At 39.3% G+C, this 72,089-nt stretch overlaps 2 protein-coding genes across 8 annotated transcripts; one reads left to right on the forward strand and one right to left on the reverse strand.

Moving 5' to 3' along the window:
- Window positions 1-18,885: 18,885 nt before the first annotated feature.
- LOC109160228 lies at window positions 18,886-54,369 on the reverse strand. Of its 7 annotated transcripts, none has more exons than XM_019308471.1 (22): window positions 32,360-32,577; window positions 32,201-32,266; window positions 31,932-31,994; window positions 27,199-27,280; window positions 27,016-27,088; window positions 26,707-26,829; window positions 26,387-26,556; window positions 26,041-26,190; window positions 25,458-25,607; window positions 24,699-24,759; window positions 24,066-24,352; window positions 23,114-23,245; window positions 22,587-22,706; window positions 22,325-22,411; window positions 21,887-22,009; window positions 21,632-21,752; window positions 21,406-21,531; window positions 20,920-21,054; window positions 20,685-20,815; window positions 20,341-20,481; window positions 19,183-19,506; window positions 18,886-19,063 (listed from the first exon to the last, which is right to left on the reverse strand). In XM_019308471.1, the coding sequence occupies exons 4-22, from the start codon at window positions 27,253-27,255 to the stop codon at window positions 18,968-18,970; spliced, it is 2,607 nt and encodes an 868-aa protein (XP_019164016.1). In that variant the 5' UTR covers window positions 27,256-27,280; window positions 31,932-31,994; window positions 32,201-32,266; window positions 32,360-32,577; the 3' UTR covers window positions 18,886-18,967. The 7 variants fall into 7 exon arrangements, with proteins under 7 accessions (XP_019164016.1, XP_019164013.1, XP_019164019.1 ...); XM_019308468.1 differs by adding an exon at window positions 28,717-28,989 and having other exon boundaries at window positions 32,201-32,577; XM_019308474.1 differs by lacking the exon at window positions 26,707-26,829 and adding an exon at window positions 28,717-28,989 and having other exon boundaries at window positions 32,201-32,577.
- A 10,717-nt stretch (window positions 54,370-65,086) lies between these two features.
- On the forward strand, window positions 65,087-68,071 carry LOC109159946. Its single transcript, XM_019308059.1, has one exon. The coding sequence runs from the start codon at window positions 65,087-65,089 to the stop codon at window positions 68,069-68,071; it is 2,985 nt and encodes a 994-aa protein (XP_019163604.1).
- Window positions 68,072-72,089: the final 4,018 nt, after the last annotated feature.

Consider the following 72,089-nt stretch of genomic DNA (forward strand, 5'->3'; position numbering starts at 1 on the left):
TCCTCTGGATGAAAAATCTATTTTGTTCATTCACCTCTTTAAAGCATGGATATGAAAGGGTGAATGAATTAATTTTCTCTTTATCGCATCACATTCCATTTTGGCTATAAAAGGGGAGCAATCGACATACTTACACACATTGAGAGAAAAAGACAAATAGAGTGAGAGAGAGCTTTGAGACAGTTCGGTGGCAGCAACTCCAAGCAAGGAAGAAAGCAATTTCATTTTTCTTTCTTCAACTTTGGCGCATGGTTGTTTTTGGTTTGCCGTGAGTTTGTCTAGGCTTTTGGGTATAATCTTCATCAATATTTTTGAAGGTCAGTTTGTATTTATTCCAGGCATCTTTTGGGTAATCTCGTACTTCTTATATTCATTTTATCTTGTTCGTGGTAGTTGAATATTTTGAGTACGTACGAGATATTATTCTTATTTAGCATGTGAATGTTAAAGGATGTATTTGGCCTAGTGTTGATGTTATTTGATGATTTGTGGATGTATGGCCCGTGTGGTAGCCTGAACCTGTGTACCCGAGATTTGTTATAGTGGAATTGTTGGTGGTGGTGGTCCTGTGGTTTTTTCCCCGTAGTTTTGGGGTTTCCACGTAAATCTTGTGTTCCTTGCTTTCTTATTTATTTTTGATATTGTGCATCATCTTGTGCTTGTGCTCCTGTCGGTTCTGTGATTTTTCATTGTCACAAGAAGTGAGATTTTTCCCAACAAATTCACTCTTTTGAGACATTAGTTATTGTGGTTGTGATACTCCTTTAAACTTCTTCCGTAAGAAAATTTCCATGGGCAACATTTAACTATTTCATGTGTGGCCATGAGTGTTTGTGGATCATATTCATCCTAGCATGCTATAAATTCACATTCCTTCTACCAGTTCAAAAGAAAAAGAGAAAAAGGTCAAATAGACCCTCGAACTTTGGCTTAAAAGTCAATTAAGCCCTTGAACTTTTGAAAGGTGCAATTACACCCATTAACAATTTATTTAGGTACAATGAAGGCCAAAAACAAGTTAATGACCTGCTATTACAGGTCATTAGGATTTAGGTCACCTTTTGACGAAATTTTTGACAAAAAAAAAGTGACCGGCAAAATTTTCGGGAAAAAGGGTGATCGGAAATTTCGTCGATCGTCGGTCACTATTTTGTCAGAAATTTCGCCGATCACTTTTTTTTTTTGCCAGAAAATTCGTCGGAAGGTGGCCTGAACCCTAATGACCTGTGATAACATGTCATTAACTTGTTTTTGGGCTTCATTGCACCTAAATGAATTGTTGATGGGTGTAATTGCACATTTAAAAAGTTTAGGGATCTAATTGACTTTTAAGCTAAAGTTCGAGGGCCTATTTGACCCTTTTCCCTTAAACCTTTTAGAGCCCACGGCTAACACGTTGGCCCGACAGTGAACATGTGCTCGTTACCCTTCGGTGAACGGTACTTCTCTTATTTTTCTAATTTATGAATTAATAAGAATATCTCTTGTCATGTCATGCTTTGTGTGTATCAAATATGATACTCTTTATTTAATGGATGTGCATGACTAAAATGAGTTTTTGGTGTCCAAGACATAAGGGACAAATATACCACATACTGCATGTGCATCTCTTTAAATGACATCATTTAGTATACAATCTCTTGATTATGTTCATATAAGAGATTTTGTTATTTCTCTTGTTGGCAATTTATGATTTGCTATAGGCCATAGCTATTGAGATTCATCACCCAACTTATAAGTGGGAAAATAGCATGAATTCTCAATATGGTTAGGTTGCACCTGTCGTTGCTAAACCCTAGTGAAAATATATAATGCAGATATGTATCACAAAAATTAAGTTAAGCGCCAAAATAAGTACACAGCTGAATTTTTTAACGCAGTTAGAGAACACCTCATAATCTGCGGGGCCACGCCCAAAACTTTTTCACTCAAGATCAACCCGCGGTTTTTACAATTACAGGTTCAATGAATTACAAAACTAGGTCTACCACCTATTTAAACATTAACCTCGTAAAACAACTCTATGAAAAAGTATACAATACAGTTTGAACTAATTCTTCTAATTAAACAAACTGTAACCAACCTGGATTTTAACACAGCTTGTACTAATATAAAGTGGAGTTGACTTCTCCAGATAGTACACCAATCTTTCCCTGTTTTGAAGTTTCCTAGCAACGCCTTCCAAATAATCCCTTGTAGTACCTTCCAAATTAGTATTACTATTTTTCCTGTTTTGGAAACTTCGATCTTCTTCATTACAATGTTCCCAATTTATAGTAATGTCTTTCCTTGATTCACGCTGCATGTAATAAACTAATCCACCACTTTCCTTAACTCCATGCACATTACTCACACACACGTTCACCACTCCAAATGTCCTCAATGTTTGCACAACCACATATTTGCAATCTCATTTTTTCATAAACCACATCACACGTACACATGTATACATCCATTTCCTACCTTCATTCATGACCTCACCTTTGTTTGATTTTATGCCAACAACTAAGTACTGTATATATATATAATAAAACATATATACGTAATATATATATTAAGTAGCTAATATATATATTAAGTACATAATGTATATATTAAGTATATAATATATAAATATATATACATAGTACAGTACTAACAATCTCCCCCTTTGGCATATGTTAATCAAACACCCATACACAAAGTTCCCCCCCTCGACTTTTACTTTCTCTCCCCCACAATTCATGCAAAAATAAGTTCTCCCCCTCAATTTATACACTCCCTCCCTTGATATCATCTGTCTCCCCCTCAATTTATACATATCATATCCCCTTAATTCATATCATATTTCTCCCCCTTTTGATAAACATTAGCCAAAGGTAACATAACCATAACAACATGTATTGAAGAATGCAAGAAACTTCAACTAAGAGCATGCAAATGATGTGATGTAGATAGAATCTGAAATTGGAGAGGTTCATAACTGGAGTATATGAGAGGTATATCAACACTGATAAGCTTTCACACATGACTCTTCTCAGATCCTTTGGAACCATATTAAGTACCGGGTAGCCCTCTTCCAGGTAATCAGTGGTGAGGTTCATAATGGGAGTATAGGAGAGGTATATCAACACTGGACAGCTTTCACACCGGACTATTCTCAGGTCCTTGTGGAGCCTTAGTAAGTACCGGGTAGCCCTCTTCCAGGTGAGTAGCTTGTGGAACATCAAAGACTAGAAAGCTTTCACTCCGGGCCATTCTAGGGTCCAGTAGAATCGTAGTAGACACCGGGTAGCCCTCTTCTAGTTTATGAAGCGTAGTACACTAGACAGCTTTCACTCCGGGTTGTTCTAGGGTTCTGAAAAACCGAAACAGACACCGGGTAGCCCTCTTCTAGGTAAATAGGATTAGCATTCATGGGTTCAAAAATGACATATACAGCTCAAGTGTATTGTGTTTTTCGGAGTGGAAAACCAATAACACATGCTATTATGAGTGGAATTTGTAGTGGGAAATGAGCAACAAGCTCTTGAATCAAGTTTAGAGAGGGGCTAACAAGATAGACTATCCACAAACTATCAATAGTATGCTCTGAAGGAAATACTTGCAAATTGAACAACACTACTACTGAAAGTTAAACATTACCAGTGACCTCAATAGAACTGATTTGATGAAGAACTCGTGGATCCAGAAGAAGTATCATCATTACACACAGAGTTGTGCCCATCACTATTTTCAGTACCAAAACCCTTCAATTTTAACAGAAAACTTCGGGCGTGAACCTCTCGATCAACCAATTTCTTTTCGCTGATGAGAAAGCAGTCATAGCTCCTTTTCTAGGAACTTATAGCCAGTTCTGTAGCATTTGCATTTGACGAGGAACTCGCATGATCAAAAAACTCTGGCACGCCTGGGTTAGCAAAATGTGATCCCATGAGAAGGCAGTGATCAACCATTATGAGTGCTGACTTGGCTTCAGAAAGCTCAGACTGTCTCTTTTTAAAGCCATGCATCACTAGTAAGCCATACCACCTCGACGTTCTGTTTTCAAAAAAAAAATTTTTTTGTTTTTTTTTTTTTTTAAAAAGACACAAACAAACAAAAAAGAAAATTTTGTTAGAAATAAAATCCTAAGCTAGATTTTTTTTTTTTTCTGAAAAAAATCATTTCGTTGTCAAGCAAGTTTGCTTGGGTCGCCACACTTGTCGCGGTTGGTTTTGCCTGCATTGCCTCCAAACATGTCCTTTTAGGTTACACCTGAAACAAATCTTGTGAAAGAACCTGTTTGTGTACCTTGGGACGGCAATGTTTCGTCTTTGCATCTTTCCTGACACCCATGCTTGTTGTTGATTTCCTTGCCCGCTTGTGAAGCCTAGACCTGCTTTGTTATGATTATTTACTCCTGATTGGAGAATTTCATTTAGACTTTTGGTGCCTGTATTTAACATTCTCACACGTTTTTTGAGATTTTCCAATTCACTTTGCAGGTATTTTTCATTTGACACTCTAGTAACCACGTCAGCCTCGAGGTTTTTTACCGTGACTTTTAGAGCAGAGTTTTCTAATTCTAAGGATTCAACATTTTTAATTAATATGAGATTCAACTTACTTACCTTACACCAGTTCTTGTACATATCTCCATATGCTTCAGCTAAGTCAATATCCTCATCGTCAGTCTACATATCTTCATTTGCCTCATGTGTAAGGTCGATATCCTCATCGTCAGTCTGTATCTCTTCAGTTACCTCATGTGTTTCTGGTGTGGTAGGTTGTATCTGATTTGAGTCCCACCTTACCTCACTATCTTCCACAACTTCTTCTGTAATTTTGAAGAACTTCTCATAGTTTGCACGTTCTTCCACATCATCGGGGTGGCACATGTAGCCATGGAATGCAACAAAATTGCTTGTTTGTTGTTCTACATGTTCATCATTATCAGAATCTTCAAAATCACTCCATGTAAGTGTGTAAGATTTCTTGTCTTTGTTGTTTCCACAGTCCGCTGCAATGTGTCCATAGCCTTCACATTCATAGCATTGAACGCCCTTGAGCTTAAAATCTTGATTTGGACCTTTTTGCTTTTGAATATTTCCAGTTCCACCCCCTTTGCTATTTGTTTTCATCCTTCTGTGTCCATTGGCTTTCTTCAGCATTTTGCCGAATTTCTTTGACAACATGGCCATCACTTCATTCATTTCTATATCTGAGTCAGCTCTTGTAGGTACTGCAGCACCGAATGCAACTCCTTTGTTGTCCTTGTTCAGGTACTTGTCTTCCTCTTCCATTTCTAACTCAAAAGTCTGCAAATTTCCCATTAAAGCATCTAAAGTTAGAGTTTTTAGATCTGCTGATTGCTTGATAGAAACAGCTTGCATCTTGAACTTCGGAGGCAGTGATCTCAGAACTTTGCGAACCAGTTTCTCTTCTTCAAATGGTTCACCCAAGTTCCGTGCGTTATTTGCAAGGTTTTTTATCCTTGCACTGAACTCAGAGACTGACTCAGTTTCTTCCATCCTTAGACTCTCATACTTGGTCATGAGCAATTGCAGCTTTAAGACTTTGACGGAACCTGTTCCTTCATAGTGAGTCATAAGTGCATCCCAGGCAACTTTTGCAATATCCGTGGCTGAAATCAACTGGAATTGACCTTCTCCAAGAGCACTATGAATTGCATTCATGGCTCTATTATTTGCTGATGCTTGCCTTTTCTCGTTCGTTGTCCATTGAGCCAATGGTTTTTTCTTCTCTTCGTTTTCAACGCTCATTGTCGGTGGGGTCCAAGCATTTTCCACGGCATCCCAACACTCTTCATCCAAGGACTTTATAAAGGCCTTCATCCTAGCCTTCCAATAGGCATAGTTGCTCACACCTTTCAACAACGGTGGTCTTGTAATTGAGGCACCCTCTTCCATTCTGCAAAACAATACTCGAGTATCCCTAGGATCTCGCTAGCAAATTAAGCGACACTGCTCTGATACCAATTGAAAATATATAATGCAGGTATGTATCACAAAAATTAAGTTAAGCGCCAAAATAAGTACACAGCTGAATTTTTTAACGCAGTTAGAGAGCACCTCCTAATCTGCGGGGCCACGCCCAAAACTTTTTCACTCAAGATCAACCCGCGGTTTTTACAATTACAGGTTCAATGAATTACAAAACTAGGTCTACCACCTATTTAAACATTAACCTCGTAAAACAACTCTATGAAAAAGTATACAATACAGTTTGAACTAATTCTTCTAATTAAACAAACTGTAACCAACCTGGATTTTAACACAGCTTGTACTAATATAAAGTGGAGTTGACTTCTCCAGATAGTACACCAATCTTTCCCTGTTTTGAAGTTTCCTAGCAACGCCTTCCAAATGATCCCTTGTAGCACCTTCCAAATTAGTATTACTATTTTTCCTGTTTTGGAAACTTCGATCTGTTAGAATAATAATAATAATAATAATAATAATAATAATAATTATTATTATTATTATTATTATTATTATTATTATTATTATTCTATGGCTCATAATTAAATATTTATTAATAATTTAATAATGAAGATAATTTCTGTGATTGGCCAGTTAAGAAGATAAGAATGCAGTTTCAACTGCATATCATCAGGTTTACGTTGATGGAACGTATTATTTATATTTCATATATATATGAGACTCTGGTCCTCTCCCCAACCAATCTAAGAACTAAAACTCTTCCCATCAGAGAATTAGATTAAGTGAATGTTAAAGGTTTGGAGGGAGAAACCAAGTTTCTAACAGAAGCAACTACGGGAAAACAATGGAGCCAGGTATGTTCCCAGAAAGCTATTCTACTGTATGTGAAAACATGTGTTCTGAAGATCTTATGTTTTAGGATTACCTTATATGTGGTATCAGAGCCTGGTTGTAGAACATATGTTTTTCCATATATTATGATGAACAAGCATTAAGAAATTGCATGAATAATTGTTTTATCTTACTGTTGTATGCAAATATATGGATATATTCATCTCCTGTTGATGGCATCTCTCTATCTACACTAAATGCTAAATCTCTACAGTGCTGCAAATATATATATATATATATATATATATATATATATATATATATATATATATATATATATCTTTCTGGAATTATTGGTCTGCGTATAATGAGTATATATGTATTATGCAGTACTGCATATATGTATAGTGCGTATAATGTGTATATATGTATTCTTCAGTACCGTATATATAGTGCTACTGTATGTATATATACGTATTAGAATTGCATCAATTGCTTCCGCCAACATGAAATAATTAATGCTTGCGTCACTGTATGCATCAATAACTAATGTTTATAATTAGTGCTACTGTATGCTAATAGTGCTACTGTATACATCAATTGCTTCCGCCAACATGAAATAATTAATGCTTGCGCCACTGTATGCATCAATAACTAATGTTTATAATTAGTGCTACTTTATGCTAATAGTGCTACTGTATGCATCAATTGCTTCCGCCATATTAATGCTTGCAGATTAATTTGTATAATAATTAATTTGTTAATTAATTATGTGTTAATTGTGTATGTAGATTAATTTTTTGACTCTTTACAGCTAACATGATTGGTTTGTATGGTGGTTTAGAACCTTGTCCTTTAAACTTGAGATGAGGGGTTTGATCTCCACCCATGTACATGAAGCAAATCATTTGGCTTGCATATTAGTGATAATTATGTATGTGGATATTTTATGATATTATGTATTATATTATATCCACTTAACTTGGTATCTAATTATGATTAATTTGTTAGTCATCAAAGTGGCCAAATTATAAAGTTTTAATAGATATCAAATTTAAATAAAAATTCAATTACCCATGATTATGTGATGCTTATAATGAGATAACATGATTTTATTTTCTATAGTATTGGGTAAATTGAAGTTTAATAATTTTGAAATATTTAAGAGTCGCCCAAAGATGATCAATTATTTCATAATTATAAACATAATAGTGGTTAATTATTTATATTTGATTGGGTTGTTCAGCATATCCAAAGATAGCAAACAAGTCCAGTCATAATATATTTTAATAGCCAATTATATGAAATTTTTTTTTTTCATCGGATTATGTTTAAAGTTATATGTTGTTGGATCACCCAAAGGAGACCTTCAATGTACTTAATTGTTTATGATTATGTTGATTAAATCTATTTATCTGTTTATGTATTGAAATATAATTAATGTTTGAGTATTTTATATTCATTGCAGCATCTAGTTGTGTTTCAATTCATTCACAAGCTGCGTCTATTGTTAAGTATAATGGGCTGAATTTTGCTGAGTGGCATGAACAAATCCAGTTTCACCTCGGTGTTTTGGATCTTGATCTAGCACTCTTGAATGACAAGCCCGCTGCTATTAATGATAATAGCAGTGATGATGATGTTTCTTTCCATCAAGCATGGGAAAAATCGAATAAACTCAGCTTAATGCTTATGCGAATGACACTTGGAAACAACATTAAGTCCACAATTCCCAAATTTGACAGTGCTAAGGATATGTTGAAACATGTGGAGGAAAATTCACATTCTGAATGTGCTGATAAGGCCCAAGCAAGCACTCTTATGAGTAAACTAACCAACATGAAATTTGATGGTTCGTGCTCCATGCATGATCATGTTACTGAGATGTTGAGCTTAGCAGCAAAATTAAAGTCCATGGGAATGGACGTGAATGATACTTTCCTTGTACAATTTATTTTAAACTCTTTGCCTCTTGAGTATGAGACATTCCAAGTGAATTACAATTCCATTAAAGATAAGTGGAATGTGTTCGAATTGCATGAAATGCTAACTCGAGAGGAAACGAGGCTTAAGAGACAAGGAATCCACTCAATCAATCTCATGGGTCAGTCAAGGGCTGGTAAAAAGTTTGGAAAGAAGAATCAAAAGGGTAAGAAAGGACCAATGAAGATTAATGAGTCCTCTTCTCAAATCCACAAAAAGGAACATAAAAATAACAAGTGTCATTTCTGTAAGAAATCTGGGCATTTTCAAAAAGATTGCCTTAAGCGTAAGGCATGGTTCGAAAAGAAAGGTATACATTATATATCAGTATGTTTCGAATCAAATTTAACTGAAGTTCCCTATAATACTTGGTGGATAGATTCTGGTTCCACTACTCATGTTTCGAATACTATGCAGGGATTCCTTATGACCCAAACCATAAAGCCAAATGAGAAATTTGTGTTCATGGGGAATCGTGTCAAAGCTCCAGTAGAAGCCATTGGAACTTACCGTTTAATTTTAGATACTGGAAATCATTTGGATTTGTTTGAAACTCTTTATGTTCCTTCAGTTTCTAGGAATTTAATTTCCTTGTCAAAACTGGATTATTATGGTTTTTCCTTTAAATTTGGAAATGGATGTTTTAGTTTATTCAAACAAAATCATTTTATTGGTTCTGGTATTCTTTTCGATGGCTTGTACAAACTAAAGCTTGACAATCTTTTTGCTGAAACTCTATTAACCCTGCATCATTGTATTGGAACTAAACGAAGTTTAGTGGATGAAAGATCAGCTTACTTGTGGCATAAACGTTTGGGTCACATATCTAAGGAAAGGATTCAAAGACTTGTAAAGAATGAAATCCTTCCCGAATTAGATTTTACTGATCTAGGTATTTGTGTGGACTGTATTAAAGGAAAACATTCAAACCACACAAATAAGAATGCAGCTACAAGAAGCACACAGCTCCTTGAAATTATACACACTGATATATGTGGATCTTTTGATGTCCCAACCTTCGGAAAGGAAAAATATTTCATCACATTTATTGATGATTTTTCACGTTATGGTTATGTCTATTTGTTGCATGAAAAGTCTCAATCAATAAATGCATTAGAGGTATTTGTGGATGAGGTTGAAAGACAATTGGACAAAAAGGTGAAAATTATAAGATCCGATAGGGGTGGTGAATATTATGGAAGGTATACTGAAAATGGACAATGCCCAGGTCCATTTGCTAAGTTTCTTGAAAAACGTGGCATTTGTGCTCAATACACAATGCCCGGTACGCCATAACAAAATGGCGTTGCAGAAAGGCGTAATCGTACATTGATGGAAATGGTTAGGAGTATGCTGAGTTATTCTTCTTTACCCTTATCATTGTGGACATATGCTTTAAAAACCGCTGCCTATTTATTAAACAGGGTTCCTAGTAAGGCAGTTTCAAAAACACCATTTAAACTGTGGACAGGAAGGAAACCTGGTTTAAGGCACCTTCATGTTTGGGGATGCCCAGCGGAGATACGCATTTATAATCCACATGAAAAGAAACTGGACTCAAGAACAACTAGTGGGTTTTTCATTGGTTATCCAGATAAATCTAAAGGGTATAGATTCTACTGTCCTAGCCATACTACTAGAATTGTTGAGACTGGAAATGCCAAGTTCATTGAGAATGTTAACCTAAGTGAGAGCGTTGAACCACGAAAAGTGGAACTTAAAGAAGTTACAGTGCAAGATTCTCTGATATCTTCTTCTCAAATTGTTGTTCCTGTGCGAAAAATTACTCTACCTAGAGTTACTAATATTGCTCATCCTGCAACGGTTGAACAATTTAGTCACTTGCCTGAACAACAAATTAATGATCAAGAGATTAATGATCAACCACTCCATGATGAAGTTGACAATGAACCCACAAATGATATTCCTACAGACGTAGCATTAAGAAGATCTCAAAGACAAAGGAGATCTGCTATATCTGATGATTATGTGGTTTATCTTCAAGAATCAGATTTTGACATTGGTATTGATGAAGATCCAGTTTCATTTTCACATGCTATAAATAGTCCTAATTCTTCTAAATGGGTCGAAGCCATGAAAGATGAGTTAAAATCAATGGAACATAATGAAGTATGGGATCTTGTTGAATTGCCTAAAGGTTGTAAGCCAGTTGGCTGTAAATGGGTTTTTAAGACCAAACACGACTCAAATGGCAATGTCGAACGATACAAGGCCAGACTTGTTGCCAAAGGTTTTACTCAAAAGGATGGTATTGATTTTAATGAAACATTTTCACCTGCTTCGAAGAAAGATTCATTTAGAATAATTATGGCATTAGTAGCTCATTATGACTTAGAGCTACAACAAATGGATGTGAAAACCGCCTTTCTGAATGGAAATTTGGAAGAAGAAATTTACATGAACCAACCTGAGGATTTTTCAATTGAAGGAAAGGAACACATGGTGTGTAAACTTAACAGATCGATATATGGACTTAGACAAGCTTCCCGACAATGGTATCTTAAGTTTAATGATACTGTAACGACCTTTGGATTTAAGGAAAACACCGTTGATCAGTGTATATATCTGAAGGTCAGTGGGAGCAAGTTTATATTTTTGATTCTGTATGTCGATGACATTTTGCTTGCTACTAATGATCTTGGTTTAATGCATGAGACCAAACAATTTCTTTCTAAGCACTTTGAAATGAAAGATATGGGTGAGGCATCCTTTGTGATTGGAATTGAAATATTTCGTAATAGATCACAAGGAGTGTTAGGATTGTCTCAGAGAACATATATTAACAAAGTCTTAGAAAGATTTAGAATGGAAAAATGCTCTGCAGCAGTTGCTCCAATTCAGAAGGGAGATAAGTTCAGCCTTATGCAATGCCCTAAGAATGAATTGGAGCGTAAAGAAATGGAAAATATTCCTTATGCATCTGTCGTTGGGAGTTTGATGTATGCTCAAACATGTACCCGACCAGACATTAGCTTTGCTGTTGGGATGCTTGGTCGTTATCAAAGTAATCCTGGTATGGATCACTGGAAGGCTGCAAAGAAGGTATTAAGGTACTTGCAAGGTACAAAGGAGCACATGCTCACTTATAAGCGATCTGATCACCTTGAGGTGATAGGATACACAGATTCAGATTTTGCCGGGTGTTTGGACACAAGGAAGTCCACATTTGGTTATCTATTCCTTTTAGCCGAGGGAGCTATTTCTTGGAAAAGTGCGAAGCAGACTGTCATTGCTGCATCCACTATGGAAGCTGAGTTTGTGGCATGTTTTATGGCCACAAATCATGGATTATGGCTGCGAAATTTTATTTCGGGACTTGGAATTGTCGACAGTATTGCCAAGCCGCTGAAAATTTATTGTGATAATGCCGCAGCAGTCTTCTTTTCTAAAAACGACAAGTATACTAGTGGTGCTAAACATATTGATCTGAAGTATCTTGCCGTTAAAGAAGATGTTCGGGAACGAAGGGTATCAATGGAACACGTAAGCACTAGATTAATGATTGCAGACCCATTAACTAAAGCATTGCCACCGAAGGCATTTCGTGAGCATGTTGAAAGAATGGGCGTTATTGGAAACTGTTAACATTATGTTAAGATTGTGTTTTAAAATATTTGATACTTAGAGCTCAAATATAGTTTCGTTTCTGTATTAAAGTATCCTGTTTAGTTTATGAAGTATATATACATGAATGTTTTATTATGTTAATATAAACAGGATTTGTCTTTTGATAAAGACATTATCGTGGACCATTATGAAAAGTTCATTATAAATCATATTGAGTTTGAAATTAATATTGTGATACATGGAAGGGACTGCGTTAAATTAGTGACGTATTACCGCCATGATTCTTATTAATTTCTAACTTAACGATGACTTATATTCTGACCAATATAACGAAGGAATTAACTTATACTATGCATATTATGTTTCAAGTTCATTATTAAATTTATGACTTATGAGCCAAGTGGGAGAATGTTAGAATAATAATAATAATAATTATTATTATTATTATTCTATGGCTCATAATTAAATATTTATTAATAATTTAATAATGAAGATAATTTCTGTGATTGGCCAGTTAAGAAGATAAGAATGCAGTTTCAACTGCATATCATCAGGTTTACGTTGATGGAACGTATTATTTATATTTCATATATATATGAGACTCTGGTCCTCTCCCCAACCAATCTAAGAACTAAAACTCTTCACATCAGAGAATTAGATTAAGTGAATGTTAAAGGTTTGGAGGGAGAAACCAAGTTTCTAACAGAAGCAACTACGGGAAAACAATGGAGCCAGGTATGTTCCCAGAAAGCTATTCTACTGTATGTGAAAACATGTGTTCTGAAGATCTTATGTTTTAGGATTACCTTATACGATCTTCTTCATTACAATGTTCCCAATTTATAGTAATGTCTTTCCTTGATTCACGCTGCATGTAATAAACTAATCCACCACTTGCCTAACTCCATGCACATTACTCACACACACGTTCACCACTCCAAATGTCCTCAATGTTTGCACAACCACATATTTGCAATCTCATTTTTTCATAAACCCCAGCACACGTACACATGTATACATCCATTTCCTACCTTCATTCATGACCACACCTTTGTTTGATTTTATGCCAACAACTAAGTACTGTATATATATATAATAAAACATATATACGTAATATATATATTAAGTAGCTAATATATATATTAAGTACATAATGTATATATTAAGTATATAATATATAAATATATATACATAGTACAGTACTAACACTTAGCGTGCATATGATAACAATTAAAAGCTATGACATGTTTGCAGTGTTAGTTTCTCCTATAGAAACTCTTTGACATGAGATTTGGGCATATGATATTTAAGTTTATAGCCCTCGTTTTTCTATATTTATTTGTCCAGAAGGTAGATTAAGGACTTTAATTCGATGAGTCACCCTTTAGGATGAACCTTGATGATAAATTCTTGACTAAAAATTGTCCACCTATCTCATCAATCCCCGAAGGATTGCTATGACGTTACTATGAGTCAAGTTCTTTTTACCAACTCAATGCATATCACAAATCAATCCCTCAAGGATTGCTATACCCCCTTTTTCAGCTAGTACGTGGTTTCAGAAGTAACATTTCCCTATCTGCGTTATTTTATTTACGCAGTCTATTTTATATCACCACCACAACGTACCTCTGAAAAGGGCTATCAAAGAAACCCCCGTCTATTGATTAAATATCGAAAGCCCATGATAGGGGATCAATACATATAATTGGGTACGTTGACTGCATTCCTAATGAAGATTGTTTCTCGGCATTAGGGGGAGATAATATACTACTCCGTAGCTTTTTGGAATGCCAAGAAATTTCATAAGAATAAAAACATCTTCATTATTTAAATCCATGTACTAATTAGACTAAACTGGAAGTTCAAAAGATAATCTATTTGCAATTTTAGCAAATAATCTGCCAAATACATCTATTGATCATAATAATCATAAAAGAAGTGACTAGGTCCTATATCCTTAGACCAAACATATCTATCGATACTCCTTGACACTAGAAGTGTAGGAGATCTATCGGTGAAAGAGATATGGATCATAATACTAGATCTAGTAAAGAAATATTGTCACTCTTGAAATAGCTTGAACAATTATGTCCTGCAGACGTTCGTCCAGATGACGAAAAACCCTAGTAAATTTTATAGGTGCACCAAACAAACGTAATACTAGGGATGCGGAACGACCAGATCAAAATATCTTTGGGAAATGTCTAGAATCTGGTTGCTTTAGAAATTGCCATTACTTTTGCAAATATGGGAGTTTTACAAAAAAAAAAAAAAAGGTTATAGTTGTCGACAACACAATTGCCATTACAAATTGCTCGTCATATGATAATCCGGATCCAGAGTTAGGCACCAGAAGTGTCATGACTATTTAACATAGAAAGGAGCAATTAAGGCATAGCTCGACACGCTAAAATGGATAATTCTCTTTATAACAATACACCATTTGAGCGTTAACCCTGAAGGTTACAAATAGGTGTGTGCATGAAAGAGAAATAAGAATAATGAGGTGATGAAGCGAGTTTGTAGCCTATGGGTTCACGCAGAGATCCTTAATTGATTTTAATCAAATATACTCTCCCACGGTAAATGGTATTAAGTTCCGCTACACAATACAATTGGCAGAATACTAAATTTAGATATGCAGTTAAATTTATCTTGAGAAATCCCTGATGGATTCATAATTCTCGAAATGAGGATTTATTTAAGTATTATTATGTGTCATTATTTACTCTTTAAAGGGTTGCGAATGGAGTTAATATCCTCATTGAAGGAATAATATGTACCATTGTGTGCTCGACAAAGGGTTGATAATGAACTTATTATCTCAGTCAAGATTGATATTGTAAACATCAATGAAATATATAAAGAGCTCGATAATGTCAGTTCATGTTTAAAGACTGAGACTTTTGAAATAAAAAGCTTGTGAAATCTATAAGTATTATCTCGACTTGAAGATCGAGTTTTTCTTTGAAGATTTTTTTATATATACACCAGTCAGCCTACATCTAAAAATGCTTTTTCACATGTCTATATGCATATAAGTGTCATGTTTTTATCAAACTAAAGGTTGCCTAATAATCTCCTGAAGCAGATAAGGAACCTTTTTGGACTCGAAGTCCCTTACTTCATTATTGTTGGAGCACCATTATAGAACCAGAAGTTCCATAATCGCAACATATTTGCGATGAAATTGCTAGCAAAATCTAGTGCTCCCCCTACAAATGAAGTACTTGAATAATGATTAACATATCCTCCAGTATCTTCGAGATACAAAGACATGACATTTATGTAAGAAACCATGATACGGTTTTAATAGGCTACTTGGGTACTGACTGTTTTGTTTGATCCCCGCAATGCCGAGTCCAAACTGGTTATACAATGAATTTCCCTAAATGTTCAAAATGAGGACAATAAAACCTGTGTTGCACAAATGTTATATAAGCTCTAGAAGAGCCATAAGATTATTGTACACTACTCTAGTGACAATCCAGAAGATTTGTCTAATCCATCTCTTCAAATTTTGAAATATATGTAGAACTTGAAGATTGTTATCTTCAGGGGGAGACGGGAAGTACATTTACTCGAATCAATCCGGAAGATTGAACATAAAATCCTGAAAATTAAGTCATAAAAGACTAACAGTTGCGCACTATTTGCAACACATAAATACATAAATATCATGTACTCTTTTCCTGACTAGTTTTCTCCCATTGGGTTTTCTAGTGTGGTTTTTAACGAGGCATGAGTATGATATAGTAATGACAATGGGGAAAAGTTACAAAATAATTGCTTAAATGGACAAACCCCAAATCCTGAAGATTATGCAGTTTGCGCCCTGAAGGCTTATGGTTGTACTCTTTTTCCCTTAACTAAGTTTTTCCTACAGGGTTTTCCTAAGTTAAGGTTTTTAATGAGGCGACCAAATAGAATAGATGTTTTTACATATGTCATTGGTAGGGAATACCCCGACCGACATGCCTTCGTTCTTTTTCTTACTTGTTTTGCAGGGTGCAGGTCGGATTTTCATAGAAGGACCCGGTCGGTACCCGACCGGTTACTGCCCGACCGGGGTGTCAACCACCGAGCGGTAGCCCTTAAGCGAGAGTGCTGACTAAAGACACGTGGCGGCACTAGATAGCGACAGAAAGGGCACCCGGGAGGATGACACGTGGTTGCTACGTGGGAGTCATGCCGACCAGCCGGATTCTTGTCTTAGGCTCCGCGGCTATAAATACCCACCAAAGCAACAGTGTAAAGGACTTTTGGACGATCGATAGGTTGTATGCAGAGAATCCCGACCGCATCCAGTCGGTACTCGGTGCGACCAAGTAGATTGTACTTAGGACCTTTACCGGATTAATAAAAGACCTTTTACTTGCTTTAATTGATCTGGACTTTATTGATAGTTACCGCACACACGTGGTATTTACATGATCAATCATGTACTCTTTTCTTCAACTAGGTTTTTCCCACGTGGTTTTCCTAGTGAACTTTTTAATGAGGCATGAATATATTTTCTATTGTACTCTTTTCTTGTCTAGGTTTTTCCCACCGGGTTTTCCTAACAAGTTTTTAACGAGGCAAAGTCGTGGCCAAATAATGTCCAATGGGGAGTGTTATAAATGATATTAAGTGTGAACATTATTGTAATGGTTATAACGTTTGTAACAGCCAGCATTATTACTGTTATTAATACTAATATATTATATATATGTTGTATCCCTTCTTTTGTAATGTGGATGAATGAAAGATCAGTCTTCCCTCTCCATTCTCTGTATTCCTCTTCTTATTGATCGCTACTTTTTTCTATGATTTCTTAATAAAACTAACTGATAACTGAGTCTTTTTTAAAACTTCAACTTAAAATTGCTAACGAAATCGATGTAGCTATTACAGATTAAATTAACTGAATTAAATCAATTAACCAAAATTATTATAATTAATTTCAAAACCCTACATCAAAGGAGTAGAATGAGACTCATAGCCTATGGAGGGTGGGATTGAGTGGAATGGGATCCATTCATCCTTAACCAAATGTTAAGAGTTCGATCCTTGGCTTTGGGTATGGAGCAACCTTAAATCTCCAAGCCAGCTGTCCCACCCAAAAAAAGATGTCTACAATTCAGGGAGGGGATTAGTCATTATGTTCGGAGGAAATCCTAGGTACACCAAAAAAAAGAAAAATAAAAAAGGAATAGAGGTCAAATTAGCCATCGAGCGTAACGTGAAAATGCAATTGGACCACTCAACTAATAAAAAAATTGTCAATTACTCAAATAAAAGTAATTTGTCCCAAGTGACCTGCAGTGGCAAGTTACCAACATGTGATTAGTTAAAAATTAAAAAAAGGTCTCCGATCATCACCATGAATCTGGAGACTGAAGACGCAAGTTACCAACAGGTGATTAGTTAAAAATTAAAAAAAGGTCTCCGATCATCACCATGAATCTGGAGACTGAAGACAGCCATGGACGCAACGCCAACAATGAGAGAGAGAGAGAGGTCACCGGCCGGAAGCACCACTGTTTTGCCACCATCGAACTCTTCACCTTCTCTCCCACCCAAAACACCGCCATCAGCACTACCACCCCCGAGCCGAGCCAAAGATCGAAGTAGCACCACCGCCATGACCGGACATCCTACTGCCGACACCGTCGCCATTCACCTCGCCGTCACAACACCAATCGACGATTTGCAGAACACCCAAAGCTTCGTCGTCATGTTTCGACGGAACTGTGCTTCGCCATCAGCACTACCACCCTCGAGCCGAGCCGGAGATCGGAGTAGCACCACCGCCATGACCAAACATCCTACTGCTGACACCGTCACCATTCACCTCGCCATCGCAACATCAATCGACGATTTGCAAAACACCCAAAACTTCGTCGTCGTGTTTCTCAAAGTTCCGTCGCTGCCACTATTCTTGATCATAACGCCGTCCGCGTCCGCCGAGAGGGGAACCGAGAAGCCTAACCTCACCACTGTTGTCCCCTCTTTCGCTTCCAGATCCATGGAGACATGACAGTCTCCATGGATCTAGTCGTCTCCAACTGGTCGTAGACCCCATATTTTTTTTTGTTTTAAAATAATTTTTAATTTCTTTTTAAAATTTTTAATTAATTACTTATTAGTAACCTACCGTTGCAAATCACTTGGGACAAAAGACATGACTTTACAATGTTAGATTATCTAATTGTATTTTTTTTTTTTTTAGTTAAGTGGCCCAATTACATTTTCACGTTACTCATAGCCTAACGTCAACACTTATCTATGATAAAACACATCTTTCAACCCATGATGATATGAGAATATATTTTCCCAAAAGGATGAAGACACCTTTGCCGCAAGTCCGCAACCACACTTCAGTGGAGGTTATACAATGATGCACATGGAACTCCCAATTCTCAAAGGTAAGCATTTTCACATCTCAAAAATATTTCCTCTCAAACAAAAATTCAAATTAACATTTCATAACCGTTACCCTAATTTTAATTTTTTTAAATTAAAAAAAAAAAAACCAAAATCATATTTTTCTATTTAATTAAATTATAGACTATTTTAAATAAAACTGAAAAAAAAAAAAGAATAATATACTACATAAGAAATGAAATATCCATTTAGTGTAATTAAGCCAAATACTAAGCTAGAAGAGTAGTAGTCGCAGTTGTAAGCCTATCACAAGCTCTTTGTACCTCATGCCTTTCGTCTATAGTCATGTTATTGCCCTCTGAAGCCTGCAAACAAAACAAGAAATAAATCTGTTGGCATCTAACTGATTTAGACTACTAATAAAATGGCATATCACAAAACAGAGTAAGATCAACAAGCTTTTGTGCAAGGCGGCTAGGCATACCAGAAGAGCGACCATGTATTCTAGAATACTGTTGATTTCCGGCTTGCATGACGAGAAAACTCGCCTCATTTTAATATCGCTGTGCAAAAGCAGGAGAACGGACACGCTTGCCACGAGAGTGCTCTTGTGGTTGATTTGTGGAAATTCGTGATGGTAAGACAACGGGGGCGAATGATTTTCAGCCAATACTGATCCCATCTCTTTCAACACTTTACTTAATAGCCTGTTGCTCCTTTGAAATAGGAAGAAGCAAGGAAGAAGATAATACTGACTTCTCTTTAAACTCAAGCTGGAATTCTGCTCATTAACTTCTCCAGGAAGATCCTACATCAATAGTAAGATTTTACTCTAGCAGTTAGACTTTACAATTTCAGTATGTATTATTGATTACTTCGAATACAAATATTTTTTTTTTTGAGTACTATTGACTCTATTACAAGGTAGTATATGTTCTATACTTTTTCTATCTGTTGCAGTTCAAAGAGTCAATACCCCACCACCGGAGTTCGATCTTGTGACCTTCCCTCGAGGAGAGGGACAAATGTTCCAATTGAGCACAAGATGCTTGGCACAAATTACTATTAATACGAGCTAATACCCAATTTAGTCATCGACTATAGTTTTTCTCGATTTAGTCATAAACATCTTTTTTTGTTGCTTAATTAGGTCATCAACTTTGATGGGTTTACCCAATTGAGTCCTATGTTAAAATAGTTTGGTAATTTCACCTCTATTAATGCCCAATTTAGTCCTCGACTTTAGTAGTTTTACCCAAGTTAGTCTTCGACTATATAGTGGTTTTACCCAATTTGGTCATCGACTATAGTGATTTTTCTCGATTTAGTCCTTGATTCTAACAGCCAAGGACTCAATTGGTGTAAAACCATCAAAGTCGAGGACCTTATTAAGCACAAAAAGACGTTTAAGACTAAATCGAGAAAAACCCCTTATAGTTGAGGACTAAATTGGGTATTAACTCATATCATTAGCTAGCTAATTTAAAAGCGGGTTAATGGAAAGGCTTTATCTAGCTAGGAAATACTAGACTGCAAGGAATGCAATACAAAGAACATCAAATGCAATTATTTAGTGTCATATATGTGTGGCCAAGACAGGTGAAAAGAGAATTGAAGGAAGTAAATAATATTTAATACTTACAGATGCAACATCTAGTAAATATTTTGGAAGGACACGGCTGAGTTTGTCGATGCTCGGTTCTGAAAGTTTTGTTGGTGCGGTGTCTATTGCAGTAAGTATCCTTAGAAGAGCATTCATGTTATCTACTAGTGGGCTAAGAAACTGAAACAAATAACAAGATGTTATCTCTAGTAAAATGTTATAGAAAATATCATGAATCTGAATAAACACACTTACAAAACACTTATATTCTAATGGAATGACAAGAAAAAGTTCCCCAAAGTGCACGAAAAATTAAAAGGTAAGTTGGGGAATAATATAATTTAGTATAGAATTTAAGCAGACCACGGTTAATCTCAACTCACAATCTGATCAGTAATTACTCTTTCCACCATCTGGAAAATAAAACAGTTATCACCAATCTGTGACAAACAAGAACAAACTGCACTAGTAAGCGACCGAAAGGATACACGGATTGATTTCCCCTCATGATTATCTGCAAAGGATCCAATTGATAGGTTTAACCATTAGCAAAATCGCTGATTTGGTGTTAAAGATAAATTTAATATCCAAACTTGGATAACACAATTAAGAAATTACCAGGATAAGCATGGAGACGTGAAACCAAAGTGATCAGAAAACTAATGTAATCTGCAATCTGGATGTGTCCTGCTTTATAGGCTGTGTGCAGAACTTCTAAAATACGAAGAACTAAACATGGTTCAAGTTCATGAGCTGCAATGATGTGAGAAGAAAAGCAGAATGTTATACAATATTAACTAACTATTTGTAGTTCTAGCTCATGGTTGGTCTTATCTTCCATACTTGTTAACTACATGTTGAAAATGAATTATAAATAAATAAACAAGTTTTTAAAGAAACAACTTTCTTCTATGTACATTGGTTGCCTTTTTTCAGATTCCCCTTAATTAAACCAGGTGAAGATTAAATAAGATATTTTACTCCAACATTATGGACGGCTAACATTTTATACCATGCCATTAATAAATAATGGTAGTAGTGTAATAATGAGAACTGAGAAGTTCCATAAATGAAAATTGTGGCATACAGATGGGGACTACTTACACAGGCAACATGAAACCAATGACTGAAGTATTGTTGAGTCCAAGATAGAGAAGTAATATAGGCAGCAGAGGGAAAGTTCTTGAATATCTCTAGAAAGCGTCATGAAAGGGCCATAGCTTACGCCTCCTAAGGTCAACGAAATACTGTTAATTGGAAGCAATAGATATGAATGAATCGGGAAACAAAGAATACTCAGGTTGGAATCAGAATGAGGAGCTGTCCTAACCTTCATTGCAAGTTGTGCTATAAAAACCTCGTAGTATGTACTGCATCTCATCATATTCCTTTGCAAATGGGGAGTCAAACTCAGCCGTTTGTCCTATGCGAAGTTGAAGACGCAACACAGTCTGGATAAAGCAAACCATACTATTAAGGAGAAAAAAGATGACAATTGAAGCTAAAGATGGTGACACGTAGACTGCTTGTCCCTCTTTAATTTAGACAAGCCTCCAGAGTTAATGGGAGCAAGGCAAATATGTACCTTAGAAGAGAGTGGATGTTTATCACCTAAAACAATTAGCAGAGAAGGAAGCTCCCTTATCCAAGTAATCTGATAATGTAGCAGTTCTGGATCACTTGTATCCAGGTAAAGCCAATCATGTTCCTAAAATTTGTACAGGGAAGTTGAGATTAGATTCACGCTTAAAACATTATTAGCAACTGATTATTAAATGTGTTTTGAGATTCCAGAATTAATGATGTCATTTTACAGTTTCACACCTCCAAGAAAAGGAAAGGGAAAAAGAAAAAAGAACATATTGCTGCTATCCAACATGTTTCTGCAGAATATGATAATTTAATGAAAAGCATCAAATCACTATCCCTATGTATTGTTTAGTTTACATTAAAAATTATACAGTGGCAGACAATTTTTGCAGAAACACTCAAAGAACACAACTGAGACCACAAGGAATCTTACAGAGAACATCATTTCTTCAATTGCAGAAAGGCAAGCTAATTTCATCAAAGACTCCGGGCTGCAACTTTTGAAAGCCTTAGTAAAAGCCTGCAATGACAGTACAAATTACGGAGTATAACTTTATGAATAAAATGCAACATTTTACAATATATACCAAGGATTTGTACTACCACATCCCTCTATCACAAGGATCTTCGGATCTTATCACTCTTTAGAAACAGATAGACAACTAAGCATAAAAGAACAAGTTTGGTCTAAAAACCTCAAGAATGCGAGACTTCCAAAAACCAGAAACTCGCATAATAAGTTCTGGGGTGAATGACACCAATGCAAGCAATTGCTTTTCATGAATCACCTTACTAGACTCCATGTGGTGGCAAATCTGCATAACGTGAGCAGGCTGTTACTATATGTGCAATATAAAGCACTACCCAAAAATTCCATATCAACTTATCAAGGATGTTTTCAAGATCTAATTGAATTGTGAAAGAAAATATAAGGAATACCAATAAAAACACAGGAGGGAAAACTTAAAACTTTCTGATATTGTAGAAATGCATCATTAAAGAGCATAACACGTAAAGATAGCATTCAAGCTTGAAATGAATCTGCAGATGAGATACCAATGGTTCAAACATATGTTTCCATTTCTCAAACCATAAGAGATGAGATGCAAATATTTTTCTATCCATTTATTTAATATAAATAATAAATAATGAATATAAAACATCCAGGATGACTATTGGTACACGAATGAGTTTAATCATTTAAAAAAAATCATAACTGAACCTTTTCAGAAAGTGAAATTTCAATGAACTCAAGGAATTTCTCCATCAATGCAGGGGGAGGGTGGTCCCAATGACTTATCTTCAAAAATATTTCTGTAATTACAATATTCAACTTGAAATAACGATCATTTTCCTGCAATGCCAAAAGTAGAAGAAATCAGAGGAAATAATGGCACCAGAGAAGTGAACAAGGAGAGAGACAAAAGCAACTGCACGTTCAATGTTATCATCATTTGTGATTGTATTTCTTATTTCTTTTCCTTTAATGGGTGTGTGTGTGTGTGACCGAGTGTGAGAGAGATTCCACGACAATTCATCCAGTCTTTTGTTTTTTTTTCTACTTAAACAACTAAAGTTTACATATTGATAGTAGATTACAACGAGTTATCAAGTGCATTATCTCATAGGAGTTAGGAGTTATGTCATATCTTTGTCCTAACCTAATATATTAATGATAAATTTCCTGCTTAATTTCCTAGAACTATTCAAGGGTTGGTTTGAGGCAGGAAGTCTTTTACTTGCATGCTTGAAATTTTTATGGAAAAATAAAATTTATGTTTTGGCAATTGGCACAAGTACGAGAAAGGAAAACATGTTTTTTGCAAAGGCTTACTATAGCACATGTTTAAGGGAAGTGAACAAGAACTTCTCATAGTTTATGGAATTCATGCTACCCGAGTTCAAGTAGCAAACTAGCAACATCAAATGTAAAGACTTGAAATTGGGACTTTAACAATGAAAGTGAAAGGCCAAAAAAACATTTTAAATCCCACAAGATTTGGACAAACTGCATACGCAACTTCTTGCATTTCAAGTCCATCAGTAAATGATTCAAATATTAAATATATACTTCATAGTACCTTTCTAACAAAAAATTTTCTTGTTGTATTATCTCCTTTTTCTAGCATAAAATACAAACAGAAACTGTTCTCGTTTTCAATAGGAAATCATACCTTCTTTGAGAGGTCATGAGTTGGATTGAAAGGAAACTCATCCCAATGCTTTTTGAGTGCCAGCAGTGAAATTCTTTGATCAGATATGTTAACATGTGTGTGATGGTAAGGAGATTCAAGAATAAAGAATCTGACTAGAAGATCTATGTTTCGAAGTATAAGTAGCATACAATCATAGGACTGTGTGTCCATTTGGGGCATGTTATGAACCAAGGGATCCTGGAAACAACTAACGAGAGCAGGTAAGAGATTCTTCAATTTCTCCACAACACCAGAACTAGAAAGCCCTACAGAGAATATGAGAAAGGTTAAGTACTTCAGAATTCTTATCCACAACGAACACTTAAAACCCTATTTGTTTGATATGAAACAAGGGAACAGGATGAGATAAAGGGGCAATCCAATTAACAAACATAAAATTTCAGATCAGAGCACCAGTCTCCCTCCCTCATTCACAAAAATAGGAAGATGAGAGAATGCATATAAGAGAAGAGGGGGGAGGGGAGAAAGAGAGAAGTGGGGAACCAAACATAGGGAAGAAAGTCAAGAAACTGGTAAGATTGTCATGGTACAATAATTTTTAATTTCTAGAGATTGTAAATAAAAATAGTAGCAAAGGTATTTTTTACTGACCAGAGGAATCACTTGAAATGTCAGGAACAAAAGCGTGCAATGTCACTTGAACAGGAATATCCTGCAAAAGTTTAATTTGACCATTTGGAAGACAGAAGAATAAATAAATAACCAATGAGCACAACTTTGGCCAACTTTAACATATAACAACCTTTGAACAGAGCATCTTGCTCCAGTCACAACAGCATAGAGAATGGAAGTAACAACCCCAAGGGATATGATCAATAAAAACAATCGAACTAGCATAACTCCCCCAATTTTCACACAGAATAAAGAATAGCAAACCCAATAAAATAATCTTATTTAATGCATTTTAAAGACTAAAATAGAACATATTGATACTGTCACAACAGAGATTGGCAATGACAATAGCTTAAGGCCTATCAGCCTATCAATAACAACTGCAGTTTAATCTTTAATGCACATCAAATATTAAAATTGACACACAAATCCCTACAGACATAGCATATTGCTCCAATCTTAACTCACAACATAGAGAAGGGCAATAACAATAGCTAGAGGGAAACCAGAAACACTTAAATAACTAACAAAACCAATCCACCTCATCACAAAATTATATTTATAAAAAAAAATAAAAAAAAAAAATAAAAAAAAACCTAAACAATTTTGCACAAGTCTCTTTAATGCATTTTGAATATTTAAATAAACATAAACAATCTTCATTAAATTAATACTTTAGTACCAAACGTTAAAAAATATGGAGTAATAATTAAACTAGAAAGGGTTCATAGCACATACCTTCTTATCTGACAAGTCACCAGCACTCCTATTTTTGAATGGTAACAATGATAAACAACGAACCAACCCAGAAAGACCAGTCTTTATCTTTCCCTTATCTTGCAGGAAAAATTTGTTTTTCTGCAAAATATCTCCGTAATTTTGGAGAATCTATAAATTTACAATTGAAAAGAAAAAAGGTCAGAAAGATGAGAACAATAAACATATGGAGAAGAATATAAGGTTGAACACAATCATCAGTAAGAACCAAGAAAACGAAGCAACCCTAAAAGACTGTGTAATAACATTATGTATTGGTAACAACCGAAAATCAACAGTAAGTCCGATACAGGAGTCCCCAAAAATGAACAATAAAGCATAAACAAACAAAGATGTATGTATTATGTTTCAACAACTAAATCAGGCAAGATTACTTTATTGACTATAGTTTGCGAGTCTAAACTAAAATTGAAGGTAAGGCACCTTAATGTATTTGAACTATACTTGTACATGCAGTAGACAAGGAAATGCATCAACGAATTCGCCAAGTAGCAATTAAAAATGTATGAGCAAATCCATTCACTTAAAGAGAAGGTTCATCAACCTTTTCTGCGTACATGGAAAATGTAGATGGATAATTCTGGATGACAAGGTCAAGAAATTTGAAAGCCATTAATCGCACTTCAATTGCTAAATTTGTCATTGCGCTGAATATGTACACCATTATCAAGGATATAAATGGCCCCTTGCCATCCTGGAACAAGAGAAGAAAATGTATAGCTGTTGTTGATTTATTCAAAATATAATGAGATAAACTATATGAAAATAAATTGAATACATTCCTGTGCACAGCATTCACTTAAATCATAGCAACCACACTCTCTGTTCAGTGATTAATGAATACTACTCCTGAATTAACTAGGGAACTACAAAAGCACATTCGAGAATACCTCTACACAGCCAGGAAAAATCACTGACTTGAAGAGTTGATATAGTGTTTCACGAACCAACTTATCATCATCACTAATCCGTTCACGCAGTTTCTCTATAACAGCAAGTTTGTGCAGCTTCAGTTCAACTGGGTATTTAAGAAATATATCCTTGATTCCAACCAATGCATCTGAGATGAAAACACATAATTATGTAAACTTCTACTGAACTCATAAACGAGGTCAAAAAACTCTCATCCAAGATGCATTTAGATTAGTCTTATGATCAATTGTTTTTCAAGTTGAAGTCTCCTCACAAGTTAAATGTCATATGGGAGTACCTTTACGGACTCTAGCATTGTGATGACTTGTTTGCTGAAGAAGCTCCTTCAGGGTTAACCCTTTCTTACTCACAGCTAAACCTGCCTTCTCAAAAGCTACACTCTGCTCGGGAAGAACAATCGCTGTTCATGGAGTTGGGACACACAATAACAGTTTCATCAACTACTTCAGTAGCCATTGCCACTTATTATGCTAGTCCAACGAGCTCAACATAATTTAACATTTTTGGCAGCAAATACTACTTCTAAACACATAATAGGCTTTCTCTTTAATATATATATATATATATATATATATATATATATTACCTTTGGATTTGATTTCCGTGTTAGTAGAGTTCTTTGGCGGGGGCAATTTTTGACCAACTTTTCTTCTTATTTTCTGAAAAATCAAAATCAAAATCAAAAGAAAATGTTGCATTTGCGTATAAACAACTGACCTTGAATTTTATCTCAAACTTCTAAACTGAGCGAGCAAATTGAAAGAAATACTTTGAAATCAACGCCGCGCTTTTGCTGCTTCTTTGATTGAGCTTTAGACTTCACCATCGTGGTAGAGATTCTGAGATTTCAGCTGTCCAGGATTGGGAATTTGGATGAAGTGATGATATTATGAGAACAGAGGGTAATGTGGGTTTAGGGTAGGAACAAGTTATTCCACAATTAATAGTTAAAAATTCTAATGTAGTAATGTGCAATACTATATAATTCCAAATCAAAAAATAAATAGAAAAATACACTTAAAAAAGTCTAAATATAAAATATAATAATCTCACAAGTCCAAAATAAAGTCTCCAAAGATACAAAGATACTAATTTTCTAAATGTCAAATTGCCAATGCCAAGTCTAAACAGTAAACACACAATCAAACTTTTTAAAGCGGAAAAGCGCACTAAAGCGACAAGGCCGGGCTTTGCTTTAAAGCGAAAGCGCAAAGCGAAGCGTCGCTTTTTCACAAAAAGCGACGCTTTAAATATATATAAATTATACATATATATAGTCAAAAACTTCAAATATTTATGCAAAATAACATCCAAAATAAGTCCTAAAATGATAAATACTCAACTAATTAACTGTAAATTGTAATTTTCAAAATTTATAAACTTATATTAACTCTTAATCTTGTTAGATATTATCATTTATTCATTTAATAAAAATAAATTATTAAATGTGGTAAGATAAAAGTCTAAAACACAATAACACTATGACACTAACACTCTACTGTCTACACTCCTAAGTCCTAACAAGCTACTGCCTACTGCCTAACTCACATAAATCAAGGCTTCAACTCACATATAAATAATATAACATATGTATCTTCCATCTTTACGGAAGAGGAAAAAAAAAAAAAAAAAAAAACTAAACAGCGATACCAGTCACCACTCAGCAGCGTGAACGGCGAGCAGGACAAAGGACTCGCGAAGGCGGTGGTCGGCGAGGGCAGTGGTCGGCGAGAAGGAAGAGGTGGAGAGCAGCTTAGAGCCTTAGAGAGGGGTTGAGCCGTAGAGGAAAGAAGCGGCAAGGGTTTTTTTCTCTGCGAATCTTCTCCTCCAGTCGCGACTCGCGATATTAGCTTAGGTTTTTTTTTTTTTTTTTAAACTGACCGTTGACTTGCGCTTTTCGTGACAAAGCAACGCCTTTGTGCGCTTCACCACTTCACCGCTTCCGCCGAACAGCGCAAAAGACGCGCGCTTAGTCACGAACCTGCGCCTCACCAAGGCGAAGCGATTTCGGATCGCTCGCGTCGCTTTTGCGCTTTAAGCGCAAAAGCGCTCGCTTTTCATAAGTTTGCACACAATACAAACACACTGCCAAAGTACCGAACTCCAGAATTAATTTTCAAATACTAACAAGTATTCAAGTAACAACAGAGTCCATTGTATGAAATATGTAAAAATTTAATGTATGAAATCCGAGAGTCTTAGCAATGCAGCGTATAATGTACGAAATTCCTTTTAATTTTAATATGAAAAAAAAAACAAACAAACAAAAAAAAAAAAAAAAATTTACCTTGAGAGTTGGAGTTATAGCGACTATGTGAAGAAGAGCCGCAGAGGGCTGACACCTTACTGGCTGAGTGACTGAGGGGCGAGGATGAAGATGTGAGGACTGAAGAGACAGGGCAGGGCGGAGGGCGTGAGGAGTGACCGCCTGACCAGAGTGTCGCCAGCCGCCGAGGATGGAGGCCGGAGGGCGTGAGGCGCAGATGACCGTGGAGAAATGTTCGTACGTCGTCTGGGATACTCTATTTTGTGTGTTTTTTGTTTTGTATTGGGCTTCTGCCTATTGGATTGGGTCAAAACATTAAATGGGCTAATGGCAGAATGAATGGGCTGACTGACAGTATTTGATATATATATATATATATATATATATACTAGTTTTTTTACGCGCATTGCGCGATTGAGATAATGCCCAATATCTAACTCTATAATAAAGCAAGAAGTTTTGCCAATCATTATTTCCCGCCCAATGAAAACAACACAGTTTTGACAATAGCAGATTTTTACATTTCATTTAATGCAATTTCTAGGTAGAGAAGCTGCCCTTTTACTAGGTAGACTCAATCCAAGAGAACTAAATGCTGTTTATACTGTTTTACAGCTATCTAGGAGGTTCCCATCTATGTTTTTTGTTCCATTTTAAATTTGAATTAATTACACATTCATAAATACATAGAGAAGCAAACCTGCAATACTACTAATACATCCTAATAAATCAGATCTATTTTAAATTTAATTGAACATAAGAATAATGAATCTGCTCTTGGAATCTGAAACGTTTTGTTGGATCTTCATACTTCCAAGACACTTTGTTTTTTTTCGAAGGGGCATAGAACAAACCGCAATATCTGATTGTAAATCTACTATAAATATTGCGGTGTAATCAGATATTCAACCCCACAAACGAAAAACTTTCAAATTAACTCTCAGAATTTTGCTGTAAAAAGCCCCTCAGAATACATTTTGCTTCTCAGGTTAGCCCTCCCCACAGGAGGAGAGGAGCAATAAGAGTCCGATTGGTCCAAACTTACGAATCTGTGAATTGCAAGGAGGAACAACAAGCAAGAGCAAGGAATAGTCTTTTCCCTAACAAACAGGTAAGATTAATGTTTCCATTTTTTTCATACAAACTATTCTGACCTGCATGTTTTGTTAGTAACATAAATAAATTCTTTGCTTTTATATTGGGTACATACATACATGAAACAATACCGAAGGATGATGTTGTAATGTATTGCAATGCTTATTAAACTGTTGAATTTCTCTATTTCTCTATTTGCATCTACTGGCATCATATCTTAGTTGTTCCTGATTTTCCTTTATTGGTATTTTTTGTTTTCTTTTGACCTAAACAAAAATTCAGGTACAATAGTGCAAACTGTAATACAATCAACTGGCAATGACAGTTTCAGCAAGCAAATATTGAAGACATTCTAAATCTTGGGCATGCATGGAGCATTTAGTTTGAAAAAGATGTAACACATTAAGTAATTTTTTGAAACTGCTCTTAAACCATATCCAATCTGATTTGGTTATATGATTATTTCTGCCTGTTTTTTTTTTTTTTTTTTTTTTTTTGATTCCTATTGCAAATCATATAATTTACTATTTTTTTGTGTGTTTGAAAAATAAGTGGGGAACATAGGTGATGAAGTAAACAGTCTAACAATTGCTGCTCAAGGAATTGTTTAAGCTGGAGCAAAGTATCAAACAAACTATACCCAAAACTGTTTCATATTTAGGTTACTATATGCACATTTAATGTAATATAAAAAGTATGAAAACCATGAAATTAAGAAATAATCAAATTTGTATAGCAACATACTATAAAAGAATTTTCATTTTAAAAAAAAAAAGGGAAAAGAATAGTAGGGAACAAGAATTATTTTTGAGGATACTTTGTTTCTCAAGCTTAATTTTTAAAATATTTTACTGAGCTAATGCATGTTTAAACATCATCTGCTAATAAAAGCAATGCATGCAGACACATTTAAAAATGAGTAGCAAAAGCTTCTACAGAATTAATTCTAGATCACCTAGAAATGGACAACAGAAGATATTTAAAGTGTTTTAGATAGCAAAACTGACAGAATAGTTTGAGTTCTGGAGTATTAGACTGAACATTAGGAACTCTTGAATTAAGCATGCAAACTAACATATAAATGAAATTCTAGATGAGTAGTGTTATTAAGCAAAACCATTGATAGAAAATTTATACAGTAAATAAAATAGATATGAAGCCCTAGCAGTCAAGCTATCAATGGAAGATCTTTGCCATGTAAGACGTGTGCATGATTCAAAAACTATGCAGAATATGTATTCTCCAAATTGGTAAATCTACAGACTTAGGATACCATAAGGAAATATGGAATTTCAAGTATAAGTATAAATGCAAACATTATTTGTAGCTACGAAATCATAAAAAGAAAAAGAAATCAAAATGAAGTAAATAAGACACCATAAGTAAAGAACACTCAAAACATACGTAACTATAAAATAAAGAAAAATCACAATGAATTAAATAAGAAACCAAAGTAGTTCATTAAGTTGGAAAATAGTTCTAACACAACTTCTGTCTAAATTTTAGTATTTTGTAAGAAGGTGAACTTTTTTTTTTGAAACCTATTATTCCAGCTTGAAAAAAACATACTGGAACCAGAGTATACCTATTGTTCCATGTTGAAAGAAACAAAATCTTAATAGTTGAAATTTTGAACAAAAAAAACTAAACATTGCTTTCATTTTGAAGAAAAAAAATGAACCAAATCTGGAGAATTGAGATTTCAACTAAAAAAAACAAAGTTAAACTAACTCTAAATTTATTTTGAAAAAAAATAAACTTGAACCAAGGTGAGATTCTTTATAAATAAATGAAATGGTGATTTTTTTTTTTAAACAAGCATTTTCAAAATTTTCTAGACATGATTAACTATGAAACACTATTTTAAATCTACCAATATCTGGCGGTATAGAATAGAAAGGTGATTAACCAACTTGGTCTTTAAAAAACAGTATCAGAAAAGTATTACATCATTTAAAAAAAATTGTTCTTTAAAGTACAAAGATTGTCACAGAAGCAATTTGTAATTCTTATATGAATTACTACCATAGAAGATAAACCTAAGGCACAAATATAAACCTAAGATAATTTAAGTACTAATGGCAAAGCATTATCAAAAAAATATAACAAAGATAATTTACGCATGTATAAATTAAACTTACAATGTTTTAAAATCTAAATCTGGACTTTGTCTTATAGTGTTGTTGACCTCTCTGTTCTTCCACCTGCAATAATAAAACACACATTCAAAGATGAAATTAAACACTGTGCAGTTAAATTGTCCAAACTCAAGACAATAATTCATTTTCGAACACTGAGCTAATTACAAACATACATGCATCATAAAATGAAAACATATAATGTAATGCCCACAAAATATAAGTATTCTACGAAATAAATACATAAAATTAAAAGAGTTTACTTATCGTACTAAGGCATTCTGGAATTAGGTTTGTGAACTAACATCGCGAAATCAGCGGCAGTTGAGTATAATCGGCTAGCAGAAACGAGATAGGGTTAGGTTTTGGATAATGAAATTTGCGAGTTTAGGTCAGAAATTCAGGTATTTTGTAAGCATAAATGTAATTACTATAGTCTAGGGTTGGATTTGAGAGCTTCGAACAGCGCGATATTGTGGATAAAAGCTTAACCACGGTCGATAAACGACTTCTGATCCAGATACAAACAAGGATAGCCATCGGAAACCATGGATTACAGCTTTGACAGGACAAATTTGTGAGAAGCGAGAAGAAGGTTACAGACCGGAGAGAGAGAGGCGGAGGAGGCGGAGGAGGCGGAGGAGGCGAAGGGTCGGGCAGGGATGGTGAATTATGCGGCTGAACTATGTTTTTATACCCCATAGATTTGGGTCGGGTCTAATATATTGGGTTGGGTTATGGTATTGGGTCATATCATTTGGGCTTAAATATCATGTATGTATAGTGAGGCTATTATTGGCCTGATGTATATTATTAAATTGTTGGTCTTTTTTTTTTTTACTTACAAATTTAGGATGTAGAATGGTGTAATTAGATATGTTATGTGTACTATATTTTTAATTTAATAAACATACATTATTTTATATTATATATAACATAATGTACATTACCATTATGCAAGATAAAAATGTGCGCATATTAATAGTGTATTTTTTATAACATTTAATAATTTTAGTTATATATATTTTGTAGTTATATCAGAATGTTGTTAAATCCTTATATGTAACAAAATTTTTAAATTATTTTATATGTTACGGTTGGTTTGAACCACGTGTAAAAAAATTTTATTGTTAATTAGTTTGATATTCGATTATTTTTCCTATTAGTTTGCAATTGTTGATCAGAAAATTTATATCTCAAAGAATTTCAGTGATGGCATAACACATATTATAATTATAGATGAGTTATTAGTCATTATTAATAATGTTATTATTATTAGCTTTTTTCTTTTTATTATTATTATTAGTATTAGCATGTACTGTATTATCTATACTTATAATTTTTAATATTATAAAATTAAGGTATAATTTTGAGGATTAATTCACAATGAACTTTAAGGATTAATGCTTGATTTAATTATTTTTAAGATATGATCAACAATAAAATTATTAAAGTTTTATGCAGTGCATCTCATGATGGAATGTTATAATTTAATATCATAATAGTTCAAATTTGGAAAAATTTTGTATTGAGTTAGATTTTAATATTAAAATATTAACTTTATAACATGTTGGTTTGTTATTCAAGAATCTTGGTGGCTCAACTAAAAACTTCAAGAAACATAATAAGCAATTCTTTAATAATATTTGATTTTATAGTTCTGTTGTTGAAAAAAATTTCACTTTAATAAATAGAATAATATGATGTTTGATTTTTTTATTTAAATCATATTCTTAAAGCATTATGATGTCACATTTTTTATTATATATATGACACCACACAGGTGGAGTTGAATTATTTAATATTCTTAAAACCGTTACTCATATTAAAAAAATATTTAAGTTTGACAATAAAGTTAAATTACTTTGTAAACAAATAAAGGATTTTTCTTTATGAATCGGAGTAATAGAATTACTGGATTCACAAGTAAGTTAGAAATAGAGCAAAAAAAAATAATATAGAGATAAAACAACATATGATCTCATTCGATGCTTAATTGATTATAGAAAAAAAAAATCAGCAACAAACAATTGTGTAACTGTTTTTAGCAAGTGTAATTAATTACATTATTTGACTGTTTGTTAAACTTAATAGATTACCAAATACTGAAGAGGTACTAATCTTCATGGTCACCCCATCTGAAAATTAAATGTAATGGATGTTCTATGATTTATTATTTTGGAATAAAATAATATTTGCATTATAATTATATTTAACGTTATAATACAAAGTCTTAATTTATGAAAAAAAAAACAAATTATTTTAGTAAAGAAATAAAACTTGGCGTAATGGGTTGAAGATAGAAAAAATTTATTGTAAGAATATACTGAAAATATTCCTAGAGGGTTAAAGATGGTCTTAGGGTTAGGAGAAAATATTTTATTGGGTTCGGGTTTTATTGGGTTCGGGTCCATGGTCAAGAAGAAAATAGTACTATGACTGTAGGTACATACCCCCATGTGAAGCGATTTGGCGTTTGTTTGGTTTTGATATACAACTTAGGGCTCCTTCAGTGGAAATGTTAAGCTTTCACCTTACTAATCAACAGAGCGTGGTATTTGCAGATGATGATCCTGTTGAGAACATTGTTAATAGACCCACTATAGCACAGAGCATGTTCTTGCAATGGTTTGAGGTGAACAAGATTCGTTTAGAAGAAAGACCTTAGAAAATGGCAGCCACGGAAAAAAGGGTTCTCAATCGGAAGGATATTCTATGTCCCGCCAGCGACTGGAGAAATCTTTTATTTGAGGTGTTTGTTAATAAAATACGTGGCCCTACAAGTTATACAGATATCAGGACTGTAAATGGTGTCCACTATGACTCATTTCGAGATGCATGTTATGCAATAGGTTTAGTTTGCAATTGTTGACCTGAAAATTTATATCTCAGAGAATTACAGTGATGGCATAACACAGAATATAATTCTAGATGAGCTATTAGTCATTATTAATAATGTTATTATTATATGCTTTATGCTTTTTTCTTTTTATTATTATTAGTATTAGCATGTACTGTATTATCTATACTTACAATTTTTAATATTATAAAATTAATGTATAATTTTGAGGATTAATTCACAATGAACTTTAAAGATTAATGCTTGATTTAATTATTTTTAAGATATGATCAACAATAAAATTATTTAAGTTTTATGCAGTGCATCTCATGAATGGAATGTTATAATTTAATATCATAATAGTTCAAATTTGGGCAAATTTTGTATTGAGTTAGATTTTAATATTAAAATAGTAACTTTATAACATGTTGATTTGTTATTCAAGAATCTTGGTGGCTCAACTAAAAACTTCAAGAAACATAATAAGCAATTCTTTAATAATATTTGATTTTATAGTTCTGTTGTTGAAAATAATTTCACTTTAATAAAGAGAATAATGTGATGTTTGATTTTTTTTTTTTATTTAAATCCTATTCTTAAAGCATTATGATGTCACATTTTTTATTATATATATGACACCACTGTAACACCCCGTGTTACGGCCTTCAATCCCGGATTAATTATTTAATTAATCCCGTTAATAATAATTAAATATGATTTAATTATGTTAGGTTTACCTTTAATTAATTAGTAAGGTCCGCCATGAACCGTGGACCCTTGCCCGAATAAGAGTCTTAAGCCTATTAGGAATAAAGGAAGTAGGCCTTTTACTATTCAGATTACGATTAGGATCCTCTTTAATTAATATGGTCCACTATGGACCATGGGCCCTTATCCCTAAAACAAGCCCTAGCCCTATAAGGAATAGAATTAGTAAACCCATACCATTCAGGCCCTAACTAGGAGTCTTAAATATATAAATAGGGAACTTAGGAGGCACCTAGAATCCCCACCACAATAATCTCTCACCACCCAAAGAGTTCCAAGAATCCCCTTAGGAGAAATCAAGAAATCAAGAAAGCTTAAAGAAAGATCCTTCATAGCCAAGGAATTAATTAAGGCTAAGAGGTAACCCATGTCTCAACAAAACCTATTTTTATAGTTATGATCCCCCCTTAGGGTTTCCCCTTATTATTGTGTTTTATTGATTGGTGATGATTATTATTGGCGATTGGTATAATGATTCCATGAGAAATCTTGATAATCTTGATATTGGGAGATTCTTGATAATTATGGTGTTCTTGATGATTATGTGGAGTTCTTGATGATTATATGTCGTTCTTGATAATTGTATGGCGTTCTTGATGTTTATGTCTTATTCTTCCCGAATCTTGCAATTAGAAGACGAATCGTATTCTTGTTGATATAAAAGTGATTAGAACCCTAGGTTGTATCGTATGATATTATTCTTGGATTATCGGGTGGGGAAATCGCATGTTTGGGTGTTGATTATGTTTAGAAAAGCATGATAGGTTATGTGTCGTTCGTTTCTCGTATTCGATCCGATAATTGTCTACGTGTTGTCGTTAATTGCGTTGTAAAGTGTCTAAGCATGGTTTCGGGTTCCACAACGGTCCCCGGGGCGAAAGTATGTGAAAAGAGTCAGTGGGGGGTAGGTGGGGGGGTAGGGGACCCGCCACCTACCCACGGCCGAGAAACACTGTTCCGGCAGCGGGCAGCCGGCGGGCGGGCAGCTGCCCGCCGGCGACCCGCTGCCCGGAACAGTATTGTCCGGCGGGCAGCCGGCGGGTGGCCCCCCACCCACCGGCTACCCGCTGGAATTTATCCCCTTTCGGGACCCCGGCTTCCCCGTTTGATGTTCCCCCGTTCCCCGTGGTGTCCCAACGGACTCCGTTTATCGTGTCTATGTCTAGTTTGATGTTTCGGGTACCGTTCGTAGGTTTATGAGTCTAATATATTGCATGCTAGATGAATTGGTATCCCGTTGACCTAGGTGGAAGAGGTATGAACCCCTTAGGACTATTCTTAGTATGTGATGGATCACGCATAGGTTTTGTTATACGTTTTATCCCCCTTCCCAATGTGTAATGTTGGTTGCATGTGCTTGTTGTGTGTTACGTGTGCGTGTTACCCCAATTCGGTTGCGATCAGATTGGTTATCCTGAGCTGCGGTTCAGAAGCTGGCTGCGGTCAGATTGATACTCTTGGGCTGCGGTCCACCGTTTGGTTGCGATCAAACGTTTCTATACGAGCTGCGGTTCGTCCTCTTTCCTGGCTGCGGTCAGATGCCATTCTCTTGGGCTGCGGTCCACCGTTTGGTTGCGATCAAACGTTTCTATACGAGCTGCGGTTCGTCCTCTTTCCTGGCTGCGGTCAGATGACATTCTCTTGGGCTGCGGTCCACTGTTTGGTTGCGATCAAACACTATGATGAGCTGCGGTTCATCGGTCGGTTGCGATCGACCCCCCCGTGTTGCGATACGGGGCAAGGTGCTGCGGGGCCGTGTCAGAGCTATATGCGCTGACCCTCATGTATGGGCATGCGATTGGTCCTGTGGCGCCAACAAAGTGCATTATGTGTTGTGATATGGATGAGTTGTGATTAAGAGTGCCTTGGGGATGTGACTATGGGTTTTATGTTGGGGATTGTTTATGTTGGGTTATGATTATTGTTTATGCTTTGCCTTATCTGCCTTATCTGTTGTGAACTGCATATGCTTGTTATAACTGTTGCTTGTGTCTGGCTTTATCTGTCGAGTCATTCCCGGTTTTAAAGCTAGAGTTCGTAGGATATATCTTCATGCTCAAAATGGTTTTCGTATATCTATATATATCTCTATATGTATTGTATTTCAACGCGTTGGAGTGGGTTACCAGCATCTCTCGCTGAACAGATATATTTGGCTTTCAGGCACAGAAGATTAAGTCACGGGAGCACGCTAGAACTCGGAGTGTAGAGATAGATAGTTTCCCTTTCGGCCTGCGTGCCATGTTTATACATTATGTTTTGAGGATATTAGTTAGTTAGCCTGTGCATCTGGGTTCTCCAGCCCAGGTGTGGCATAGCACCCCGAACACTTGTATTATATTCTGGGATTTAATAAGATTCTACCTTTATTATAAGCTTTAAAAAGTATTAAAAATCTGGGGTGTTACAACCACACAGGTGGAGTTGAATTATTTAATATTCTTAAAACCGTTACTCATTAAAAAATATTTAAGTTTGGCAATAAAGTTAAATTATTTTGTAAACAAATACTCTATTTTCTATACTGTATATATATCATACTATATATATAACCGCGCATCGCGCGGGTGCACCTACTAGTTTTTTTAAATAAGTATTTTAAAGTATATCAATGCAAGATTATATTGGAATTGTTCATGCATAGATAATTGAATGTTAAATTTGTGTATTTAAATAGGCAATTCTAAGTTTACAAATGCAAGATAATATAGTCAAGATTGATTATAGTTGTCAATAAAATAATTGTATAGGTATGGTTGAAACCAAATACAGGACATAAGGGAGAGAAAATAAAAATTAGGGCATAAATTATTAAATACTCCGTATATACTAAAATTGAAGCGCTAACTACTGATTGCCAAACAAGGAGATTGCGATATAGTTTCCCACTTCAATTTGTTGTGTGATTTGAATACTCTTTTTGTCAATAAATCTCCCAAGTAGTTAATATGATTGACTTAATTATATTTTTTATTTATTTTTTATTTTTTTAAAACAATTATTATTATTATTATTATTATTATTATTATTATTATTATTATTATTATTATTATTATTATTAGTATTAGTATTATTATTATTATATCATCATACCCTAGGTCATTTTACATGTTAATCTAAACAACTAATTTTTTCAAATATCTTTTTACCAATCATTGATATAATTCGGTGGTCAAATTCGCTAATATAATCCGTTAACACTAACCGCTAACTGCTGATTGTCAAACAAGGATATTGCGAAGTTGTTCTCACTTCAATTTGTTGTATGATTTGAATAGTCTCTTTGTCAACAAATCCTTCAAGTAATTAATATGATTAATATTATTAATTATATATATTTTTAATTTTTTTCATGGTATTAATAAAATACTTGGTAAATAAATATATAGTATTATTTTGTATTATAACTTTGTATCGCAGAGGGCTGACACCTTACTGGCTGAGTGACTGAGGGGCGAGGATGAAGATGTGAGGACTGAAGAGACAGGGCAGGGCGGAGGGCGTGAGGAGTGACCGCCTGACCAGAGTGTCGCCAGACGCCGAGGATGGAGGCCGGAGGGCGTGAGGCGCAGATGACCGTGGAGAAATGTTCGTACGTCGTCTGGGATACTCTATTTTGTGTGTTTTTTGTTTTGTATTGGGCTTCTGCCTATTGGATTGGGTCAAAACATTAAATGGGCTAATGGCAGAATGAATGGGCTGACTGACAGTATTTGATATATATATATATATATATATATATATATATATATATATATATATATATACTAGTTCTTTTAAAGCGCGAATAAGATAAATGTCCAATACTTATTTTTAAATAAGTATTTCAAAGTATATCAATACAATATTATATAGAAGATGTTCATGCATAAGTAAATAAATGTTGAATTTGTTTATTTAAATTGGTAATTTAAAGTATATAAATGCAAGATAATACATGAGAGATTGATTATATATAACTGTCACAAAAATAAATGTTTGAAACTTTGTAATAACGTTAATCTAAGTACTAAGTCTAAAAGCGATAGTCTAACTAAATACTCTTTTTTGTTTAAATTTCTAATTCTCTTTTGGGTAGCATTGTTATTGTTTTCATCTTCAGTACATGTCCTTTTTTTTTCTGTTATTGGTAGTGTGTCGTGTGCAATTGGGTTATTGGTGGCATCATAGAGGGATTCATTATGCAATGAGATTATGGTGTATGAAGTTTTAGATTTGTCTTGTTGTGTATATGACTGAGATCTTAGTTGTGCTATGAACTTTTTATCTTACAAGCACATGTTGATATTTTATAGTGATAATTTTTCTCTACATGTTTCATGTGTTGTGAGACATCTAATTCTAAATTAATTAAATGCATATGTATTATTTTTTGTTGTAGCTACTGATTTATTTTTAAATTTAAGTAATAAGAGCAATACAGTGGCCAAATTATGCTATGGAACCGTGTCCACATTGCAAGGTGGACATGGTTCTAAAACTGTTCATAATTATGAATATATAGTTCAAAAATTATGAATATATAGTTCTATAATTATGAACATAGAGTTGTGTACATATAATTCTGTAATTATGAATATAGAGATTCAATAATTGTGAATATGAAGTTAAAAAATTATGAATATATACCTTTATAATTATGAACATATAATTCAGTAATTATGAACATAGAGTTCTGTAATTGTGAATATAGAGTTCAATAATTGTGAATATAAAGTTCAATAATTGGAAAACGCAGCCTCGACCTCGCCGGGTTCCTGTACTTGGAAAACGCAGCCTCGCCGGGTTCCTGTACTTGGAAAACGCAGCCTCGCCGGGTTCCTGTACTTGGAAAACGCAGCCTCGACCTCGGCATCGTACTTCTGCACCCAAGCCACTTTGTTATCCGTTGTCACCATCTTATTGTTGAAGATCTCGTCATTCCTCCAGCGCCACAACCACCACAGCCTTGCGCCAAATCTATCAGGCCAACCACCTGTGAAACCCAGCGTTGTAGCTCCTCGCAGGTTGGCCGAGAGCCATTCTTTCCAGTCCAGATTCCTCATGTTGTTCACAGTCCGGCGAGGCAGCGCCGCGGTCCATATTGCTTCCGCAACGGGGCACCGCCTGAAAATGTGATCCAAGTCCTCCATTCCACCTGCACAGCGAAAACAATAACCATTAGTCGATATCTTTCTTCACACTCGCTCCGCGTTCGTTAGGATTCTCTCATGTTTCACTAGCCAAAGAAAAAGACAAATTTTTCTCGGTAGACGTAGTTTCCAAATGGATGCCCATTCCCCGTCAACCGGCGTCACCTCATTCTGCGTAATTCTCTCATACGCTGACCGTACCAAGAAGCACCCATGCGCATCCGGTTCCCAGCTAACTCTATCAACAACGTCATCCTCTGCCAAAATGAAGCTCGCCAGCCTCGCGATCATTTATTGCGGCAATATGTGCTCAAACTTTTCCCACTTCCATCCGCGAGATCGGTCCCAGTACTCGTTCACGTTCCCATAGAGGTCCGGTGGGCTCAGGGGACTAAGCGTTTGATTATACAAAGGTTGTGACAGGAACCACTAATCCATCCAAAACCTGGTTGCCTTGCCATTTCGGACAACCCTAGTAAGTCCACTTTCCAGGTGATTCCAAGTCGCGTTTATACCTCGCCAAACATTCGACACCTTCCTCCTCCCCAGCGTCGCCGGTTGATGAGCAATGGCTTGCTTATACTTTGTCAGCAGGACTTGAGCCCACAGACTATCTGGTTCTGATTTTAGTTGCCACCCCAATTTGACCATATAGGCCATATTAGTCTCATGTAGGCGTCTTATGCCGAGGTCGCCTTTCTCTTTGTGTGAAGTCACCAAACGACAATTGATAAGGCTCATCTTGCGTGTACCTACCTCTGTTTTTGCCCATATAAAAATCCTAGTCCTTTTCTCTAATTCCAAGCACCCAAATCAAAAAATAAATAGAAAATTACACTTGAAAAAGTCTAAATATAAAATACAATAATCTCACAAGTACAAAATAAAGTCTCCAAAGATATAAAGATACTAATTTTCCAATTGACAGTATTTGAAATATATATATATATATATATATATATAAATATATAATATATATATATATATATATATATATATATATATATATATATATATATATATATATATATATATATATATATATATATATATATATATATATATATATATATATATATATATACAAGTCGCGGGGTCGCACTTTGCACGAAACGCCATGCTCAATAGTCAGTTAATGTGTTCAAATTTTTAAATAATGATAATATATATAAATATTAATAATTGTTATATGAAAAATTAAATGTATATATAAATACATTATATAGATTTTTTTTTTGATCAAGAAGGAGGGGATACCAAAACAACACTAGCTATTTCCATTCCCCTATCACAAGGGATTCATCTCGGGAACTTCGCACCAATCTGGTCCTGTTAAAAAGTGTCCCAAAGCTCTCATGGTGAGTCTACAAGGTATCGAGTCCCTATTAGATGAGTCAAGGATCTAGTGGCCAACTTGTCAGCTACTCTGTTTTGTTCACGATACACATGTTTGTACGCCACTTCGTCAAACGCCATAATCTCATGCCTGCATTGGCGAATAATATTGTTCTGTGGCTCAATCTCCTCCAAAGTCCTGTCCAGGCTCTTGATGACAGCCATCGAGTCCCCTTCTATCACTAGCTTCCTCACGCCAACATCCTTAGCCAGTCGGATGCCCTGCAAAACTGCCCAGGCCTCTGCTTCCTCGATATTGCAGTTTTCGATGTTGTATGTAAAACCACCACGCCAAACGCCATTAGTATCGCTGAGGATGTCACCGCAGCCTGCATCCTCATTGCCCTTGCAACAGCCATCAATCTTGAGTTTGAACCAACCACATGGCGGTGTTTCCCAGCCCACCAAAGTCTCCATGCGGTGCGTGGTCGTTCTCGCCGGGTTCCTGTACTTGGAAAACGCAGCCTCGACCTCGGCATCGTACTTCTGCACCCAAGCCACTTTGTTCTCCGTTGTCACCATCTTATTGTTGAAGATCTCGTCATTCCTCCAGCGCAGCAACCACAACAGCCTTGCGCCAAATCTTTCGGGCCAACCACCTGCGAAACCCTGTGTTGCAGCTCCTCGCAGGTTGGCCGAGAGCCATTCTTTCCAGTCCAGATTCCTCATGTTGTTCACAGTCTGGCGAGGCAGCGCCGCGGTCCATATTGCTTTCGCAACGGGGCACCGCCGGAAAAGGTGATCCCTGTCCTCCATTCCACCTGCACAGCGAAAACAATAACCATTAGTCGATATCTTTCTTCACACTCGCTCCGCGTTCGTTAGAATTATCTTATTTTTCACTAGCCAAAGAAAAAGACAAATTTTTCCCGGTAGACGTAGTTTCCAAATGGATGCCCATTCCCCGTCAACTGGCGTCACCTCATTCTGCGTAATTTTTTCATACGCTGACCGTACCGAGAAGCACCCATGCGCATCCGGTTCCCAGCCAACTCTATCAACAGCGACATCCTCTGCAAAAATGAAGCTCGCCACCCTCGCGATCATTTATTGCAGCAATATGTGCTCAAACTTTTCCCACTTCCATCCGCGAGATCGGTCCCATTACTCGTTCACGTTCCCATAGAGTTCCGGTAGGCTCAGGGGACTAAGCATTTGATTATACAAAGGTTGTGACAAGAACCACTAATCCATCCAAAACCTGGTTGCCTTGCCATTTCGGACCACCCTAGTAAGTCCACTTTCCAGGTGATTCCAAGTCGCGTTCATACCTCGCCAAACATTCTACACCTTCCTCCTCCCCAGCGTCGCCGGTTGATGAGCAATGGCTTGCTTATACTTTGTCAGCAGGACTTGAGCCCACAGACTATCTGGTTCTGATTTTAGTTGCCACCCCAATTTGACCATATAGGCCATATTAATCTCATGTAGGCGTCTTATGCCGAGTCCGCCTTTCTCTTTGTCTGAAGTCACCAAACGCCAATTGATAAGGCTCATCTTGCGTGTACCTCCATCTGTTTTGCCCCATATAAAAATCCTAGTCCTTTTCTCTAATTCCAAGCACCCAAATCAAAAAATAAATAGAAAATTACACTTGAAAAAGTCTAAATATAAAATATAATAATCTCACAAGTCCAAAATAAAGTCTCCAAAGATACTAATTTCCCAAATGTCAAATTGCCAATGCCAAGTCTAAACAGTAAACACACAATACAAACACACTGCCAGAGTGCCGAACTCCAGAATTAATTTTCAAATACTAACAAGTATTCAAGTAATAATTGAGTCCATTGTATGAAATATGTAAAAATGTATGAAATCCGAGAGTCTTAGCATTGCAGCGTATAATGTACGAAATTCCTTTTAATTTTAATATGAAAAAAAAAACAACAATACCTTGACAGTTGGAGTTAAAGCGACTATGTAAAGAAGAGCCGCAGAGGGCTGACACCTTACTGGCTGAGTGGCTGAAGGGCGAGGCTGAAGATGTGAGGACTGAAGAGACAGGACAGGGCGGAGGGCGTGAGGAGTGACCGCCTGACCGGAGTGTCGCCAGCCGCTGAGGATGGAGGCCGGAGGGCGTGAGGCGCAGAGGATCGTGGAGAAATGTTCGCGCGTCGTCTGGGATACTCTATTTTGTGTGTTTTTTGTTTGACAGTATTTGAAATATATATATATATATATATATATATATATATATATATATATATATATATATATATATATATATATATATATATATATATATATATATATATATATATACTAGTCGCGGGCTCGCACTTTGCACGAAACGCCATGCTCAATAGTCAATTAATGTGTTCCAATTTTTAAATAATGACAATATATATAAATATTAAAAATTTTTATATGTAAAATTAAATGTATATATAAATACATTATATAGATTTTTTTTTGATCGAGAAGGAGGGATTACCCAAACAACACTAGTTATTTCCATTTCCCCTATCACAAGGGATTCGTCTCGGGAACTTCGCACCAATCTGGTCCTGGTAAAAAGTGACCCAAAGCTCTCATGGTGAGTCTACAAGGTATCGAGTCCTTATTAGATGAGTCAAGGATCTAGTGGCCAACTTGTCAGCTACTCTGTTTTGTTCACGATACGCATGTTTGTACGCCACTTCGTCAAACGCCATAATCTCATGCCTGCATTGGCGAATAATATTGTTCTGGGGCTCAATCTCCTCCAAACTCCTGTCTAGGATCTTGATGAAAGCCATCGAGTCCCCTTCTATCACTAGCTTCCTCACGCCAACATCTTTAGCCAGTCTGATGCCCTGCAAAACCGCCCAGTCCTCTGCTTCCTCGATATTGCAGTTTTCGATGTTGTATGTAAAATCTCCACGCCAAACGCCATTAGTATCGCTGAGGATGTCACCGCAGCCTGCATCCTCATTGCCCTTGCAACGTCCATCAATGTTGAGTTTGAACCAACCACATGGCGGTGTTTCCCAGCCCACCAAAGTCTCCATGCGGTGCGTGGTCGTTCTCGCCGGGTTCCTTTACTTAGAAAACGCAGCCTCGACCTCGGCATCGTTGTTCTGCACCGAAGCCACTTTGTTCTCCGTAGTCACCATCTTATTGTTGAAGATCTCGTCATTCCTCCAGCGCCACAACCACCACAGCCTTACACCAAATCTTTCGGGCCAACCACCTGCGAAACCCAGCGTTGTAGCTCATCGCAGGTTGGCCGAGAGCCATTCTTTCCAGTCCAGATTCCTCATGTTGTTCACAGTCCGGCGAGGCAGCGCCGCGGTCCATATTGCTTCGGCAACGGGGCATCGCCTGAAAAGGTGATCCAAGTCCTCCATTCCACCTGCACAGCGAAAACAATAACCATTAGTCAATATCTTTCTTCACACTCACTCCGCGTTCGTTAGGATTCTCTCATGTTTCACTAGCCAAAGAAAAAGACAAATTTTTCTCGGTAGACGTAGTTTCCAAATGGATGCCCATTCCCCGTCAACCGGCGTCACCTCATTCTGCGTAATTCTCTCATACGCTGACCGTACCTAGAAGCATCCATGCGCATCCGGTCCCCAGCCAACTCTATCAACAGCGTCAACCTCGGCCAAAATGAAGCTCGCCAGCCTCGCAAGCATTTATTGCGGCATTATGTGCTTAAACCTTTCCCACTTCCATCCGCGAGATCGGTCCCAGTACTCGTTCACGTTCCCATAGAGGTCTGGTAGGCTCAGGGGACTAAGCATTTGATTATACAAAGGTTGTGACAGGAACCACTAATCCATCCAAAACCTGGTTGCCTTGCCAATTCGGACCACCCAGTAAGCCCACTTTCCAGGTGATTCCAAGTCGCATTTATACCTCGCCAAACATTCGACACCTTCCTCCTCACCAGCGTCGCCGGTTGATGAGCAATGGCTTGCTTATACTTTGTCAGCAGGACTTGAGCCCACAGACTATCTGGTTCTGATTTTAGTTGCCACCCCAATTTGACCATATAGGCCATATTAGTCTCATGTAGGCGTCTTATGCCGAGGCCGCCTTACTCTTTTTCTGAAGTCACCAAACGCCAATTGATAAGGCTCATCTTGCGTGTACCTCCATCTGTTTTGCCCCATATAAAAATCCTAGTCCTTTTCTCTAATTCCAAGCACCCAAATCAAAAAATAAATAGAAAATTACACTTGAAAAAGTCTAAATATAAAATACAATAATCTCACAAGTCCAAAATAAAGTCTCCAAAGATAGAAAGATACAAATTTTCCAAATGTCAAATTGCCAATGCCAAGTGTAAACAGTAAACACACAATACAAACACACTGCCAGAGTGCCGAACTCCAGAATTAATTTTCAAACACTAACAAGTATTCAAGTAACAACAGAGTCCATTGTACGAAATATGTAAAAATTTATTGTATGAAATCCGAGAGCCTTAGCAATGCAGCGTATAATGTACGAAACTCCTTTTAATTTTAATATGAAAAAAAAAACAACAATACCTTGAAAATTGGAGTTATAGCGACTATGTGAAGAAGTGCCGCAGAGCACTGACACCTTGATGGCTGAGTGGATGAGGGGCAAGGCTGAAAATGTGAGGAATGAAGAGATAGTGCAGGGCGGAGGGCGTGAGGAGTGACCGCCTGACCGGAGTGTCGCCAGCCGACAAGGATGGATGCCGGAGGGCGTGAGGCGCAGAAGGCCGTGGAGAAATGTTCGCGCGTCGTCTTGGATACTCTATTTTGTGTGTTTTTTATTTTGTATTGGGCTTCTGCCTATTGGATTGGGTCAAAACATTAAATGGGCTAATGGCAGAATGAATGAGCTGACTAATAGTATTTGATATATATATATATATATATATATATATATATATATATATATATATATATATATATATATATATATATATATATATATATACAAGTCGCGGGGTCGCACTTTGCACGAAACGCCATGCTCAATAGTCAGTTAATGTGTTCAAATTTTTAAATAATGATAATATATATAAATATTAATAATTGTTATATGAAAAATTAAATGTATATATAAATACATTATATAGATTTTTTTTTGATCAAGAAGGAGGGGATACCAAAACAACACTAGCTATTTCCATTCCCCTATCACAAGGGATTCATCTCGGGAACTTCGCACCAATCTGGTCCTGTTAAAAAGTGTCCCAAAGCTCTCATGGTGAGTCTACAAGGTATCGAGTCCCTATTAGATGAGTCAAGGATCTAGTGGCCAACTTGTCAGCTACTCTGTTTTGTTCACGATACGCATGTTTGTACGCCACTTCGTCAAACGCCATAATCTCATGCCTGCATTGGCGAATAATATTGTTCTGTGGCTCAATCTCCTCCAAAGTCCTGTCCAGGCTCTTGATGACAGCCATCGAGTCCCCTTCTATCTCTAGCTTCCTCACGCCAACATCCTTAGCCAGTCGGATGCCCTGCAAAACTGCCCAGGCCTCTGCTTCCTCGATATTGCAGTTTTCGATGTTGTATGTAAAACCACCACGCCAAACGCCATTAGTATCGCTGAGGATGTCACCGCAGCCTGCATCCTCATTGCCCTTGCAACAGCCATCAATCTTGAGTTTGAACCAACCACATGGCGGTGTTTCCCAGCCCACCAAAGTCTCCATGCGGTGCGTGGTCGTTCTCGCCGGGTTCCTGTACTTGGAAAACGCAGCCTCGACCTCGGCATCGTACTTCTGCACCCAAGCCACTTTGTTCTCCGTTGTCACCATCTTATTGTTGAAGATCTCGTCATTCCTCCAGCGCAGCAACCACAACAGCCTTGCGCCAAATCTTTCGGGCCAACCACCTGCAAAACCCTGTGTTGCAGCTCCTCGCAGGTTGGCCGAGAGCCATTCTTTCCAGTCCAGATTCCTCATGTTGTTCACAGTCTGGCGAGGCAGCGCCGCGGTCCATATTGCTTTCGCAATGGGGCACCGCCGGAAAAGGTGATCCCTGTCCTCCATTCCACCTGCACAGCGAAAACAATAACCATTAGTCGATATCTTTCTTCACACTCGCTCCGTGTTCGTTAGGATTCTCTCATGTTTCACTAGCCAAAGAAAAAGACAAATTTTTCCTGGTAGACGTAGTTTCCAAATGGATGCCCATTCCCCGTCAACCGGCGTCACCTCATTCTGCATAATTCTCTCATACGTTGACCGTACCGAGAAGCACCCATGCGCATCCGGTTCCCAGCCAACTCTATCAACAGCATCATCCTCTGCCAAAATGAAGCTCGCTAGCCTCGCGATCATTTATTACGGAAATATGTGCTCAAACTTTTCCCACTTCCATCCGCGAGATCAGTCCCAGTACTCGTTCACGTTCCCATAGAGGTCCGGTAGGCTCAGGGGACTAAGCATTTGATTATACAAAGGTTGTGACAGGAACCACTAATCCATCCAAAACCTGGTTGTCTTGCCATTTCGGACCACCCTAGTAAGTCCACTTTCCAGGTGATTCCAAGTCGCGTTTATACCCCGCCAAACATTCGACACCTTCCTCCTCCCCAGCGTCGCCGGTTGATGAGCAATGGCTTGCTTATACTTTGTCAGCAGGACTTGGGACCACAGACTATCTAGTTCTGATTTTAGTTGCCACCCCAATTTGACCATATAGGCCATATTAGTCTCATGTAGGCGTCTTATGCCGAGGTCGCCTTTCTCTTTGTCTGAAGTCACCAAACGCCAATTGATAAGGCTCATCTTGCGTGTACCTCCATCTGTTTTGCCCCATATAAAAATCCTAATCCATTTCTCTAATTCCAAGCACCCAAATCAAAAAATAAATAGAAAATTACACTTGAAAAAGGCTAAATATAAAATATAATAATCTCACAAGTCCAAAATAAAGTCTCCAATGATACAAAGATACTAATTTTCCAAATGTCAAATTGCCAATGACAAGTCTAAACAGTAATCACACAATACAAACACACTGCCAGAGTGCCGAACTCCAGAATTAATTTTCAAATACTAACAAGTATTCAAGTAACAACAGAGTCCATTGTATGAAATATGTAAAAATTTAATGTACGAAATCCGAGAGCCTTAGCAATGCAGCGTATAATGTACAAAGTTCCTTTTAATTTTAATATGAAAGGAAAAAAAACAACAATACCTTGAGAGTTGGAGATATAGCGACTATGTGAAGAAGAGCCGCAGAGGGCTGACACCTTACTAGCTGAGTAGCTGAGGGGCGAGGCTGAAGATGTGAGGACTGAAGAGACAGGGCAGGGCGGAGGGCGTGAGGAGTGGCCGCCAGACCGGAGTGTCGCCAGCTGCCGAGGATGGAGGCCGGAGGGCGTGAGGCGCAGAGGACCGTGGAGAAATGTTCGCGCGTCGTCTAGGATACTCTATTCTGTGTGTTTTTTATTTTGTATTGGGCTTATGCCTATTGGATTAGGTCAAAACATTAAATGGGCTAATGGCAGAATGAATGGGCTGACTAACAGTATTTGATATGTATATATATATACTAGTCGCGGGCTCGCACTTTGCACGAAACGCCATGCTCAATAGTCAATTAATAAGTTCTAATTTTTAAATAATGATAATATATATAAATATTAATAATTGTTATATTAAAAAGTAAATGTATATATAAATAAATTATATAAATTTTGTTTTTGATCAAGATGGAGGGGGATACCCAAACAACACAACCTATTGCCATTTCCCCTATCACAAGGGATTCGTCTCGGGAACTTCGCACCGATCTGGTCCTGGTAAAAAGTGTCCCAAAGCTCTCATGGTGAGTCTACAAGGTATCGAGTCCCTATTAGATGAGTCAAGGATCTAGTGGCCAACTTGTCAGCCACTCTATTTTTTTCACGATACGCATGTTTGTACGCCACTTCGTCAAACGCTATAATCTCACGCCTGCATTGGCGAATAATATTGTTTCGTGGCTCAATCTCCTCCAAACTCCTGTCCAGGCTCTTGATGACAGCCATCGAGTTCCCTTCTATCACTAGCTTCCTCACGCCAACATCCTTAGCCAGCCTGATGCCCGGCAAAACCGCCCATGCCTCTGTTTCCTCGATATTGCACTTTTCGATGTTGTACGTAAAACCTCCACGCCAAACGCCATGAGTATCCCAGAGGATGTCATCGCAGCCTGCATCCTCATTGCCCTTGCAACAGCAATCAATGTTGAGTTTGAACCAACCACATGGCGGTGTTTCCCAGCCCACCAAAGTCTCCATGCCGTGCGTGGTCGTTCTCGACGGGTTCTTGTACTTCGAAAACGCATCCTCGACCTCGGCATCGTACATTTGCACCCAAGCCACTTTGTTCTCCGTTGTCACCATCTTATTATTGGAGATCTCGTCATTCCTCTAGTCCCACAACCACCTGCGAAACCAATCGTTGCAGCTCCTCGCAGGTTGGCCGAGAGCCATTCTTTCCAGTCCAGATTCCTCATGTTGTTCACAGTCCGGCGAGGCAGCGCCACGGTCCATATTGCTTCCGCAACGGGGCACCGCCTGAAAAGGTGATCCAAGTCCTCCATTCCACCTGCACAGCGAAAACAATAACCATTAGTCGATATCTTTCTTCACACTCGCTCCGCGTTCGTTAGGATTCTCTCATGTTTCACTAGCCAAAGAAAAAGACAAATTTTTCCTGGTAGACGTAGTTTCCAAATGGATGCCCATTCCACGTCAACCGGCGTCACCTCATTCTGCATAATTTTCTCATACGCTGACCGTACCGAGAAGCACCCATGCGCATCCGGTTCCCAGCCAACTCTATCAACAGCGTCATCATCTGCCAAAATGAAGCTCGCCAGCCTCGCGATCATTTATTGTGGCAATATGTTCTCAAACTTTTCCCACTTCCATCCGCGAGATCGGTCCCAGTACTCGTTCACGTTCCCATAGAGGTCCGGTAGGCTCAGGGGACTAAGCATTTGATTATACAAAGGTTGTGACAGTAACCACTAATCCATCCAAAACCTAGTTGCCTTGCCATTTCGGACCACCCCAGAAAGTCCACTTTCCAGGTGATTCCAAGTCGCGTTTATACCTCGCCAAACATTCTACACCTTCCTCCTTTCCAGCGTCGCCGGTTGATGAGCAATGGTTTGCTTATACTTTGTTAGCAGGACTTGAGCCCACAGACTATCTGGTTCTGATTTTAATTACCACCCCAATTTGACCATATAGGCCATATTAGTCTACTGTAGGCGTCTTATGCCGAGGCCGCCTTTCTCTTTGTCTGAAGTCACCAAACGCCAATTGATAAGGCTCATCTTGCGTGTACCTCCATCTGTTTTGCCCCATATAAAAATCCTAGTCATTTTCTCTAATTCCAAGCACCCAAATCAAAAAATAAATAGAAAATTATACTTGAAAAAGTCTAAATGTAAAATATAATAATCTCACAAGTCCAAAATAAAGTCTCCAAAGATACAAAGATACTAATTTTCCAAATGTCAAATTGCCAATGCCAAGTATAAACAGTAAACACACAATACAAACACACTGCCAAAGTGCCGAACTCCAGAATTAATTTTCAAATACTAACAAGTATTCAAGTAACAACAGAGTCTATTGTACGAAATATGTAAAAATTTAATGTATGAAATCAGAGAGCCTTAGCAATGCAGCGTATAATGTACGAAATTCCTTTTAATTTTAATATGAAAAAAAAAAAACAACAATACCTTGAGTTTTGGAGTTATAGAGACTATGTGAAGAAGAGCCGCAGAGGGCTGACACCTTACTGGCTTAGTGGCTGAGGGGCGAGGCTGAAGATGTGAGGACTGAAGAGACAGGGCAGGGCGGAGGGATGTGAGGAGTGACCGCCTGACCGGAGTGTCGCCAGCCGCCGAGGATGGAGGCCGGAGGGCGTGAGGCGCAGAGGACCGTGGAGAAATGTTCGCGCTTCGTCTGGGATACTCTATTTTGTGTGTTTTTTGTTTTGTATTGGGCTTCTGCCTATTGGATTGGGTCAAAACATTAAATGGGCTAATGGCAGAATGAATGGGCTGACTGACAGTATTTGATATATATATATATGTATATATATATATATATATATATATATATATATATATACTTGTCGCGGGCTCGCACTTTGCACAAAACGCCATGCTCAATAGTCAATTAATGTGTTCTAATTTTTAAATAATGATAATATATATAAATATTAATAATTGTTATATTAAAAAGTAAATGTATATATAAATACATTATATAGATTTTTTTTTTGATCAAGAAGGAGGGGGATACCCAAACAACACTACCTATTGCCATTTCCCCTATCACAAGGGATTCGTCTCGGGAACTTCGCACCGATCTGGTCCTGGTAAAAAGTGTCCCAAAGCTCTCGTGGTGAGTCTACAAGGTATCGAGTCCCTATTAGATGAGTCAAGGATCTAGTGGCCAACTTGTCAGCCACTCTGTTTTGTTCACGATACGCATGTTTGTACGCCACTTCGTCAAACGCCATAATCTCACGCCTGCATTGGCGAATAATATTGTTTCGGGGCTCAATCTCCTCCAAACTCCTGTCTAAGCTCTTGATGACAGCCATCGAGTCCCCTTCTATCACTAGCTTCCTCACGCCAACATCCTTAGCCAGCCTGATGCCCGGCAAAACCGCCCATGCCTCTGTTTCCTCGATATTGCACTTTTCGATGTTGTACGTAAAACCTCCACGCCAAACGCCATTAGTATCCCTGAGGATGTCATCGCAGCCTGCATCTTCATTGCCCTTGCAACAGCCATCAATGTTGAGTTTGAACCAACCACATGGCGGTGTTTCCCAGCCCACCAGAGTCTCCATGCGGTGCGTGGTCGTTCTCGACGGGTTCCTGTACTTCGAAAACGCAGCCTCGACCTCGGCATCGTACTTTTGCACCCAAGCCACTTTGTTCTCCATTGTCATCATCTTATTGTTGAAGATCTCGTCATTCCTCCAGTGCCACAACCACCACAGCCTTGCGCCAAATCTTTCGGGCCAACCACCTGCGAAACCAATCGTTGCAGCTCCTCGCAGGTTGGCCGAGAGCCATTCTTTCCAGTCCAGATTCCTCATGTTGTTCACAGTCCGGCGAGGCAACGCCGCGGTCCATATTGCTTCCGCAACGGGGAACCGCCTGAAAAGGTGATCCAAGTCCTCCATTCCACCTGCACAGCGAAAACAATAACCATTCGTCGATATCTTTCTTCACACTCGCTCCGCGTTCGTTAGGATTTTCTCATGTTTCACTAGCCAAAGAAAAAGACAAATTTTTCCTGGTAGACGAAGTTTCCAAATGGATGCCCATTCCACGTTAACCGGCGTCACCTCATTCTGCGTAATTTTCTCATATGCTGACCGTAACGAGAAGCACCCATGCGCATCCGGTTCCCAGCCAACTCTATCAACAGCGTCATCATCTGCCAAAATGAAGCTCGCCAGCCTCGCGATCATTTATTGCGGCAATATGTGCTCAAACTTTTCCCACTTCCATCCGCGAGATCGGTCCCAGTACTCGTTCACGTTCCCATAGAGGTCCGGTAGGCTCAAGGGACTAAGCATTTGATTATACAAAGGTTGTGACAGGAACCACTAATCCATCCAAAACCTAGTTGCTTTGCCATTTCGAACCACCCCAGTAAGTCCACTTTCCAGGTGATTCCAAGTCGCGTTTATACCTCGCCAAACATTCTACACCTTCCTCCTCCCCAGCGTCGCCGGTTGATGAGCAATGGTTTGCTTATACTTTGTCAACAGGACTTGAGCCCACAGACTATCTGGTTCTGATTTTAATTGCCACCCCAATTTGACCATATAGGCCATATTAGTCTAATGTAGGCGTCTTATGCCGAGGCCGCCTTTCTCTTTGTCTGAAGTCACCAAACGCCAATTGATAAGGCTCATCTTGCGTGTACCTCCATCTGTTTTGCCCCATATAAAAATCCTAGTCCTTTTCTCTAATTCCAAGCACCCAAATCAAAAAATAAATAGAAAATTATACTTGAAAAAGTCTAAATGTAAAATATAATAATCTTAAAGGTCCAAAATAAAGTCTCCAAAGATACAAAGATACTAATTTTCCAAATGTCAAATTGCCAATGCCAAGTATAAACAGTAAACACACAATACAAACACACTGCCAAAGTGCCGAACTCCAGAATTAATTTTCAAATACTAACAAGTATTCAAGTAACAACAGAGTCCATTGTACGAAATATGTAAAAATTTAATGTATGAAATCTGAGAGCCTTAGCAATGCAGCGTATAATGTACGAAATTCCTTTTAATTCTAATATGAAAAAAATAAAACAATACCTTGAGAGTTGGAGTTATAGCGACTATGTGAAGAAGAGCCGCAGAGGGCTGACACCTTATTGGCTTAGTGGCTGAGGGGCGAGGCTGAAGATGTGAGGACTGAAGAGACAAGGCAGGGCGGAGGGCGTGAGGAGTGACCGCCTGACCGGAGTGTCGCCAGCCACCGAGGATGGAGGCCGGAGGGCGTGAGGCGCAGAGGACCGTGGAGAAATGTTCGCGCTTCGTCTGGGATACTCTATTTTGTGTGTTTTTTGTTTTGTATTGGGCTTCTGCCTATTGGGTTGGGTCAAAACATTAAATGGGCTAATGGCAGAATGAATGGGCTGACTGACAGTATTTGATATATATATATATATATATATATATATATATATATATATATATATATATATATATATATATATATATATATATATATATATATATATAGAATTACATTCAGGTAAAAACAAGGTTTAAAATACAAACTTGTGGACAATATTGAACCATTGGATGGTGAGATTTAATGGTCCAGATCCGTTGAAGATTTTCCGCGTCTGAATATTGTTTTTACGTTAAGGGTGGGGTTTTTTTTTCTTCTTGTGGGGTATTTATGGTATTTTGTATTAATTTGAGTCCTAGTCAGAATTGTCCATATTTCATTCATCCACGCGCAAGACTCCTCTGTTTCGCCATTCATCTCGCTGCTAAGTTGTGCGTGCCTCACGGTTGCAGTCTTCGCGTCTCGTTTCCTCTCGCGTTTTTCAATTCCACGGAGCAATGGTAGAACGTGGGGACCTCGGGGCGTCGAAGAGGCGGGAACCACCGGTCCGAGGTGTCAGCCGAGGTACGTCTTCTATTTTTTTTTTTTGGGGGGGGGGGGGGGGGGTGGGGGGGGTTTGTGTTTTTTGCAGTTTTGTTTTCTGTTGTTCGTTGTTTTCTCCTTTCTATGCGTCGATTGTATTAAAGGGGCGGAGGGGGGGTGATTTTCCCGGGTTTATTCATGAATTTGGAGCTAGGGTTTATATTTTGGGGGTTCTCTTGCATGTGTTTGTCCAGTTAATTCCTTGGGGTTTTTTATTATTATGCATTAAGTAGGAATGGGAATTGTTGCTGGGTTGTTTTATTGTTAGCATTTTTTTTCCGGTGGTTCTGCCGTGTTCGGGGTGGGGGTGGGTTGTTTGTGGTTTGGAATTTGATTGTTTTGGCTTGTCTATTATTGGTTTGTTGGTATGGAAATTGTGGCTTTGGGTTTTTTTCCTTGCATTTCGTTAGTTCTCCTTTTTTTTTTTTCCAGAATTCTGCCGCCATTAGGGGGGGGGGGGGGGGGGTTTACATTTTGTTGTTCTTGCTTGTGTGCTCTCGTGTAGGGTGTTTGTCTTAGTTTGGTAGTATGTGTCAGTTTTAAAGGAAAATATTACAGGGAGCTAACCAATAATAAGTAAAATGATTCATTCTTTGTTTGGTTTTACATTGATGAGGAAATAGCTGTTGCTCGAGGCAGAAGTGGAGGAACAACTTTCTCGGTGCGCTATCAACCTGTTAATCATATATCTTTAACATTAAAATAACGAGTAGAAGGGACAACTTATGAGTTATGTCTGCCATATCAAGCACAAATGGCATGTCTGATTCATTTAAAAGGTTAATCACATTTTTTGCACTGTTTCTTTTAATAATTAGTTTACATGGTGACTATTTCATTTGCTTCAGCTGGACATGTAAATATGCTGCTTTCTTGCCATCTACATCAACATGTATCTTCTTGTGTGGTTGTGCATGAAATATTTTTATAGTTATGCTTGCATTCAATATATTTAAATTGAATATTTCTACAAGAAATCAAAAACAAAGCTAGTTTTATTCTTGTTTAGTCGTAGAATCCATATGAAGTTCTCTATTTGTGTAGAACTACATTCTATTATACCTAGTCCTAGGTTCCTCTACAAGAAAAAATACATGGGGTGCAAGCACAAAATAGCACACACCTGCTGTTAAGACATATGAATTAGTTTTTCGACTGTTATTTCTTTAGTGTGTGTTTAGAAATTAAGAATGTTTTCTGAAAAATTGGTCAATTTTCATAAAACATTTTCATTTACAGTGTTTTGTTGCATTCTTGAAAAGTGTCTTGGGGTTTTTAGTTCATTTTTTAAAAAATGAACAAATTATATAATTAAACATTTTGCAGGCGGTGTGCATGATTTTGCTTTGGTGTGTGTTCTGGTGTAGGGTGTTTGACTTAGTTTTGGGAGTTCGTGTATGTTGTTGTAGTTATTTATGTAGTTATTTATGGGTTTGCATGTAGTGTGCATGAATTTGTTTTGGTGTGTGCTTTCGTGTAGGGGTATTGATGCAGTGGGTTGGGTATTTAATTTGTGTTGGTTTGAGTATATGTGTACGCAGGTCCCAAAATGTGCAAACATGAGGTGGGCAAACGTGCATACGGATAATTTAGAAGCAGATTTAGTGTGCACAGCAGGGCGGTCTCCAGTGCACACACCCAAGAATTGGACGAAATAAGATATTGACGGTCTGAGGCATGACAATCGGAATTGACCATTGGACGAATAGAATGCGAATTTTTTAATATTAGTGATACAAAGCAATTTGTAGAGTTGTTAGAAAGCATAATAAGAGACTGCAGAGCATTTGTTAGTTGAAGTTGTTAATTAATGTAGAACAGGTAATGTAATTACTGTTGTGAGTTTTATTCTACACACTGTATAGTACATCTTTTGTTTGCCAGTGCACAAAGATTTGAGTATATGTGCACGCAGGAACCAAAATGATACACCCCCCATACGGCAGTGTGCACACATGAGGTGGGCAAACGCGCACATGGAATACCGAGAAGCAAATCTGGTGTACAGCATAGCGATCACCTGCGCACACACTCAAGAGTTGGACGAAAAAGATAACGAATGATCACATGAAAACCAAGAAATTTGGAACATTTGGGAGAATGCAAGTAATGTAATTAAAATATATATACGGATGACATTATCAAAACCATTTCTATAGTTTGTACAAAAAAGAAACTATTAGATGTTACTGCCTGAAAAATATGTAAATGACGGCACATAACAGTAGGCCATAGTGGTATTAGAGAATTCAATTGCGTGTGCACCAAAATACCAACACAACAAAAAAGCTAGGACATAGCGGAATAAACATGACTACACCCTAGGGATAGGAGCAGTGAGAAATTCGTATGCCCGGGATAAATTTATGTATTTGTGTGCATTAAATTTCTGTATTTAGGATGTGTTATAATTCATGTGGTGATTTGTGCACTACTGGACAGTTATATGTGCACACTATGCCCTACCGCGTTTTTCAGTCAATGGATATAACAAACAAACCTACATACTGTATCTTTCAATTTAATCACATCTTTTTCAAAAAAAAAATAAAAATCACATCTAATTACTTCATTAGTAAATAAACAATTTTGGAGTATATTCAGTACGCACTCTAAGTATCTCAAAATTAATTAATATATTGTATTAAAAACCGTATGGCAATCTAAATTTGCTATTTTGTCTGGATAATTGTGGTTGTCATGTTTGTTTCTTCTGCCGCAATACTTGCCCTGTCTTCCTCTTTACTTGCTTTTCTCTGCTACTTTTTCCTTGGGTCTTTTGGAGGCAATAAGGCCCGCTCCAAATGTTATTGACTTTTTTATTGTTATCCACCTCGTGAATAGGACATAGACAAGTTTGTACCTGTTGCAAAAATATTAAAGTGCACATGTTGGTGTATTAAAATGCATACTTTACTTATCGACAATTCTGTACGTGCACACATTGATGTAATCACGTGCACATATAACTGAATGTCCCTCTCTTGTACTCACAATGTTTTCCGGGCAATAGTTCCATCCGTGCATACGCTCATAACTAGCAGTGCACACAAAGTGCGTACATTGATCCAGTGTTGCGGATTTACTTTACGGCGTTCGTTTCGTCATCACTCATCTCATAATCCGTAATCACACTAAATTCATGTGTACTCCCTATTATACATGTGCATACGCATTCTTAAATCCCTTACATGGATTGCTTTGGAAAACAACAGATTCATGTACTAATTATAATACATCTTTACTATGACAGAAGTGCTTACCTTTTTTTTTTTTTTTTGTTGTAGCCATTTTTTATTCCATCGCTCCTGGTCGCTACTGTCGAACTCGTCTCTCTCTGGTGTGGCTTTCTGGCGCAAATTCCTATCTAAAGGGGTGATCGTATGGTGAGAATGGAATTGCAGATGAATGGCAGAATTCTTCCTTGATTAGAACACATAATAATCTATTATTAATATTATCCATATTTAAATTCTACATGATTTACCCTTTTTACCCTTTTTTAAAAATCTATCCAAAATTGTGCTTATTTGTTGGATCAATCTCTGCCATCCGCACCCATTAATCCTATGGGGTCTCAATTTATCCACAAGTTTGTATTTTAAGGGTGTTTGCATGTGAATGCAACCCTATATATATATATATATATATATATATATATATATATATATATATATATATATATATATATATATATATATATATATATATATATATATATTTATTTATTTATTTATTTATTTATTTATTTATTTATTTATTTAAATGCAATATTTTTAAATTGAGTTAATACCCAAAATAGTCCCTCGACTATGTCATAATTACCAATTTGATCCTCGACTATCATTCTTACCCAATTAAGTCCTCAACTATATAATTTTTACCCAATTTAGTCCTTTGTCAATTTGACTGTTTGTTGACTGTCAAAACTGAAAAAAAAGTTGTAATTTTACAAGTTTTCTCCTTCCTCCTCATTTAGCAGCGCCAAACCATGTAGCAATAAGCTCCGGTTGGGTTCTAAACCTGTCAGTATCGAAGTAGTGGTTATGCATCGGATAGCCCATGAATTTGATTTCCAACGATTTTTTGACGATCGAAATCTGATCGGAGTGTATTGCTGCAGGGTTTGGCGCTGCTAAATGGATAAGAAGGAGAAATCTTGTAAAATTATAATTTTGTCCCGACTTTTGACAGTCAACAAACAGTCAAATTAATACAGAGGACTAAATTGGGTAAGAATTGTATAGTGGAGGACTAAATTGGGTAAGAATTGTATAGTTGAGGACTTAATTGAGTAAAAGTTACATAGTTGAGGACTTAATTGGGTAAGAATGGTAGTTGAGGACTAAATTGGTAATTATAGCATAGTCGAGGGACCATTTTGGGTATTAACTCTTTTAAATTTTATTGAGTATGTAATAACACAATATACTTTATAATATATGCTAATAGTATCTTGTGATGTTCAATATAACATCTGATTTTGTATTGTTAAAGAAAAATACATTGCAGAATGATTTTCATGATTAATGTTTGATTTTATAAAGGTACTTAAATTTTATGTCGTGCATAGCACGGGTAAATACTTGTATGTATATACAAAAATATATATGTTATTAATTTGTAATCTTGTAATGTATTTATTTTTGTTTTTTAAAAAGAATTTTATACTTATTTTCAAATCGTGATTTTAATTGTTATTTTTATTTTAATTTTTTTTTAAAAAAGTTAAAGCATATTTGTCCAACTAGTGGGGTCCACCAAGGAATACATAACAACCATATAAAATAGAAAAATATTGAGAACATACACATGTATATATCAAGGTTGCAGTAGGCGCTAGGCACTAGTCGGGCGGCCAGGCAGCGCCTTGCGCCTAGGCGGATTCTAAGCGGCGCTAGGCGGGCACCAAAAAAATTAAAAAAAATAGTGACAGACTTGTAGTTCGGCAATTTTAATGAGGTTGTTTTCAACGTTCACTCAAATAACACATCTAAATAAATGAAATAATGATAATTTATAAGTCATAATGTCATAATAATATTAAAATCAATAATTAATGAAAGACGACATCGGTCAAAATCGAACAAAATCGGTCAAAATCAGACAAAATCGGTCAAAAACAGTTAAAATCGGACGAAATCGGTCAACTCGGCCGAGTTTGGCCGCCCAGGCCGCCTAGCAGCCGCCTAGGTGGCCGGCCGAGTTTTGGCCGCCTTTAGGCCAAAACTCTAAGGCTCGGTGCCGCCTAGCGTCTAGGCGGCCGAGTTTTGCAACCTTGGTATATATATTAGACTTAATATTAGACGTATTATGGTCTTATCACAATCTTCATTATATTACTTTACTTGATCATAATCCAAATTAATTTCTGCCATACCCATATATACAGCCCTTTTGTTTTGTTGGATTTAGAGCACCAATCCCAGGATGACAGCTGCATTTTCATAATCATATGTCCCTAAGTCCAATAGAAGAACTAGAGGAAAGAGAAGTGCGACCTCCGTGCAAAATCTGTGCTTCTTCTTCACAGCTAGTTGCAGCAAAAGAGAGCACATCAATCATCCATGGAAGTCCTACCATACCATCATATACAGGATTACAAATTGATCCTGCATTAATTGCTGCCACATCTACACTTGTCCGGCTTACCCGAAATGATTTGATAGATCCTGACCTCTTGACCATATTTCTAAGCAACCCACAATTGATTGAGCAGGAGATGAAAGTGCTACTAGCTACAAGCAAGCTTGCAACTGAGAAAATACCAAAACCCAATATGGCTGCACAAAAAAAGCCTGAACTCATAGTACATCCCCATGCAGGATTGCCAATTATGGTTGCTGGTATTTTTCCTTCAACACCTATTACATTTAAAACTATATTTTTTTCGGGAGTTAATACTGTGTGAGGTCCTCCGATTATAGTTATTTTCTCACGTTCAGTCCTAAACTTTCAAATTGACCATCTGTGGTCCTTTGACTTTTAAATTTAACCATTTGTGGTCCAAGTTAACCACTCATGGCCCTTCAAGTTTTGAAATTTAACTAGTCGTAGTCCTCTCGAAAGGACCACAGTTGGTTAAAATTTAATAGGTGAATGACCCTGAGTGTTTAATGTGGACCACGAATGGTTAAATTTGAAAGTCGATGGACCAAAGATGGTCAATTTAAAAGTTTAGGACTAAACGTGACAAAACCACTATACTTGGAGGACCCCATGTGGCATTATCTCTTTTTTTCGGGGGTGACGACGGAAATTGCCGCCACCCTTCAACTCCTTAGGTAAACCAGCTGGTTCAAACCAAGAAGGCTGAAATTTGAACTCGTAACCTTGTGATTACGAGTTTGTACTAGTATAAAACTACTCATTCGCCACTGTTGCAACTGAATTTTCGCAACTGTTGTACAACAGTCGCGGATACAATGGTCGTTGAAACTGTTGGACTTTTGCCACTGTTATTCCCATATTATTTAAACTACATTATGTTTATAAAAAGGTAGACAAAGATAGGGATTGATGAATATGGGGAACATTGCATGTAGGTGGCAATAATCCATTGTCCTCCAGAGCTCAAAGCTACTCTAGTATGCCCATATCTAAAAATGAACATTATCTGAAGAACTTAGTGAATGATTATGGAGGAGCACATGAATTTGTGGGAGATAAGAATTGGAAACCTCATTGCAAGTTTTTCAATACACCAAATGGATGCTGGAATGGCTTTAAGAGCTGCTTCTGGCATGATGTTGATGCTCCTTATGTAAAGAGAAGGAGCGCACAACTATGGCGGATATGGCGGGGAGAAGTGTCAATGAGAGAGGAGAAGGGAAAGTGTTTGGATATAGCGAATAATGAATTACATGCTTTAAGAAAGAAGCACTTCTGGAAGAAGCACTACATTTGCTTCTTTCAGCAGATTGAGCACTTTGATTGGCGGATACCGAACCGCCCTTGCCCCACAGTGGGACGGGTCAATCTGCGGTGGGCCACCCTTAGTACAAAAGAAGATGAAGTGAGAAATCAGAAAGAATCGCAGAAACATAGAAGATGAATTCTGTTACGGGAGAACGCAGAAGATGAAGAGTCTAGATTAGGGTTTGGATGGGGCCTTATATACATCGGTCTTATGGGTAGGACTGACTGTTTAGATTTGGGCCAATACAAATATTTTAAAATTGACTTGGTATCATTTGGATTATAATTTTCAGGCTAAAATTTATGTATATGTGTTTTGTGTGCAAATTATTGTGTGGATCGTGAATATCTGGTACATTTTTAATATAATAAAAGTATATCCCTTTCAAAAAAATAATAATAAAAGTATATCACTTTTGTACTGAGAAAATATATTATTTTTGTACCAAAGGTACAATATATAAAATAATGTTCTTTAAAAAAAATCTATTTTACATACATAAATAATGTATTTTTAGTATATTAAAAATATACGGAGTACTTTTTATTTATTGTCCACACAATTATGTGGATCATGATTCGTGAAATAATAATAATAATATGTGTTTTCACTTTAATTTTTTTTCTTTGCAAATAATTATTATTTGAACGATGTATTTATTACATATTATATAATAATATATTACATTTTTTTGGACAAGATAATATATACTATGTAATTTATAATAAATTCATTAACTCAAACAAATTATATGAAATATTAAAAATTATTAACGTTGATGGGGTGAGAACCCCGGCCCAAGAAAAGAGGCTCAGAGAGGAAGAACCAAAGAAGGAAGAGTGGGCTGGCGCAAGGCGGGCTCGAAGAATGCATGGGCCGAGTCCAGGACTCGGCCCAGGCCCAAAGAGAAAGGCCCAGTCCAGGGCTACGGAGGACGGCCCAGTCCGAATGCCAACCAGAGACGAGGAATCGGCCCGAGCCTCGGCCCAAGGATAGACTCGGTTTGAAAGAGCCGTTGAGAGAGCCTTCAGAGCAGTCAAGGCAAGGAGCCGTTGAGGCATTGAAAGCAGGACTCGGTCCGCCGGTTACTAGCCAGAGAGAGCCGTTGGCAGAGTCCGTAACCTCGCCCAACGGCTCGGCACATTGAATGTAATCTTTAAGTCGGCTACCGTAAGCCTTTAAGTCAGTTGAGGAGGAGCCACTATAAAAAGGCTCCTCCACCCTTGTAAGAGACAGATTCGAAAACCCGGAGTGGGAATAGAAAATATTATCGAGCATCATACTTCACTGAAATTAAGGCTTTTTGTGAAAGGTGTATCCTCCAGCTTAAGGTTGTGTTGGACCTCCTTGGGCCCGAAAACCCAAAAACCATCACTGGCGCCGTCTGTGGGGATCGAAACAAAGAGTCGCGTGCCTTCTGAGCAAAGCGAGTCCGAGAAATCATCGAGAAGAGTCCTGGTCGCGAGGAATTGAAAGACCTTACCATGACAGGAAGCCAAGAGCAATTGAGCCAGCGCAATGGGCTAGGAGCCGACCTAAGAGATCAGCTGAATCGCAGAAGCACCCGAAGCCGGGAAGACGACGCAACACCGCCGCCAACACCTCAGATAAATCCACAACCGACTGCGGTACAGCTCACCCCGGATCAACTACACGCGATTGGGCGCGCTTTCGCCGAGGCAAGTCGGGGAATACGGGAGCAATCCTCCACTCGGATACCGCAACAAGACCCCCCACCGCCACGAAGGCCGGACAATCGACAATCAACCCGCCGGGCGGTGAGTCAACCCGTCCAGTCCGTTCATTCTCGCCTAGGCCCTGGCGTCGAGCGACGGTCAGCGAGAGAACGGCTGGGGCGAAGAGAACCCCTCCACGCTCCGGTGGAAACTCACGGTCGGCAGAGCGCACGTGAACGTAACCGTGTGGGGAAGGGCCGGACGGCGGCTCGCCGCGTGGAGCAGCCCACCCGAGACCATGACCAACCCGCCGAGTCGGAGGTTGGCGAGAGCGCGGAATCGACAGGAAACCACACCCAAGAGAGGGTCGAAATGGCGAATCTAGCCCAGGAGGTAAGAAATCTGAAAGAACAGGTAGAAGGAAGAGCCAAGGCCTCCGGCCGAGCGCTGCTAACCGCGTTACCCTTCTCCGCCGAGATCATGGCCTTCAAAATACCGGGCGACTTCAAATTCTCAGAACAAGCCACGTTCGACGGATCAGGCGACCCGCGAGAACATCTACTGAGCTACCAAGCCAAAATGCAAGTCTTAGGGTACGGGACCCGGTCATGTGCCGTGCCTTCTTACCCACGTTAAAGGGGTCCGCGCAAAGATGGCTCGTAGGACAGCCCCAGGGGTCGATTCACAGCTTCGAGGAGCTGGTAGACCGTTTCATGAGCCACTACGCCGCTAACATCAAGCCACAGAAGGACTTGACTCACTTGGGCGACATCCATCAGGATGAGGGCGAGTCCTTAAAAGCCTATCTAGCTCGCTGGCGAAAGGAGATCCAGTCGATAGAAGAAGTGGAGGCAAACAGCACTCACCTTCTTCATTGAATCTTTGCGGTCCGGATAGCTATACCGGGACCTGAGGGACAACCGCCCGGCGACATACGCAGAAGCCATCCAGATGGCTAACAAGAGAGCCAACACGGAACAGGCTATGAAGCACAAACGGCAACGCGAGGTCGGTGGGTCTGCTAGTGGAAAAAGGACGCGGGCCGAGACGAGAGATAGACGTTCAGACGTGGCTCGGCGACCTGAGGTCAGGCGACCGTACGACTGCCCCGTCGTCCACACCTATCGGTCGGCTCCAGAGCGGCCGGTCCACGAAGTACAAGCGGTCGCCCCGCCTCCGCCTCCACCGGTCGACGACCGTGTAACAAGTGAGGACACTGGTAAGACTTCTAAATACTGTCGTTATCATAAATCTTACACTCACAGCACGGAGGAATGCTTCTATCTAAAGAAGATCATGGAGGGGATCATCCAGCAAGGGACTCCGCCCCCTAACCAATGGAAGCGAAGGTCGACCAGTCGAGGAGATGATGGGCTCTCCGCCGACGCAGAAAACAGCCGAGGCAAGCAGCCGGGTTCCGAAGAGGACGAAGCCCAATGGCGCCAGAAGCCAGTCATTAACATGATAGTCGGCGGGCCAGAGGGCGGCGATTCCGCAAACACCCGGAAAGCCTGGGCTCGGCAACTATATATCGGAACGGTCTACGGCCGCGAGGAGAGCTCCAAAAAGGTGTGCCGGGAGCCCATCGTGTTCACCGATAAGGACCTGCCATCCGGGGAAACCCCGCATCGAGACGCGTTGGTCATCGCCATGGACATCAACGGCGTAGTCGTCCGCCGAATCCTGGTCGACACCGGGAGTAATGTCAACGTGCTGTACCTGGAGACCTTTACCAAGATGGGGCTGACCCGAGAACAGCTCAGACCCGTGAACACCCCTCTCGCCGGCTTCACCGGAAACTCAGTGGAGGCGGAAGGGTCCATCACTCTTCCTGTGGAGATCGGCAGTTATCCGGATGTACAAAAGTTGAGCATGAAGTTCATCGCGGTCGATCTAGCCTGCTCGCACAACGCCATACTCGGCCGCCCGGGTCTAGAAGACCTCGGAGCCTTGATCTCGATTGAACACCTATGCCTGAAGTTTCGCACGCCGAACGGGATAGGAACAGTGCGTTGTGACCGCAAAGTCGCCCGCGACTGCTATTTACAAGCGTGTAGAGGAATGGGCAAGCGTGGGATGCAGGTCCACGAGATCACCGAGAGGCCCCCTAAGAAAACTGCAATACCTCGCCCCGAGCCGGCCGTCGAGCTGGAAGAAATCGAAATTGACCCAGCGCAGCCTGGTAGGCGAGTACGGATCGGAGTCGGCCTTCCGGAAAAGTTAAAAGGGGAAATCGTGAAAGTGCTCCAGGAGCACCGACTGGTTTTCGCCTGGGGCCCAGAAGATATGCCCGGAGTGGATCGATCGATCATATCGCATCGACTCGCCGTGGACCCAGAGCACCGGCCGATCGTGCAAAAGAAACGGTACTCGGCCAACGACCGGAGGGAGTTTGTGAAGAAAGAAGTGAGCACGCTGCTAGCAGCCGGGCACGTCCGTGAGGTTAAGTACCCGGAATGGTTGGCTAACGTGGTCCTCGTACCCAAGCCCTCGGCATGGCGAATGTGTGTAGACTACACTGATCTTAACAAAGCCTGCCCAAAAGACCCGTTTCCTCTGCCCCGAATCGACCAGTTAGTCGACGAAATGGCCGGGTCGGCGCTGCTCAGTTTCATGGACGCCTTCAGAGGGTACCATCAAATATTCATGCATCCGGCGGACGAGGAGAAGACCGCTTTCCTGACTCCGGACGGAGTTTACTGCTATCGAGTCATGCCATTCGGACTCAAAAACGCAGGGGCTACATACACTCGAATGGTCGCCCGGCTGTTCCACCACCTGCTAGGAAAATCGATGGCCGCATATGTCGACGACATGCTCGTCAAGAGTCGAGAGGAGGACAAGCACGCGGAAGATTTAGCCGACTGCTTTAAGGTAATGATAAAGTACAACCTCCGACTGAACCCCAAGAAGTGTGCATTCGCCGTCCAAGGTGGTAAGTTCTTGGGCTACATGGTCACCAAACGAGGCATTGAGCCTAATCCGGAGAAAGTACAGGCTATCCTCGACATGCAGCCCCCTACTACCGTCAAGGACTTGCAACGCTTGACGGGACGCTTGGCTGCTCTTAGCCGCTTCCTTAGCAAATCAGCGGATAAAACTGTGCCCTTCTTCGAAGCCATGAAGAAGAAGGAGGGATTCGCTTGGACTACCGAGTGCCAGCAGTCGTTCGAGGAATTAAAACAATATCTGTCGACTCCCCCAGTACTATCTACCCCCCAGGAGGGCGAGCCCTTACTCTTGTACCTTGCCGCCTCGGCCAAGGCAGTAAGTTCTGTGCTGGTCCGAGAAGAAGACCGAGTCCAGCACCCGGTTTACTATGTAAGCCGCTCGCTGAAAGCTGCCGAGACGCGGTACACCACCCTGGAGAAGATCGTGTATGCCTTGGTAGTCACCGTGCGTAAATTGGCGCCTTACTTCCAAGCCCATACCGTCCGGGTCCTGACGGATCAGCCACTCGGGAGTGTGCTACGGAACCCCTCATCCTCCGGCCGACTGGTAAAGTGGGCCGTCGAGTTGACTCAGTATGGGATCGAGTACCAGCCGAGACCCTCCATCAAAGGCCAAGCTTTGGCCGACTTCCTGGTCGAATGTACCGCAAGTGAGGAAGAGAAGGAACACGCCTCGGAGAGCAATTCGGGCGAGTGGTGGGAGATGCATGCGGATGGAGCATCGAGTCGACAGCACTGCGGAGGCGGTGTCATGCTCATCTCTCCGGAGGGATTTCGGCTATATTACGCCCTAAGATACCTGTTTTCGGCATCGAATAATGAGGCCGAATATGAAGCAGTATTGAACGGCCTCCGGCTCGCCAAGGATCTGGGAGTTGAACGGCTACGAATCAAAACCGACTCCCGACTGGTAGTCGGACAGATCTCGGGTACGTGCGAAGCTAAGAATGCGAGAATGGCATTGTACAAAGAATGTGCCGCCAGGATGTTGCAGGGGCTCGAGGCCTATGAAATAGAATACATATCCCGGGCGGACAACGTAGAAGCCGATATCTTGTCTAAAATCGCCCTGGAAGGGGTACCAGACCACTTGATAAGGATCTGCCAGAAGGAGGAGCTAAGTCAGCCGAGTATCGAAGGGACATCGCTAGCCATCCAACAAGTCAACGTCGAGGAGTGGGATCGAGAGAAAAACCCTGAGATGTTTTGGATAGAAGATATCCGGCGGTTCAAGGAAAGGGGCGAGCTGCCAGATGACCCGGCAGTCGCCGCAAGGGTTCGACGAAAGGCCCCCTCCTTCTGGATCATCGACGGACATCTATATAAGTAGTCATTTGGAGGGCCCTTGTTGAAATGCCTACTTAGGCCTGAGGCCGAGAAGGTAATGGATGAAGCTCATAGGGGCATTTGTGCTGCGCACCAGGGTGCTCACACGCTCGCCCGAAAATTGGTCGTTCAAGGGTATTACTGGCCGACCATGATGCGAGACTGTATTGAACGGATGTCCAAATGTGGCGTTTGTCAGGCATTCGCCAGGAAAGACACCCGGCCGGCCACCTTCTATACACCGGTCACCACTGCTATTCCTTTCGCCAAGTGGGGAATAGACTTATTGGGGCCATTACCCGTCGCCCCGGGAGGATTAAAGTTTTGTGTCGTGGCCATCGACTACTTTACCAAGTGGGTCGAGGCGGAGCCCCTGGCTACCATCACCGAGTACCAGTGTCGTCGTTTTCTGTGGAAAAAGGTGATCTGTCGCTTCGGTTTGCCCGAACACATCGTCAGCGACAACGGGCGACAGTTCGACTGCCAGGCATTCGCCGAGTTCTGCCGCCGACACGATATCAAGCATACCAAGGTGTCGGTGGCCTACCCCCAAGCAAATGGGCAGGTCGAAAATGTGAATCGAACATTGGTCGACGGAATCCGGAAGAAACTCGAGGACGTCCGGGGAAACTGGGCAGACGAGCTTGATCGAGTCCTATGGGCTTATCGCACTACCCAGCGGGGAGCGACGGGAGAGAGTCCGTTCTCGCTCGCATACGGCTTCGAGGCCAAGGTTCCAGTCGAAGTGGTAGAACCCACCCACCGGGTCCGCACCTACTCGGACGCAGCAAATGAAGAGAACCTGCGGATTGAGAAAAATTTTCTAGAGGAGAGAAGGGAAGCCGCGAGTGCACGAATGGTCGAGTACCAGCAGGCGGTGAAAAGATACCGCGACCGTGGAACTCGCCCGAGGACCTTCCAAGTTGGCGATCTAGTGCTATGAGATCGACAAGCCAGCCAGCCTACCGAAGGAGGCAAGCTCGCGGTCAAATGGGAAGGGCCGTACCGCATTACGGCTGTAGTCTAGGCCGGAACTTACAAATTAGAGACTATGGAAGGCAAGCTCGTAGATCGTATATGGAAAGCTACTCATTTGAAAAGGTTCTATCAGTAGACAATGATAGGTCATGTATGAGCTCGAGGATTCCAAGAAATCTTAATAAAGCGCATGGGTTTACGACTAGCCGTCCCAGGGACTCGGCGAGAGAAAGTTAGGAAACAAGGGCCCAGACCCTTAGTCGTTTCCGTGAAAAAGCCAAAAGGAGTCGCCTCGACTGAGGGACTCGGCGAGTATATATAGAAACAACGGGGCACTGACCCTAAACCATTTTTGAGAACAGAAAAAGCCTAAAGGGTCGCCTCGACTGAGGGACTCGGCGAGAGAAAGTTAGGAAACAAGGGCCCAGACCCTTAGTCGTTTCCGTGAAAAAGCCAAAAGGAGTCGCCTCGACTGAGGGACTCGGCGAGTATATATATAGAAACAACGGGGCACTGACCCTAAACCGTTTCTGAGAACAAAAAAAGCCGAAAGGGTCGCCTCGACTGAGGGACTTGGCGAGAGAAAGTTAGGAAACAAGGGCCTAGACCCTTAGTCGTTTCCGTGAAAAAGCCAAAAGGGGTCGCCTCGACTGAGCGACTCGGCGAGTATATATAGAAACAACGGGGCACTGACCCTAAACCGTTTCTGAGAACAGAAAAAGCCTAAAGGGTCGCCTCGACTGAGGGACTCGGCGAGAGAAAGTTAGGAAACAAGGGCCCAGACCCTTAGTCGTTTCCGTGAAAAAGCCAAAAGGAGTCGCCTCGACTGAGGGACTCGGCATGTATATATAGAAACGACGGGGCACTGACCCTAAACCGTTTCTGAGAACAGAAAAAGCCTAAAGGGTCGCCTCGACTGAGGGACTCGGTGAGAGAAAGTTAGGAAACAAGGGCCCAGACCCTTAGTCGTTTCCGTGAAAAAGCCAAAAGGGGTCGCCTCGACTGAGCGACTCGGCGAGTATATATAGAAACAACGGGGCACTGACCCTAAACCGTTTCTGAGAACAGAAAAAGCCTAAAGGGTCGCCTCGACTGAGGGACTCGGCGAGAGAAAGTTAGGAAACAAGGGCCCAGACCCTTAGTCGTTTCCGTGAAAAAGCCAAAAGGAGTCGCCTCGACTGAGGGACTCGGCAAGTATATATAGAAACGACGGGGCACTGACCCTAAACCGTTTCTGAGAACAGAAAAAGCCTAAAGGGTCGCCTCGACTGAGGGACTCGGTGAGAGAAAGTTAGGAAACAAGGGCCCAGACCCTTAGTCGTTTCCGTGAAAAAGCCAAAAGGGGTCGCCTCGACTGAGCGACTCGGCGAGTATATATAGAAACAACCGGGCACTGACCCTAAACCGTTTCTGAGAACAGAAAAAGCCTAAAGGGTCGCCTCGACTGAGGGACTCGGCGAGAGAAAGTTAGGAAACAAGGGCCCAGACCCTTAGTCGTTTCCGTGAAAAAGCCAAATGGAGTCGCCTCGACTGAGGGACTCGGCGAGTATATATAGAAACAACGGGGCACTGACCCTAGACCGTTTCTGAGAACAGAAAAAGCCTAAAGGGTCGCCTCGACTGAGGGACTCGGCGAGAGAAAGTTAGGAAACAAGGGCCCAGACCCTTAGTCGTTTCCAAGAGAAAAGTAGAAAGGAGTCGCCTCGACTGAGGGACTCGGCGAGAAAGAGCTGGGAGACAAGGGCCTAGACCCTTAGTCGTTTCTCGGAGTCAGCATAACGATTTGCCTCGACTGAGGGACTCGGCGAGGAAAAAGTGAAGTTCCGCTTGAGAATCGAAGCCTCAGAAAAATGCCAATATTAAAAGAGCTCAAAGACAAATTCTGAGAAAAGAAAAGCTGTTATTTATTAAGATAAGGCCGATAAGGAGGCCAGCATTTACAAAAGGAGGGTCTATTCTAGAAGACCCTAGGCTACTGGGGAAGGGGTGTCGACGGCGACCCCTTCAACTTGCGCCCCTGCCGATGGTCCAGCAAGGTGAACAGAAGAAGGGTCCTCCGCCTGAGGAGGGGACTCGGTGAGTTCGGGAGGCGTCGTCGTAGGAAGAGTCGCCGGGTCAGTAGGCGCAGCCGGCCCTTCGACGTCCAACACCGGCTTGAGACCCCAGCCCTCGGGAGTAAACGAGGAGTCGCGGGCCAGCAGCGAGGCATGAATCTCCATCTGCGCCTCGCGGAAACCAAGGCGGTAATCACGCTCGCCCAGGTCCAGAAGAAAGTCGTCGCCCTCTGGAGTCGCCAGCCATTCCTTGGCCACCTCTTTCCTCCGGGCTTCCACCGCCGCCTGCACGTCCGCTTCGAAGGCCGCCGACTTCTTGTATTCTTCGACAGAAGTCGCGGCGATCGTGGCCGCCTTATCCCTCTCCTCCTCTCACTGACGGGTGACCCTCAGCAACTCGGTGTTGTGCACCTCCACCATCTTGAGTTGCTTCGCCTGCTCTTCCAGGAAAGCTTCCTCTGTCTGGCGCAGCTTCGCGACCATGGCCCGCATATCATTCCTAAAGCTCTGGAACCGATTGCCCAGTTCCATCTGGAGGGTGAGGTCCTGCACACCAAACCGTCAGTCAAACAGAAAAGGGAAAAGTAAACAGAGGAAAAGGCCGAATGAACAACACTTACGCGATACGACTGCCGGAGCAGGGCCTCGATAATGAACCCGTCGCCGAGAGCCTTGGTCGACTCCACGTCCTTTGGCAGGAGGACATCCTTGCACCACCTGCGAATGGAGGTGTTGCCCATCCAAATTTGGGCGTCCTCGTCCACCTCGTGGCACAGCTTGATCCTCTTCGGAGTCGGCCCCTCCGTATGCTCAGCAGGCCGCTTAGAGCTCGGACTCTCAGTAGAAGGAGGAGGCGGCTGCCGACTGGGTGATACCACGGGCGAGGGTGTGAGGTCGACCACGTTGTGAGAAGGTGGAGGAGTCGGCCGAGTCACCGGCGATGGCTGAGAAGAGGACGCGGCGGCGGCGCCGGTAGAGCGTTGCGTCAGG

The sequence above is a fragment of the Ipomoea nil genome, unplaced genomic scaffold (genome assembly GCF_001879475.1).
Source record: "Ipomoea nil cultivar Tokyo-kokei standard unplaced genomic scaffold, Asagao_1.1 scaffold2845, whole genome shotgun sequence".
NCBI classification, from domain to species: Eukaryota; Viridiplantae; Streptophyta; class Magnoliopsida; order Solanales; family Convolvulaceae; genus Ipomoea; species Ipomoea nil.

Coding starts and splice junctions, on each gene's coding strand:
- LOC109160228 (XM_019308473.1), bottom strand. CDS start 27,255: ATGGTGAAGTCTAAAGCTCAATCAAAGAAGCAGCAAAAGCGCGGCGTT. Junction 26,191..26,386: donor TTTTTCCTGGCTGTGTAGAG/GTATTCTCGAAT, acceptor CTCTTGTTCCAG/GATGGCAAGGGGCCATTTAT. Junction 19,507..20,340: donor ATTTACTAGATGTTGCATCT/GTAAGTATTAAA, acceptor CTATTGATGTAG/GATCTTCCTGGAGAAGTTAA.
- LOC109159946 (XM_019308059.1), top strand. CDS start 65,087: ATGGAGGGGATCATCCAGCAAGGGACTCCGCCCCCTAACCAATGGAAG.